Source organism: Protopterus annectens, chromosome 6.part0 (assembly GCF_019279795.1).
Source record: "Protopterus annectens isolate FY-2018-M chromosome 6.part0, PAN1.0, whole genome shotgun sequence".
Lineage (NCBI taxonomy): Eukaryota > Metazoa > Chordata > Ceratodontiformes > Protopteridae > Protopterus > Protopterus annectens.
Window position 1 is genome coordinate 135,870,168 of NC_056737.1, and position 72,089 is coordinate 135,942,256.

A 72,089-nucleotide genomic window follows, 5' to 3' on the forward strand; every position below is an offset into this window, starting at 1 on the left:
AGCATGTGCTGTTGAGAAATAATATTGTTTGAACTTTCTATTTTCCATGCTTACATACCCCCTACTACATTCCATTGCATGCTTAATTGTTTGAAATACCTATGCTTTTTTTTTCAGTTCAGTTGGTATAATCAATCAGTTTCAGTGCGTGTGTGTATGTGTGTGTGTGTGTGTGTGTGTGTGTGTGTGTGTGTGTGTGTGTGTGTGTGTGTGTGTGTGTGTGTGTGTGTGTGTGTGTGTGTGTGTGTGTGTGTGTGTCTGTGTGTCTGTGTCTCTTTGTTTGTTTAATTGTGTATGTCTCTCTCTCTGTCTCTCTTTCGGAGACAGATGTAGAATATACATCTGTTTTGTATAGGCAGCAGCTTGCCTTAATAGGTAATGGTCATGAGCAGCTGATGGCCTGTGCACCAATTGGAGTCCCCCACTTGCTCATTGCATGTAGAACAGCTGTGGTATCATTCCCATACCCAATAGCATGGAAATACATGCTTATAACTGAGTAATTCATGTGGGCATTGCTCCTTTTCCTTGCCTGTGAAGAGAACTTCATGGAGGTATGTGACAAACAGCATCACAGAGGGTAGTTGGAAATACCTCTTACAACAAACACTGTGGAGACAGCCCAACAAACTGGGGGAGAATGTTCTAGACATAGGGACAGAATGTAAGTATTGCTGTTATACAGTTGAAGTAATGCTAGTTTGACAGGATGTGTGTGGATATGGCTGCTCTGTGTGAATTTAAGTCTGATAGAGTTATGTGGTTGACATAACTCTCAACTGTAGGTCTATCCACAGACTGGCCAGAGTTTTGACTCTTATATTTGGTGTGTTACTCACACATTTTTGGCCTTGGAAATTCAGTAGCATACTCTGAGGAATGTAGTCAGTAAATGGTAAAATCCATGTGTATTTCTGATTTCATATCTCTCAGAACAGATATGTTACAACAACCCTGTTGCACCAGAAACTTTCTCAGTTTATGACAGCAAAATGTCAATTATGCCCCTGTGTTTGGGCCTCTGCCCCCAAGTATGTCAGGCTTTGTCCAAATGTCATGCTGTAAGAGGTGACTTCATTGCAGATATCATCCCAGTGATGTATCAGACTGCCAGACATGTTATGTGTAGAAGGCCTTATATATGAGGACAAAGCATGGACGTTCTGTGAGACTCTATACAGTTGAGAGGACTGTGTATTTCTGGCAATTATTGACAGACTGTCAGGATTGTGTAGCAGTGTATTGTGCATGTGTTATTTGGCATGTGCAGGGAGGGGGGCAGATGTAAGTGTCATGGGTCCTTTTCTATCTGACTTTGCATGCTGCTCCAGTTTCTGGTGCTCTATCAGCTGTATTTGTTTGTAGGGGCAGACTGAGACATGTCCCATATCACAGTCAGGTGTCTGACTACACTGTGAATTGGGACAGTATATGTAGGGGTAGTGTGTGAGTGGCAAACATGCTGATGATTTTGTTCACGCAGTCCATATACTCTACTGTTCATGTGGCTTACCAGTATGTCAATTTGAATGTGGTGAGATTGGCCATGGGTATGCACTTTCACACTGTTGTCTATTGGTCAGTGCTGTTACATCCCTGTAGTGCTTGATATATTTGCAATTGCATGTGTATTTCCCCAGAACAGAATTGGGTTAGTATTGTGTCAGTCTGCCTGTAGTTTAGACAGTACTTGGTGACATGCCTAGCAGCTCAGTGTAGTTTCCCTATTGTGATGTTATGTCCCAATATTTATCTGATGTACTGTTGCCTGGCTCCCGTACGTGTTGTGTATGTATAACACGTCAGTGGGATGATGTGAAGATTTATGTCAATAACTAATGGGGAGTAATTTGGTTTTAGACTTAGGCTATTCCAGTCAATATATGTTACAACAAACAGAAGGGTGCTACTGCATGAACTATGTCACCTTATCTAGTCCAGTATTTCGGATATGCTCCTAGTTTCATGGCTTTACCCCCAATTTGTCAGGCTTGGTCCAGATTTGTTGCACTAAGGGGTTCTGAGCATACCTTTCTACTGGCTAGATTGTTTCAGACTGTCCAGGTTTATTGCTCATATTTCTGTTCTGTTCCACATAATCATTATTTTCATTTCTGTGATAAATCACTGTAATGATGTGAAGATTTCTGTCAGTAAATGATGACATATATAATACATTTCAGTTTCAGAACTCACATCCATCTGAACATGTATGCTGACACAAATCCTGTTACTGTAGCAACATTCTACATTTATAACTGCAGCACATACATTATGTCCCTGGTCTTGGCCCATTGCCCCCCCCATTTTTGACAGCCTTTGTCGAGAATTCTTGTACTAAGAGTTGGAGAGGTAGGGGGCTGGGTATGACTCCACTACATGTTATGAATATAAATATATATATATATATATATATATATATATATATATATATATATATATATATATTCCTTTTTTGATATCTATACATATATTTATATAACAATATATGCATATATATTTTATACGTATTTGTTTTATATCTATAGCTCCATATATCTGACGTATATACTTTTTCATATTTATCTATCACCATACACATCTATATGTGCATATTTATATATACTAAACATGACTTGTTCCACAGTGTTTGTTCCCTACTATTCTATACCTGTACTGAATGATATATTTGAAAAAGCGGTGTTTATTGTTACAGCTCAGATAGTGTAATGGTACATTGCTCTGATTAGTGTATACAGGGTCCTGGGTCCAAGACTTGGCAGGGCTGATTATTTTATTGCTGGGCAGAACAGTGGCTGATGGAGACAGGGTGATTAAGGCAGTTGTAAGCAGGTTTGTGTGATGGTAAGCAATGCCAACATATGGTTAAATGGAAAACTGCTTAATCTGTGTAGGCATCCCTTAGCATTGCGCAAACTTGCTTACTGCAACTTACTGCTGCTTACTGCAGCTTACTCCCGCTTACCCCATGCTAATGTCTTTAAAAGAAAAAAATGGGGTGATAGGAAAGTGGTGACGAAGGGTACATGCAGAGGAAAAAACAATATGAAAGATAGCTAGGGATGTGCAGGATGGGTGTAGGGAAGGTCCATAGCTGTCCATTTCTGATACAGCAACAGCTGTGCATTTGTACAGAAGTTTGAGGTGAACTTGGACACTCAAACCCCTGAGAGAGAGGTGAGGTCAACAGTAATGTGTTGTTAAGCCAATTAGTCCATATTACATGTGTCCAGTGGATGTGTGTGAAATGGACAACTATGTATGGGGTGACATTTTTTTGGGAACAGATTGCCCTTTATTTTTTTTATAAGGTGAGAGTGGGATATTGGGGAAGAAGAGTAGGTATATTTAGGGGGGGGATGTTGGGGAGGAAGACAGACAAGACAGCAGACAGGGGTGGCATATGACACATGTGGGGGTAAACACCTTGGATGGGGAGGGTGGTTGTGAACCAGATTCCCACAAGCCCCCAAATGGAGAGAGTGGGACTGAGGACCCCACCCATGGGCAGTCAACACTGCACCTTCATGGCCCCAAAGATGGCTGTGCTGGGGGCTGAGCAGAAGGGGCAGGCTGACCCTCAAGATGCACCACATGGCCCTCAAGCTGGTGTAGCTGATCTCTGAACTCCTTTCAAAGCTCACTACGCACCAATCCCCGGACCAAACTATGGGTGACAGCGTCCTGTCCATGCCCGCTCCCAGGGGAGACGGGCCCCATCCCCTGAGGAGGTCCCATTCAGAGGTGGTACAGGACTAGAGGATGAGGAGATCCCAGGTTGGATCCCAGATGTGCTGTGGCCCAGTCTCATGGCCACTTGAGGTGGGACAGGCAGATCCACTGGGATCTACCTTCCCAGATGTGCTATGGTGTTGAAGTTTTACAACATATGTTGGTTAGTTATGAACAACACATTCCAGGATTAGTTATAAATGCATGCATGGGTTTTCCCATTAACCCAAACAACAGATTTGAAACAGTTGCATAGCAAATAGAACGCATGCATATATGGAACCACAGTGGGCATTATAATGGCATGCAGGTTACATTGATAGCAACAGGCCACCAATGATAGTATTTGAACAGGGAACATTAATAATCAAATGTTTAAATATTTGTAGAACAATAGGACTCATGTCCCAGCAGCAGGTTTGGTGAAAAACATACCTGTTGATTTATTTGCTTAAATTATTGGTGCAGATAGGGTGGGGAAGAGAGAAAGATGACAGTTAACAACTGTATAGGCTTTAGTTGCTCACACCTTTAATGATCATTGCTCTAATCATTACTCTCCAGGTATTACCTCACTTTACATCGACCTATGGCCTTGTGGTGGGCCGTGGTATTTTTGTACACAGTGTATAATTACAGCCTTCTTACAACTCATTTATACATTTTCTTACCTGGGAGACCTGTGGAGGAAATGTCTGCTAACACTACCTGACTGTTTCTACCCATATTCACATAGTCAAGGTTACATATTTGCACTCATAGTGTGTGTGTGTGTGTGTGTGTGTGTGTGTGTGTGTGTGTGTGTGTGTGTGTGTGTGTGTGTGTGTGTGTGTGTGTGTGTGTGTGTGTGTGCTACTGCCATATACTGCTTTGATTTCTATCAGTCATCCTGGGTGTTGGTGGCAGTGACCACTGGCTGTGACAGAGTGACACTTGAGGGACATTTCTTGTAGGGGACTACTTGGTGTATGTACTTATCTTGCTGTTTTTTGCAGTCTTGGGGATGGACAGTGAGTGTTGTACACAGTGTATATTTACAGACTTCATACAGCTCATTTATACCGTTTCTTACTTGGCGGACCTGTGGAGGACATTTCTGTTAACACTACCTGACAGTTTCTACCCATATTCATATAGTCAAGATTATATATGTGCACTCATACTGTGTGGGTGTGTGTGTGCTACTGCCACACTACACCTTGATTTCTATTGGTCACCCTGGATGTTGGCGGCAGTGACCACTAGCTGTGACAATGTGACACTTGAGGGACATTTCTTGGAGGTGACTACTCGGTGTATGTACTTATCTTGCTGTCATTTACACCCTTGGGGTTGGATAGTGGGTGTTGTACACAGTGTATAATTACAGACTTCTTGCAGCTCATGTATACCTTTTCTTACCTGGCAGACCTGTGGAGGAAATTTCTGTTAACACCACGTGACTGTTTCTACCCATATTCACATAGTCAAGGTTATATATGTGCACTCATACTGTGTGTGTGTGTGTGTGTGTGTGTGTGTGTGTGTGTGTGTGTGTGTGTGTGTGTGTGTGTGTGCTACTGCCACTGCCATACTCCGCATTTCTATCGGTCACCCTTGGTGTTGGTGGCAGTGACCACTAGCTGTGACAGAGTGACACTTGAGGGACATTTCTTGGAGGGGACTACTTGGTGTATGTACTTATCTTGCTGTCATTTGCAGCCTTGGGGTTTGGACAGTAAGTGTTGTACATGGTGTATAATAGACTTCCTACAGCTCATTTATACCTTCTCTTACCTGGCGGTCCTGTTAAGGAAATTTCTGTTGATGCTATCTGACTGTTTCTACACATATTCGCATATACCTGGGTGAAATTATGCATACAGCTTAATACCACTCCCGGGATTCCAACTGTGCCAGTTTATGTAAAAAAATACAACAAGTTTGTGTTGCATCAGAATGAGTTATTGAGGACCTGCTGTCTCTTGTGTGACTGTTTTCTGCCTAACACTGTCTTGGTTGTACAGTCTGACCTTGTAATACTGACATTCATGTATGCCAGATAGTTCTTATACTGTGTATTCATACTTTGACATAGCACAGTCTGGGAAACATTGGTTAACAGAACATTACTATTCAGGTATCAGATCTTGGTGCATGGAACATTTCATGTAGTTAATCTCCTGTTTTACAGCTCCACAATCTTTGTTAGATGAGCCTCAATTAGTTAATGCTTTTAGAGCTATAGTTGTGCAGAACCTATACACATTTAGATTCATATGACCACATACCAAAGTAAACACAAGCAGTGTGGGGTTTTGCATTTTATTGACAGGTACTGACACTTTTATTGATATAGACCCTGTAGTCACTATTACTCTGCTAATAGCTCATATTTTCAGTACAAACAATACCCATTTTTAAATACTGACAGGTGACATTCTACTCCTTTCAATTTATTTGCCCTGAATACTACAAGCTAGATTCATTCTCACCAGCCTCACAACACAGCCTTAGCAGCCTGCTGACGTGGGCATCCAAGGTTGCGGCCCTGTCATCTGCAGCTGTACAGGAGATAGAGAAACATTTATGCATACCTATCCATCACATACACAGGCTGGACTTTGGCAAACATTAATTGATACTGAAACTTACACACATCTGGGACATTCCCTGTCCATGCATCTTAGATCCACTGGTCCATGAGCTGCCTCCTCCTATGCCTCAGGTCAGCAAAATGATGCCAGACTTACTCACCAGTCTGAGGGATGCTAGTGGCATTGGTGAGATCATGTGTAAGACGGTCCCAGGCCTCCGCTTTGTATTGGGAGCCCTGGTATTGGTCCTGCAGCATTCTCCCTTCATGGTCTTTTACTAGGCATCCAACCAAGACCCTGGGCTCCTGAATGCCACAGCACTGTATCCAAAAGTGCAGACCCTCACCAATGCTAGCCATAGTGCCTGCAGCGGTTGTGGGCTGTATTCCTGCCTGTGAGGTTTAAGTTGGGCTAATTCTCCCCTTTGCTGTGATTGGATGATTTTGAATATGCTGAGCTAAGTTAAGTGATGGGCAAACCCGCTTAGCACAGATAAGCATTGCTTAAAGGGGTAGATGCTAAGCACTGCTTACCAGCGCGCAAATCCACTTAGCTACACTAATTATTGCTAAGCATTCAAATTTAAGCAATGCTTACACAGGCTAAGCATAGCTAAGCACTATTTAGCATTGTTCAGCTTTCATTTTATGGATTGTGGAGTTGATTCCTTCTTAATGACATCTTATGATATGCATGTTTACCTTCCATAACATTCCCCTATGTGCTTTCATTAGATTATATTCTTTTGTGGCCATACTGTATGGGCACTTGTGTTTATATGGGGATTTCACATCTGTACTACACTGACACCTCACATTTGGACCTGCTACACTACCCTGGTTAAAAAATATGTATTATTCACTAACTATTTATAAAAAAATATAATTTTAGTGCTATTTTCACATATACAATTGAATGGACTGCATTGAGGCTTGAACCGTGGATTACAACATGCTAAGAGAAATCTCTAACCACTACATTATTTCACATTGTCTATTTTGGTTGTATATTTCTATTTAGCTCCTTTAGATGTTTAAGCTATGCTATACACAGCTGCATGAACACCCGCTCAGCTATGCTTAAATTTTAGTGGGGAGAAGAAAAAAAATTATTTGTTTATTTTTTCTTAGTTTAGGGATGTGCATATAGCAAACAGTCATAACTATCTACCTCTTACAGCATAAAATCTGGACAAAGCCTAACATGATGGGGGGTTGCAAAGAAGGACAGATTTTAAATATTGCTCTTACAAACTTAGGAAGTTGATGAATAATAGGTTTTGCATTAGCATGACTTACTTGTAGGATGTGGAGTCTTAGACTCAAATGTTTGTCATTATTTAATTACTTTGAGCCTCAGCTCATTGCCAGGACAGTAGGAAGGACACACCTGACATATGAGATACATATCTGGGCATTCTGCAAATATCTGTTCAGTTGGGGGTATGCTAACAGTGTCCACAGACACTGGTTTTGTTTTCAAAATTCTGTAAGGCACTTCCTGAGTGCAGGGGGTGTGTTTACTGTGCGAGCACTGCTCAGACATGCCCCCTGCACTCATTCACAGATTGTGCCCGTGCAGGTTATACAGCAGTGCACCTTCATGAATATGCAAGGCGCACTGCTGTGCTGAACAGGCACAATCAGCTCCGTGCAGGAATAGCCTTATTCTTGTATGGAGCTGTCATGAATCCCAGGGTTTATTTCACCATTCAGTAAAGAACTGATGAAAAACTAATTAAAAGTATAATAGAAAGAAATAAGGGGGATGAGAACTCCAAAAGAAATAAGAGGAATAATAAATACAATATTTCCATGCAAGTGGTTAGCAGTACAGAAGAAAAAGCCATTAAGAACATCATTTCAGATAATTGGAAAGTATTAAGTAGCTTTTCAGAAGTAAAAAAAAAGTTGCAGGTGAAAGACCATTATTTCTGAATAAAAAGGAAAAGTTTAAAAAAATGTTTCTATTCTAAATTGAGCCTTCCCCAAAGAAAATGTAAAAAGATAGGTATGTTTAGATGTCATGTTGTATTTTTTGTTCTTATTTATATACAAGAATCAATTAATTAAAAATGAATAACTCTAAAATTAAGATTAAAGGAAGATATTCATGTAAGTCAAAATATGTTGTATATTTAATATTATGTGCATCATATAATATATTTTACATTGGAAGACCTGCCAGGGACCTTTGTCGAAGAATTTATGAACTTTTATATGCAATCATAGCCAAGGATGATAAAAATGCTCTCAGTAAACATAACAGCAATAGCAGATGTAAAGTGGCTTTTAAAGTTGTTGCTTTAGGCCAAATTGTGAATTATGAAACTTTATTTGATGCAGAAGAAGAGTTGGACTGGAGGGAATATGCATGACAGTTTAAAGTCGATGCATGTTACCCTCCTGGTCTAAATGACAAAGAGAATTTTAATTATGTTTTTAAGTAAAAAAGAATGAAGCATTAATTATGTAATTAGGTCAATTGTATAAATATGGTGTCTAACTGAAGTTCATTCAGTCTGAAGAAGTCTTGTAAAGAGATGAAAGCACTTACTGAATGGTGAAATAAAGGGGGATTCATGAAATCTTACACAATCATTTTTACTGTATGAGCATAGAGACATGATGCTCACAAAGGCACGACAAATTTTAGATCCAGTAAACTCCACGCAGTAGCGCACACTCACATGCAAATACAGAAACTTCTGTGGCATGCAAATTACAGCATAAGTAGCTGAATTGTATGATAATGAAGCAAATCAACACAATGGAGTGATTCAGCAACCTCTAAAGTAACTTTGTAGTCTCTGTGTTTGTGCTGGCTGTGTATTCAGAAACTTTCTGAATACAGCCACGAAAAGGAGTCTACACAGAAGCAAGAGCAAGTTAAAGCTTTTAAATTTTGTACAGACCTGACAGCAATGTATAACCCCATACATATTATGACTTAATTATGCAATGTGGATACTAAAATATCACATTTACAAAATAAAAAATACATTTGTAAGTGCCTTGACATAAATGCACCTTTGCTCCCCATCCCCAAAAGAAAATGTAAGTATACTTAATGCAGGCTGCTACAATATTTGAACATCCTAAAACAGAATATTTTATTGCACTGTAAGCATATGTAGTATGTAGCACATATATGGGAAAAAGGAATATCCTCCCTTGTGTTTACAACATTATGTTCCCATGCAGTTTCTCTGCTGACACAGCTACTGACCATGTAGATTCTTGGCTGTCAGCATGGTGAATATGCAAATTAGATAAAACTTAGTGGCATTGTTGAATCCCAGAAAAGAGTAACCCTGTAGGGATGTTTACTCTGTGTAGGAACTTCCACAATGTTTTTTTTTTCAATGGATGTCAGCAGTGAGTAATGACATTGAGGGGGTGAGTCAGGTTACACTTTCAAAGTTGTATATGTCAGTGTGGAGGGTGAAGGTGCATATAAGCTATGCACAAATCACAGGTCATATGTCATCCTCAGAATTTCTTTCTAAAATTTGTCTTCTCTGCTCATTTCAAATCATTTTCATATGTGCAAGGGAGAAATGAATGAATGAATGGTCATTTTGTAAATAATCCTGTGGCACCACATGTATGTGTAGGGCTAGTGTACGGAAGTTCCTGGGTTCAAGTACAGATGGGGCAAGCCTTTCTTTTTATACTGAACATTTGTGCATATCACGGGAACAGAGGAAAGTAATTAAAATGTTGTTGTGCTTGCTTTATTTATGAAAAACTGTGCAGGGGTGTGTGGGGGTGCGTGGGGGTGAATGGAGGTGTGCCTAGCACAATGATGAGCAAGCAGCAGGTGTGTGTAATAGATGCTAATCACAGTATAAGTAGATGAACTCCATTTTCATGAACCAATCAAACACGGTGCGGCTATTCTACATGCTATAAAGCATCCATGTAACCTCCATTCTTGTTTTCCTAAATACTTCAATACCATTGGCGTACAGACAAGGAAAGTTTATCTGACATAATGCTCGAGACTACTGCAGCTATTCTACATCTGCATGTGCTAGAGGCTGAAGTCAATGCTGCTGGTGGTGATAACAATAGACCTAGGCCAAGAAGGTGAAGAGTTCTCAGACCCAGGGTAACTTATCAGATGCTACATGAGCTGGAAATCGTAGAGCACTACAGGCTGGACAGGGACACTTTACAAGAACTCTGAGCTCTGCCACCATCATCTCAGAGCCAGAACCAATCAAGGGGAACCAACTCCAGTGGAAAGTAAGGTATGTGTAGCCCTTAGAATATTAGCTACAGGTACTTTTCAAAGACCAGCTGTGGATATAATGTGTGTGTCACAGGTATCAGCATCCAGGATGCTGCACCAGTTCCTGGATGCTATGGTCATACATGCCAGTTAGCATATATGTTTTCCTCATAGTTCTGAGAAGATGGCTAGCAGCATTCTACAGATCTACTCTGTAGCACACTACCCTGAAGTACTGGGTGCCACAGATTGCACTCATGTACACATCAAGACAGCATCTGGTAAACAGGGTAGAATCTGCATTAACCACAAGGGATACCACTCCACTAGCTGCCAAGTCATGTGCACTGCCCAGGGAATAATCTTGAATGTGTGTGCTGGCAACCCTGGCAGTTATCTTGATTCCCATATCAGACACACATCACAGCAGTATCACATGTTTTCTAGGGGGGACATCCCACAGGGCCATTTACTAGGGGATGCTGGCTATGCACTGGAATCATGCATAATGACACCCATCGGAAGTGCGCGCACACACACACACACACACACACACACACACACACACACACACACATGAAAGAACAGCATTATGAGGCACACACCCAAACCAGAAACATCATAGAGCATGTATTTTGGCTATTGAAGTCAAAATTCCAGTGCTTAGCTACATCTGATGGAGCCCTGCATTATATTCCAGACACATGTGCACAAGTCTTCACAGCATGTGCTATGCTACACAATCTGATCTTGCAGAAGCAGCTGCAGCAGGATCAGCTAGGGTAAGGGTCACACATCCCCCCACTAATGCCTATGTCACCACAGTCACAGTCAGAGGAGGGCTCAGAGGAGGATTCACCAGCTGCTGTGCCTGCAGGCAGATGGTGTGCTCAGTGTGCCCTTGCTTTGGCTAAAAGGCAAAGCATAGCACATTCGCCGACAGCCTAGGTGCTTAATACCATTCTCCTACTTGCACACATAGTAAAATTGATGCCAGGCAACTCATAAAATCAGTACCTCCCCATATACTGGCTGTGTACTCCTTGCATCAGAGAGTGGCAGCCCTGAATTCAAAATGTGTCCACTGCTGCATTTGCAAGGTGATTCCTGAACCTAGAGTGCAGTTTTTGAATGATATTATGGCATATCCCAGTATTTAGAAGGTTGGAACAGTAATTAAGTAAACAGTGCAGTGGGTTTGTGAAAAAGTTCTTTAACATGTGACAGCAGTGAGACCTTTACTTTACTCACATGTGTCCATTAGTAAGTACTAGGCCTAAGGGGTGAAAGATTCACACAGTCCTACCTCTGAAGTATACTGATGCCCACCACAGGGCCTTATATTTGCACCATACCTTTGTGCTGGAAAATCCATAAAGAGAAGTTAGACAGTACTGATACACATTATATTTTCTGACTTCACAAACCTTCCCCAAGATCAAACAGCAGGTAGGAAGGAGAACAAGGAGCATAACAAGTGCATCATATCCTTGTTTGTGCCATAGCAGTATCAACTTTGCTTACCCACAAAATTACAGGCTATGCCTGTTTGTGACATAACAGTACATGAGTTACACTCCCCAAGATCAGTGTAGCCTTACTTATGCTTTAACAGTAACTCAACAATGCCCCCCCCCCATATGAACAGTATATGGCTCTTTGTGCCATCCCATCTGGCCTTCACTTGCTGGAAAATGTATATCATATAACTCCCAGTTAATATCCATACACATTTTAAGGCCAAGGATATTGAATGCCTTACACATTTGAATGTCTGACAGTATTGCTCGCATAACTGATGAAGTAACAGGAAACACATAAAAGTAAGATAAAGCTGCATATTTGACAACAGAATCCTAACATGTTGTGTTATCAGTAAGTGCACTACATCCAAATGTAATAAAGAGGTTTAAAAGTACAAGTCACAGCTGAAGATCTCATAGCAGTGTACATTCTGATGCATTTATTTGTGAAAACAATGACTTCAGTTCTTTGCTTCAAAGCTGTTATATTGCAAAGAGGGCTAAAAAATCCATCCTGTTTGATGAATCTGCAGTGGTGGTGTGGGAGTTCATATCTTGAATTGTGTAGAAATATCTGATGTGTAGTATCATTTTGTAGGGTGTATGTCACACTTTGATTTTGATCAGTTCATGTATGTCTCCCTTTCCATTTATTTTCCTACTTTTCTTTTTTTTTCACCACTGTTTTTGCGATGCACCACATAGTGCAAACAAAGGACTGCAGGTTTGGCTGTGCTTATTTGACTTGCGTGAAGCATGGCATTGCTAACAGTGGACCACCTAGGAAGCACAGAAAGTAGATACATTCAATAAATGCTTTTGACCAGCACAAAAACACGTCATGGAGTAACTGTCACCTATGAGCAATGCAGCTCGTATTTGCACACTGCTTACTTATGTGCAACCAGCTGTATCTCATATCTGCATACACTTAGTTAACTATATAGCAAATCTGCTGCCAAATGCACACCTTTCAACTGTATAGATATTTGTAGAATGTCCTGATTTTGGCATCACAGTTTTGGCCTGATCTTCATAAACAGCTTGTTTTCTGGCAAATAATTTGAAATCACTTGACTATTTAAGCCAAAAAACAATAACAGACATTTGAATTTCAAAATTCCTACCCTTTAGACAAAACATGTTAGTCTATCAACTGTAAAAGTTTGTAAGAGCAGTATGTAAAATGTGTCCCTATGTAGATTCGTATCACTTCAATGAAAGACCATTTCACGAAGCCCATTTCATGGAGAAAAAATCACCTAAAATTCATTTCACTGAAAGTTCATTTCACCTAAAACTCATTTCACTGACAAGTAGTACTCTAAGGCAAGGCAAGTCAAACATATATGTCCTTTTTTACAATCCCACTGTAGTGCGGTCCTGGTGTTAGTATATATAGTTGAGGGGTGTGGGGGACACAGCCCACCACATTGAGGGTGTGTGGGGAGCACAGCCCCCACTTAATTTGGTGTTCTGTTGTCTGGTTTTGTTTTACATTATTTGGTAAAACCGAACTAGGTGGGGGGCTACGCCACCAACACACCCCCATATGGGGGGGGCACAGCCCCCCCACATACTCCCTAACTATATATACTAACACCAGGATCACACTACAGTGGGGAAAAGGACATATACCTTTGACTTGCCTTAGAGTACTACTTAGTGAAATGAGTTTTAGGTGAAATGAACTTTAGGTGATTTGGTCTCAGTGAAATGGGTGTCAGTGAAATGGTCTTTAAGTGAAGTGATAGGAATCCCCCTTTGTTTGGTCCTTTTTCAACCCAGTATGTATGGCTTTGTCCAGATTCCTTGCTCTAATAGGTTGAGAGGTATGGCCCAATGTGCCATGGAAATGTACATATGATGCTGTCTGATTTCAGTCCATGTGCTGGCCACACAGCCATAAGCATTACAACCCTAGGTTCTCAGTTCATATATTTCCACACATATATCTACCATATGACAAAGTGTAATTTATAATGTTGTGTGCTCCCTCATGGACAGTGATACTTGGTGGTTCTCACAACCATGCTCTGCTAAACTCAAACATCCAAATATGCTCAATATGAATACTTGTGTTGTTATACAGCTAGGCTTCTAAGCAGCCTAGTGCTTTTAGGATATTATCACGTGACGCTATGCCTCTATGTGTCTATACCAACCTCCCAAGCTGTTGTCTCCCACAGAGCCTGCTGATGTCATCTCCTATAAGTTCACCTACACTTCTGTATAAGTCAGACTTGTTTTATGGCACATGCATTAAGTACTGTGTTCCGTAGTCTGTGCACTTAGGTAGGGATTCTGTTGTCACTGTAGTTGACTGTGTGTGTGTGTGTGTGTGTGTGTGTGTGTGTGTGTGTGTGTGTGTGTGTGTGTGTGTGTGTGTGTGTGCGTGTGTTTGTGTGTGTGTGTGTATCTCTAGTCAGCAGATTAGAAGTGCTATCCTGCAGTCACCCCTATCAAGATGGGTGAAAAATATATTCATTTTGACAATGACTACACCTCCACAGTCATAGCCAGAAGAAATGAGTGTGTTCTTCTAATTAAGTCCTTGAAAAAAGCCAATATTAAAGTTCAAATTCTTTTTCCTACAAGATTAAAAATCACCTTGCCAAAAGGAGTGAAGACCTTTGATTCCCTATAAAAAGTAGTAAAATTTACCCAAAAGAAGAAAATACTGTCAGATATAGAAGAAATGGAATGGTCATCTCAGAGTTTGAACAGACAGGCAACAAAAAATGGATGGCATGTGATGGAAGGAGCAAATAAAACTAAGAAATTAAAGGACAAATGAATAAATTCCTTCTAATTTTAAATGCTTTGTTTTACAAATCATAATATATTTGATTCTGGAAAATCTCTGTACTGTAAGGTAATGTGAATCATCTTTATTATTAACGTTCTCTTCCTTTCTATATCAACTTCTTCTAATTACATATAGTACTAAGTATTTAAATAACATTCTCTCTCTTTCTCGCTCTCTCTTTTTTTCTTCCTATTCCTTTTTGTTATGAATGTTCCTTTCCTCTCTTTTCCCCACTATAAGTACTTTACATACTTTTCCCTTTTAAATAACTACAAATGATATATGCCTTCTTATTCTTCAGTAATAGTATAATTTGACTTAATACCAAAGTGCATTTTCATAGTGGGTCAGTGGTGGGGTAACAGTATGTTTCTGATTAGTGTTTCTAACTAGATGTTTCAGACGCTTTGTTTAGACACATATAAACATTAATACAGTACAATAATGGTGTTTTATAGATGGCTAAATATCAGTTTATATATATATATATATATATATATATATATATATATATATATATATATATATATATATATATATAGTAGGTTCTTTTTTTTACGCTGGTCTGGTTAATTGGTGGGTAAATGATTGAAATGTTATAAAATGATTTCTGATTTGAGGCAGCTATTGTTACTTATAAATAGCTGTTTTTATATGAAAGGGTTATTTTTTTCATGATGTTGATGTTTTGTGAGGAAACTGGTGGTCTGTATGACTGTTCTCATTGTGGAGATTCATGACATGCACTGACAAGGCAGCTTGAGTTTTTTTTTTTTTTTTTTTGCTTTCTGTAAACTCTAAAAGCTTCAAGATTTGATTTCCCATTGAAAATTCTTTTTTCCTCACTACAGACAACCTCTGCTGTGCATGAGCCTATTTAGATACTTTTTTAACAATTTAATGAAGCTGCAGCTTGAGGAAAAACAGTGATGACATCATTTGACCTTTTATACTTGTTAAATGGCTGTATGTAGAATTCTTTTCTCTTGAAATTTTGTTATCCTTCACTTAGATACTTTAAAGAATTAGTCCTGATAAAAGTGTTTAACTCCTTTGAAAATACCTATGTTCTTTTATAGATGCATACATTCTGCAGATACAGTGACATTTTTAGTAACTAAATGACATCAAATGAACTAGGAGATGCATTAGAAAACTCATTATGCATATTAACATGTGACTTATGTTACATAATTAAACCTTTAGTAACTAAACAGAGGGTTGTAAGGCTTTTTTTGTAATACATGTTTTATATATATATATATATATATATATATATATATATATATATATGTGTGTGTGTGTGTGTGTGTGTGTGTGTGTGTGTGTGTGTGTATATATTTATATATATGTATATACAACAGATCCTTACATGTAAAATGTTAGATAGATGACTGACAAAATGATTAAAACATTTGATGTATCTTGAAAAGTCTTGGAAATATTGACAAACTTCTTAACCTTCAGCTTCTAATGTTTATACATACTTTGATCTGATGTGTATTTCTGACATATCTACTTATTACAGGTGCTATTATTATATGTGACATATTCATATAGTTTCAGTTATATTGGACACTCTCATTTTAATGTATATTTCATGGACTCAGATTTCTTTAGTTGCTTTCATAATGCTTTTCATTTTTGGTTTTATACTATATTCTAAGCAGAGATGGATAATTTGTGTCTTTTGGTGTTGGAGAGGTGGTGGTTGGATGTTTCATGTTTCATGTTTGTTTGTTTCATGAAACTTTATGTTTCATGTATGTGTCTGTAAATAGTTTGGGTTTTTTCAAAGTAGTGCTTAATACACATTATACATCCATGATAAGCAAGTTTTCAGTAGATTTCAAACCAACATGGAAGAAAGGTCTTTCAGTAAGTAACAACATACACATTATAGTCAATGGCTTATAAATATTTATCATTAAATATTAATGGTTTCAACAATAATGTCAAAAGAGCTGGTTTGCTTAAATATATCAAAATGCATAACGCCCAGATCATCTTTTTACAGGAAACCCATCTATTAAAAAAAAACTACAAAAATACTCATTCATTGGCTATACCATTCTGGCTGATTGATGTTTTAACACTAAGAAAAGGGGCACTCTTATTCTATGGAAAAATACTTATACTATGCCAAGAATTATAGATACAATTTCAGATAAAGATGGGATGCTAAGCATAGTTATTTTGTAAATCAATAGGAAATATTATACTTTGATTGATACATACTTCTAAAAATGGTAAAATAAAACTAACATCTCAAGCCAAGAAGTTAAATGACTTTACAGACTAGATGGTCTAAGAGAACATTATTCCTTATTCTGTACTCACGATTCATATTGGTTTGTTACACAAACCTTGATAAGGTGTTTGTATCAAATAATATATATTCAAAAATAAGTGACATATCTATAATGACTTGTCCACTTTCAGAGTATAATGTTATAAACTTTACATTAACTATGCATACAGATGATTTAAGATTTATACAGAGAATTCCTGCTTTCATAACTAAGTTAAAAGACTTCAGGGAACAGATAATGAAAGAAATAGACATGTTTATTAAAACAAATGATAATGGTAAAGTGACTGATACTACACTATGGGACACCTTTAAAGTTTATATACATATATATATATATATATACATATATATATATATATATATATATATATATATATATATATATATATATATATATATATATATATATATATATATATATATATATATATATATATATATATAGTAGAATTAAATCTTGGTACCTTAAAAAAAGGAGAGAGTGGGACAAAGAACTTTTAGACTTACAAAAAACATAGACAAGATAAAACTGACTGCAAAACCAAATAACAATGTAGCACATAACAAAATTACTAAGTTAAATCAAAAATACTTAGAAGTTCTTAAACATAAGGTAGCCATAAACCTGGAAAAATTGAAATTCCAATCTTATTCTGTAAATCCTGAATATCTACATAAAATAGCAGTAAGATCCAAAAAATAAACAATCAAAATCTTATTAATGAGATTAAATACAAAAGTGATGGTTCAGTTAAGAGTACATATAACTTAATGGGCATATTAGAAGTGTTCAAAAACTACTATAAAGACATAAATAATAATAATACACCAATTTTGGAGACAGATAATGTAATAAATACTTTTATTCAAGAAAATATATCTACTAAGGTGTCAATGCAACAAAATAACATATTAAATAAACAAATAACACTAACAGAAGTGAAAGAGCAAATAAAAAAATTAAAAGATAATAAAGTTCCAGGACTGGATGGAATAGTTCCTGAACTATATAAGATTTTTCCTGAATATATAATAGATGAAATAATGAGTACCTTTACTATGGTTAAGCAAAAAATGTATAATGCCCCCATCGTGGAAATATTCAATTATCTCCCCCATTTAAAAATAAGGTAAGGACCCCAAATCTTGTGATTCATATAGACCAATTTCATTACTAAACACTGATGATAACATTTTCATGACAATGTTAGCTAATAGGATAAAGAAAATATTACCTAATCTAATACATAATGATCAGACAGGGTTCATTCTTCATAGAAAAGTGCAAGATAACATTATTAAATTACTATCTTTAATAGACATAGCATGCAAATACAAAAAACAACTAACTATTATCAGGCTAGACATAGAAAAGGTTTTTGATTCTATTAGTTGGTCTTATCTACAATGGATTCTGATTGGTTTTGAATTCTCCTCAGATTTTGTCAACTTATTAATGAAAATTTATAGTGGGGCACAAGCTTATGTGAAAATCGGATCATGTCTATCCTCACCACTAGAAATCCTCAAGGGGACTAGACAAGGTTGTCCTTTGTCACCATTATTGTTTGCCCTTTGAATGGAACATTTTGCTACATATATCAGAAACAAGCAAAATATAAAAGGCTTTCAAGTTAATAAGGACTATTGTCCTAAGATACAGTTATTTGCTGATGATATGCTGTTAACATTGGGCAATACTGATGGTTCTTTGTATGATGTTATAAATACCTTAAGCAAGTTAGAAAGAATTTCAGGGCTTAAATTTAATCATAATAAATCCAAAACATTACTAATTAACAAAAAGATCAACAAAAACCTAAAAGAGAATAGTCTGTTTAACTGGGAGAATGATGTATTAGAATATTTGGGTGTCGGTATAAAGAGTACATGGAAAGAGTCTGTTGAACTAAACTACAATAATTTAATAGCCACCATTAGTGAACTAATCAAAAGATGGAATAAAATGTCCTTCACAGTGAAGGATAGGCTCTCTTTAATTAAAATGATAATTTTACCTAAAAGTTTGTTTTATATACAATCATTGAAACTACCCCCTCCCAAAAACTTATTTAGAAAAAAATTTGATTTCATGCTACTTAAATTTTTATGGTTCCCCTTAAAACCTAGGATTGCATATAAATGGCACATTAGAGCTTAGAACAGTAATGGGATAGCATTCCCTAGCTTAGATCATTATTCCAAATCAGTTATATTTAATGTAATATTACATTGGATCACCTACCTATATATCTGGCTGGAAAATAATACATGACATTCATATAACTGATGTCAGAACTATAGAAAATCAATTTAAGGAACAATACAGAATAAGTAGAGTTAATTGGCTTTTAAGTGAATTTTGTTTATTTAATAAGAAGTTTGCTCATTTTTCTTATGCCATTAATCAAATATTTAATAACTTTAAAAATATAATTGATTGTAATTACAACATTAAACAATTCCTATTTCTTATATTCACTGTAGCATACTCCCCTGATTGCTTAGATTCTTTCAACGTCAAAGCAATACAGAAATTAAAGGAAAATAACTTGATATTCTGGCATCAGTTTATTGAAAATAAGAGTATTAAACCACTAAACTCTTATATGTAGTTTTGATAATAGTCAAGACAGTTGGTTGTTTATACACTCATTACAGCAGTTTATAGAAAACAAAATGAGAGTATTAATTAGCCTAGAGACTGAATCTATACCTAATTTGATCCAGGTTTTTATTATGTTTCTTGAAAAGACAGATGATCAAAAATTAACTATCTCACCTATCTATAAGTTACTAAGAGAAGACACTCTAAAGTTTGACTCAGATTTTTGGAATTACTATGTAAAGATTAATGGAGAACAAATGTCTGATGAATAAAAAAAACTGTTATTGAACTCTATGTATGGTACCTCTTCTTCATTATATTGGAAATTGTATGCATGGAAATTTATGAATAGGAGTTTCTATACTCCACATAAAATAAATCTTATACTCAAAAACAGTGAAAGTAAATGTTGTTAATGTGATGAATTACTATAGGCCAACTGGGTTCACATGTTCATTGAATGTAGAAATGTTGTTCAATACTGGAAAGACTTCAGATATTTTGTAAAGGCTTTATGGTCTGATAACTGTCATATTTCTTACTCACTAATCTGATTCAATGTTCCTATACCTAATGTAATACCTAAATCTCAGATTCAGTTACTCTGGTCAGTTCTTGCAATTGCCAGAAAAGTTATTACTTTGAACTGGAAAAGTAAACAAGATTTGATGTTTAAAGAATTTATTGATTTAGCAAAAGTTGTTTGTAAAAAAGAACTGCAAATCATTTGTTATAGAACTCATAATATTACTTATAAAAAATAGCATGGCAAAAATTGGAAAACCTTTTGAACAAATACTGATAACTTCTCATGGACAAAATGATTGTTTATCATAGATTAATGTAAATATTGTAAATAGTTTTGTTATTGTTTTATTGTATTTGTTATATGTACATTTGTGTATGTTTATAATGAAAACAAAATAAAAATGTTTTTGGGAGAAAGTAGTAGTATTCAGTTATGCAAGATTCAGATATTCATAACTCGCCAAAGTTTGCTGATCAATGCATGGCCTCATTTTAACCATATGTTTGTAATGGAATATCTTTTCATAGAGAAGTAGTGCCATAACGTGACCTCAGCTTGGTCCACCCACTCATAAGAACAGTGTACACTTGCATGTGCTATAACAGGAATTCACCTTTGCTCCCACCACCAAAAGAGCTGCAAATGGTTGTTTGTGCTATCCATCTGGCTATCATTTGCTGACATATCATACTATTTCCAGTTAATATACACACACAATGTAAGATAAATTATGTAGACTGGCTTTCACAATACATATCTCTGAATACTGATCAGATAACTGCTGAATGGACAAACAGCACAGATTGGTATAATGTCAAGCAATAGTTTTAACAGGTATTGTGTTCACTAAGTGCAGTACATCCAAAGCTATTTCATATAATGCATGAATAAAAAACAGCCAATGCCTTGATATCAGTTAAAATACATTGTGGAAGATTGCTGTGTGATGGACAACTTAAAATTGTTTGCTGCTAAGCTGTTTGTGTGGCCAACTATGATAAGTAACCCATACCGTCTTCTGAAGATGCATTGGAGTGAGATTAGAAATCCATACCTCTGCAGACATGCCTCTTCTGTAGTAACAAACTGTACTTCCCCTTTGTTATTTCACCTTCTTTCTTACTTTAGTGGGTGAAGGGGGTTAATTGTGGGGTGTATTGCTTGCACAATGTGCTGCTAAGCACAAACAGGTTTGGTTATGCTAAACAGTATTGCATCTAGAACAGCATTGCCCAAAACTGATGGCTAGACCACCCAGGTAGCAGACAGGACCCAGACAGCTAAACATAGAAACCGGATGATTTATAGAAATGTAATTGGGCATGCCCAAACCTACTAAGCTCTGTTGTGCTGTGGTTAACAGTGAGAACTTCGCAATGAACACTAATTTAGGGGATGTTGTGAAACTTACCCTGTGGCAGCAGGTGTTAGGTCTGGGTCTGAAGTCTTGATGGCTCTTAGTTCAAGTACAAGGTGTGCAATCTTTGTTTTAGTGTTGTGACATTGGAGTATTTAGCTATGAACTGACACATACAGAAAGGGTTTCCTACTTTTCATGTGGCAATAGCTGTCAGTGCAGGATTGCCATCCTTATGGTCCAGGGACTGAATACAGTGTATGTCATTTAATTTTAATGTTATACCAATTCACATTATAGTCACTCTCACTTAAAGCAGGTTAGCTACTGTAGCTTATATAATTTATATATGGCTTAGGACCGACACAGTAATATTGCATCAGTTATGTGATTATTTATTAATCTATGTATCGTCTAGTTAATAGCAAAAGTATGACTGTGGGTATAATGTGTACTATGTTCAGGCAAGTATATTCCTGCTATGTGGCTTGGCATGTGCTTCTCATTGGGCCAACACAGTCACAGAATCGCCTGCATATCAAATAACATAGAAATTGCATTAGTTACCAAACTTCTGCAATGCTTTCCATCCCACAAACATGTTGCACCCTTTGCACCCTGTTTGCATGATGGCAAGTGATGTGCAGTTTTTCAAATGTTGCCAAATTAGAAAGTGGACCCTCTGAGTAAATATGTGCAATTGGGGGAAAATATCATCCTGCATTCGGCTTGCTCTGTGACAGACATAGAAGGCATTTCTGGTGAGGGTTTGAGATTTAGGGCTGAAAGCTGGGGTGTCCAGGAGTTTAGACTATTTGTTGGACTCCCAGTGAATGACCATGGCCCCTAGCTCCTGCAGAGGTACTATCATGGCTCACAATCAATGACAGAGGCATGGAATATTCTGGCCCAGGCTATGACCAGTGCTATTGGTATCCCCTGCACTGGTGAACAGTGTAGGGACCAATACTGAGACCTCAGGATAAGTAGAAGGGATACCCTCAACTATTAGATTGAGGAATGTTGGACTGGTGTCACCCCACAAATGTGTAAGTATGACTTTCAGACATTACTTGTAATAGTTTAAAGCTGCATATAGTCAGGCTTGGTATTCATAATGGTATTCTGTTCTGTTCTGCTTTTTCCACAGCTGAGGCAGATCATGATCTGAATGTTAGAGCCCATCAAAGTCAATTGGCATGGATGCAAGCAGCATGTGGTATGTATACATCACAATAGTACTGTTATTGTAGCACTAAACGTTAAACACTGCTCTGTAATACCTTTCAACTGTACGGGTTTTGCACAATGTTCATATTGTTGCCCCATAATTTTTGGTTTCCTTCTCATACATTGTGTTTGTATGGCAAATCTTAGCCAAAGCATTTGGGACTGCAGTCAGAAAATTACATTTGTGTCTCATACTTACATACCTTAAATACCTTTCAGAACATCTGTGCTACTGCAAAGCTTGTTATTGTATCACTTTTCTAAGTTTGTAGAAGAATATGTAAAATGTGTTGCTATTTGTGCACCTTTGTACCCCTAGTAGTTAGAACTTGATCCACATTTGTGGCTATAAGAGATTGTGAGGTATGGGCTTACTTGGTATGTAATGTAGTAATACCTGTCAACTGTACAGACTTCCACAGATTGTCTAGTCTTTGTATAGTTACAGATATAATTGCAATTTTCAGTCACATAATTGCATAATGGTTGAGGACTGACATTGCTAAATAATGTCAGACAAATGAGATTCAGACCACAGACCCTTCAGAAAAGTCATGCAAGTGCAAAACCTGTTACTGTATCAGCTTAATAGATTTGTAAGAGCAAATATGTAAGAGTCCTCAATATATTTTGGACTTTGAACCCCTATTCCATACGACTTTGTCCATATTTATTACTATAAGAGTTTAAGTTCTATGAATACAGTAAGTATAAACTAGATCATACATCTTGCAACTGTAAAAGGAAAGTATGCATGCAGTACTCTGTGGGAACACAGTGCACTATGGTTGCAGAGAGTAGTCAGCAGCTGTGGGTTCAAACACTACAATTAAAAAAAGAACAAGTACTGTTATATTTACATCATTATTGCACTGTAACATCAGACCTTTGTATCAGTGGCAGAAATGTTCTGCTGGAAAATGTAATTAGTAGAATTGGAGCCTGCATATGGGCAATATTTGTACACATCAAGGATCACTGGCTGACATCTGTACTCTAGTGAGCATCTGTTATCAACTGGGTATTCAGACATGTTATAAAAACTTATTTTTTTTTTTTACAGTTTGTACTGTTTATAGTAAAGATAACATAATAGAGTGTAAGAATGGTAACACTGTTTTGTATGTCACTTATGATGTTGCTAATGTTCTCCTTGTCTCTCCCTACCCCTTACATTCTTTTTTTTTTCTTTTTTTCCACAGCACATTAATGTAGGACTGTCCCACCTGCCTTCACTCTACCGGCTGCAGTACCATGTCTCAGCATATCAGGGGCACACTTTGGTAGCACCCCCTCTGCTGCCCCTGCACCACCTAGGCCCTCAGGTAGTTCTGCCCTGCAGGATAGGTTGGTGGTTCCTCTAGGAGTTGTGGCAGAGGTGGTGATTTTATCACCCACAATGAACTGCAAGGGTTGGTGCATAGGACTGTGCATCACACAGTTGGTGTACATCTACACTGGGCGGAGACACTGTTCCCTATCATTGTTCTAAAAAATACAAGGAGATGCAGACATCAGACATTGCAGCCATTGATGCAGTAAGGTGAGTAATGACACTCCACTGGGTGAGGACTCGAGACTCACTGTCTCCAAACTTGATGTCCATGGGCTCTTGAAGTCCTCCCTGCTCCTCAGCCATGGTGTTCACCCCCCTTCTTGTTTCCTTCTCTATCCCTGCATCTCATCTTGTATGTCCTGCCTGTCTGCTATTGCTTCCTCACCTACCCACCTTACCTTACCCACACATACCTAGGTTCCTACCCCAACGTTCCTCTCTCTCTGCCAAAAAGGAAAAAAGCGCACCTGTCCCCAAAAAATATCATCTCATACATAGCTCTCAATTTCCCACCAGTGTCTTCATGACACTCTTGATTTGGTCTAATTGGTTATACATCATGATTGTGGTGTGGTCACCTCTCTCTCTGGTGGTGACAATCCAAATTCAGCTAATAGTTGTCATATATTATCAGGTTTTGCTGTTGCAGAAATGGATAGCTATGGTTCTTTCCTACACATTCCTGCTCTACTTTCACTTTGTTTTCCCCCCTGCTTGCTCCCCATTTCACCACTTCCTGTCTTCCCCATTTCTTTTCTTTAAAGAATTATTGCTTGATGGTACAAGATGGTGCACATTGCACAACCTTGCACACCTACAGGAAAAGCAATTACAGCTATTATATAAACCTGTATTTGAAACCGCTACCATGTTACCCAAAAATGATGATGCAGATTCATGAGCATCTCAATTTATAATATTTCTTTACACTTAAAAGTATGTGGAACTGTTATATACACCTGTATTTGAACCCAGTACCATCTGACACAAAACAAGGTTGGATCAATGCATTAACAGATGGTGCTACAAAGTCAGTTGAGTAACAGGTATATTTTATACACTGAGTAGTTATATATGCAGACTTCACTGCTGCTGCATACACCTGCTACTTAACTGAATCTTTGGCTGCAGGTAGTAACTGACTTCAACCACTGATAAGTTCTTTCCACTAGCCACATAGATCTGGTTCTAAATAAAGCTATAGCCAATACTATTCCCTGCCATTCTCATTTCTATTATTTATTAACATTTTTATTTGCCTTGCTTAGTGAGGCAGAACCATGCACAGCATGGCTCACACATGCTTTATAAAAATAAATGAAGATTGCGCACTGAGGCTTTGTAAAAGTTTTGTAAAAGATTAATGTCTATCGTGCAACGGTTCTTCATACACAGTTAATGTTTAAGATATGACATTTGTGATATAAGGAGCAAGCACTGGGGAGGACAAAGAGTAAACATGACCATAATATGTGACAGTTAATACTGATTATATAAAATACACCTGCTAAGGAACTGACTGTGCGTCTGGATGAGTTGTTGGAGGCATTGTTGTTGGAGACAGATGGTACTGGGTTCAAAATGGGTTATAGACATAAATTCTACAAATGTGTATACTAATTTTGCATACATTTACTGCCTTTTACCATTGCTCAATGATTCTTTAAAGAAATGAAATGGGAAAGATAGGAAAGTGGTGAAATGGCAAGGAAGCAGGGGGAAAAACAAACTGCAAGGATGGCAGGAATGTGCAGGAAGGGTGTAGGAAAGAACCATAGCTCTCCATTTCTTTAACAATAAAAACTGACCAGATGTATACAATATTAGCTGAATTTGGACTGTCACCTCCAGAGACAGAGGTGCAACAACACAATTATGTTGTACAGCCAATTGGAATGAATCATGTGTGTCAAGTTGACACGTGCAAAATGGAGAGCTGTGTATGGGATGAATTTTTTTTTCTGACAGGTGACTTTTTTGTTTGTTTGGTAAGAGAGGAATGTTGGGGAAAGGACATAGGCATGTTTGGGGCAGGCAAGTTGGCAATGTGATGAAGCAATTGCTGACAGGCAGAACATACAAGACAAGATACAGCCATTGTGAAGGACACAACAGTGGGTGAGCACCTTGGTTGGGATGAGGGTGGGGAAATTGAGGTCTCATGGACATCAGGATGGGTAACAGTGGGAGTCAAGTCCTCATGCAGTGAACTTTCACCACTGTCACCTCACTGCACCGATGGTTGCAGTGCCTGACATGTATGTCTACTATTTGTTTACTATGAGCATTCTGTGCCAGGATGGAGAGTATGGCTCCATCCAGCATAGGCATGCATCCATTGTGCAGTTCAACATACATGGCTCACAACAGTGGGCAATAAATAAAAAAAAATGCAATCCCAAGGATGTTTGATATACAGCCACTTATGTAGCTCTGTTATTGAAGTGGGATTGCAGAAGCATACTTGCATGAACATAGTACACATTATACCCACAGTCATACTTTTCATAAGATATGCACAATACCCATATAAATGATTATGTAAAAATAACCCTCATACATGTAAATATTAATATCAGCTACATTATGTCAGGTGTTATAAGTGAGAGTAAATATGATGTGATGTGGAACAACATTAAAAGTGTATGGTATATGCGATTTTTGAACCCAGGACCATGTGTACAGTAGTCCAACACTTACAGCTGTTGCCACAAGAAGGTTGAAAAACAAGCACTTGTCCATTTTGTACTTCATTTATATAATATGCAATGTCAACACAGTAAAAGAAAGCTTGTTGGCCATGTATTAGAACCCAGGACCATTTGCTCTCCAGAACTAGACTTACCACTTACTGCTACAGGATTAGTTACATGAAATCCTCTATATTAGTTTTAATTATTAACTTGATGGTGTTAGCACACCACAGCCTCACTTACTGGTTTTGCACAGTGCCCAGTGGTATTAATTGAATGCATCCTGTTTCTATTTTTGGCTTCTTTGTCATTTCTGATACATGTGCAAACAAGCTAAGCATCATGTAAACATGTGCAAAAAAAAAAGAAAAAGGAAAAAAGGAAAACCAGTAAGATATATGACAGTAATAAATGCAGAATGACATATCTATGGCAGGGTCCCTTATATGATATTTCCTTGCCAAATTTCAAACAAGTGGAAGGTATTGCCGATACCTCTCAACTGTACAGATGTTTGCAGAATGTCCAGATTTGTGCTTCATATTTGTTGTCTGTTTCTCATGAATTTATTTATTTATTTTTTGGTAAATCACTGGAAAATCATTGGGGACTGAATTCAGAAAATATTGACAGACATTCGAGATTCAGATATCATAACTTTCAGAACATTTATGTAACTGCAAAACCTGTTATTCTATCAATGTTTTAAGGTCATAAGGGCAGTATTTAAACATTGCCCCTATTTTGGCCCTTTGTCACCCAAGTATTTATAGTTTTTTTTTAGATTTCCTGCTGTAAGAGGTTGAGAGGTCTGCATGACTTTTGATGTGTACTGTTCCTTGGGGGGGGGGGGGGGGCATGGCAGAAAAGCTGCATTCTGCAAACCTCATTGTTCTATCAATTTTCTAAGTTTGTAACAGTGATATTTGAAAAGTGAACCTACTTCTGGCCCTTTTCCCACCCATTATTTATGACTTTGTCCAGATTTCTTGCTCTAAGAAGATGGGAGGAATGGTCTGCATGACGTAATGTGTACTGTTCATTTGGGGGCAGGGCAGACAGTTTGTGCTCTCCTTTACACAAACTCAATATCAGTGTTGATTTACAAGGTTTTGTGGCCAGTAATACTAGCATAAGCCACTAAACCTCATCTAAGGATGCCACGCCTCATTAATATGCATTGAGTACTGCCCACCATTGCGTACATGGATACATTCAGTGTAGGCTCTACACGAAGCCTACACAGACTTTAATGAATCCTGCCAAAAGTCTTTGCATTTTATTACTAGCTGTTTTTAACATGATTTGCACCTTTTAGTATGTCTGTGTACTCTGTTTTTTTGTTTTTTCATCCAAAAGTATACTTTCCTCTTATACTCATTATTGTCTTTATTCCAAAAGGGATACAGGTAACTGATTGTAGAAAGTAATTAATCATCTATTATTTTTATGGAATGGTTGTGCAAGTCAAAGATAGTTAAAAAGTCAGGTGCTTGGTGAATTTTCTGCAGAGTTAAGAAAAGCATAGTTTGGTCTTGATGGGTCTGAGAAGTATTTTATGGTTTATGAGCCGTTGGTGGAGCTCATGTATGTCAAACTGGAGTTGGCATTGAATGTTGGTGTGAGAGTGAACTGATCAGTAATTGACCGGTAGATGGTTTGCTATAATATATCACAGATGGCAGTACTCAATGAGCTAGTATGGAGCAGAGACAGAGAGTGAGAGAGACAGAAAACTCAAAGATAGGGAAAAAAGAGACATAACTTCTATGGACATTTTTAACAAACTGGGCCATACTAAAGCTTCTTGTGATACTGCGAGCTGCTTCTTGGATATGCGTTGGTGTTATAGTCGCTGTTTGCTTCTGGTGGAAAGATCAGTCTCATATTGTCCTAACCACTTTTACTGTTGATCATTCGTGTGTGTGTGTGTGTGTGTGTGTGTGTGTGTGTGTGTGTGTGTGTGTGTGTGTGTGTGTTTACACTTTAAATGGTTGAGTCCTGCTTCAGTGGCAATTATTTCCATATTGCTAATCACTTTATTCTGTTGAGTCGACTGTTGACTCCATGACCTGTTTGTTTGGATCTGTGTAGGGGCTGTGGCTGCTTATTGCTATTAGTTGAGTAGTAACCATTTGCCCTGGCCATATCTGCTGTGCTCCCTTTCCTGTCTACACTGACTGGTAGATTCCCACTTCAGTGGAAACTTTTTTTTGCTTAAAACAGAGAATGGTTGTGGGGTTAGGCACTGATACTGACTGTGATACCCAGAGAAACAGTGAGAGAGAAAAATACAGAGACAGAAAAATAAGGAGAGAACTTCTAGTAACTCCCCCCCCCCCCCGTGTCTTCAGTAGTAAAGCAGCAAACCGTTGTCACAAGGGTTGGGGGCTGGCATAATACTTAAGATGTTTTCTTCACAGACAATATACAGGGTCTGATTCTCACCTTTGAAGGGAAATTGGCTTCACTTAAAATAGCCTGTAAAGGAACTAGTCTAGTATGAACCACATACAAATTCAGACTCTTTGCTATTAGGAAAGCTGAATTTGACACATCTCATGTGACATGTATTATCATAGTAATGTCACATCTATTTATGTCCATGTCTTTTCCATACAAGGTAAGTGAACCATCATTTGTTTGCAGACTCTGTCTGAATTTGCCCCTGATGTTGTTGACATCTACACTCTTGTCCTGCTAAGTTGCAGCACTAGCTGTGTATTGCTATGTTTATATTTTTACTCATATTTGCTACTCACATGTAGATCTTTACTGTTGTCAGTGGTATTTTAGCAGTGCAGTATTCTTTATTACTTCTAGAAGCTTTAACCTTACTATTAATTATTTTACATGTCATCTCGCCCAATGTATTATAGTACAAATTATACAGGCACACACACAGATACAGAGAAAAAGCATTGCTTTTAAATCTTGTAAACATGAAAGGAAAGCATTAGATCTTAGACCTCCAGCAACCAGACCTCCATGCTGTAATCACTGCCTCTTGACTAACAAGAACCTCTGTTCATTTTAGAATAGAGTTTTCCTTAATGCCCTTTTAACTACAAATCACCAAGCATGTTGATAAGGTCAGATTAAACACACACACACACACACACACACACACACACACACACACACACACACACACACACACACACACATTCACACACATCTGTAATTTGTATATAACATTTGCAGTTTGCCTTGCTGGGATTTTGCTGTCACACATCCTGTTTAACATTTTAGATTAATCTTTAATTTACTTAATCCTATCCATTCAACACAATTTCTTCCCATTGTTAATTAATAACATATTTTAGCATAATATTTTTGTAGATGTAGTAGCCATCACTGATTCAGATCTTCCTAGTATGTTACTGTGATGTCAGCTAATATATATATATATATATATATATATATATATATATATATATATATATATATATTTATATGTATTTTTTTTGTCCTGCACTTTGAACTGGTTGGTGGGGTGCTGGCTCATTCTACTGGCACAGAGCACTTGTTGAGCCAGATATGCTTCTGCCTAAACACCTGCATTCTCTCCAACTGTCTTCATGAAGAATCAACAACACTCCAAGACTACAAACAAAAGCCCCCACAGCCTGCAGCCTTCTATGGTAAATTCCTAATTATCAGTGGCTCTACAGTTAAGCACACACACTTTGGCCTCACAAGACTGCACAAGGAAACAGTAAATGTAAGCTACTTCACTAATTCACGAATTTACTGTGTGACCAGACCTCTTAGATCATTCCACTCTGAATATGATTAGGACTGTGTAGTTTCTTTATGGGGAAATAATCTTAGGATTTTGTGTGAGGGAGAAAGATGCATACAACTATGACAGATCTCTCTCTTCCTGTGCCAGAGGAAAATAAAACTCACATCCTAAGCAGTATTCTGCCATTATGTAAAGTGATGTCACAGTACAGGAACAAAATAATTGGTTTTAGCAAGTATCTGTTAAGTGGTGTCATTCTAGGGGGATCTAATGTGTGCCATTATGGAAGGCAATGGTTGATATGTTAACTTTCTTTTTTGGGGATGGCCAGCATCTCTCACCTCACAACTTTCATGTTTTGGTGAAAATGTGCACAGTCTCCATAGTGTTTTTTTTTTAATTCTATTTTATACTTGTGAGGTCAACCAAGATGGGATTGCTTAATTCTATGAGCTTAAATAAAAAAGTACACTAACTTGAGACTTTGCTGACCTTCAAACACAGCCATATTTGTATAGTTAATGAAATATGGTTTCAGTGTATTAATACCAGAGTTCAGTACCTATAATTGTTTCAGACTCACAGGAAAATGTAGGAATGTTGTAGTATTATATTCAGACCCATCCTTTCTTGTTAGATCTCACATGATTCTAACTTAGAATTTCTCATGGTCCTGTTACCTCTAAACAAAACCAATTATCATATTCATGTTTCCAGCTTATAGTTAAACATTGAAAAACATAATATATTGCTTTTAAGTGACTTGAAGTACCCCTCCATCAACTAGCAAATCTGTACAACCAATAAAATGTGTGTGTAGTAGTCCTTAGAATGTAAACGCCAAATCTCTAGACCAAAATGTTCACCCCTATATTAGGGGTAACTATCTTTTTGACCTTGTCGTTATGAGTACTGCCCATGTGTGTACCTCTTCAGATGTCTCCCTCTCCCTGGTAAAGTCCATTCTCAGGATGATATCCTCTCCATTACAGCTAATATAATTCCCCCCATGTACCATGATTCATTTATGGACTGTTCCAAGCCAAGCCTCATTGTTTTCTGTTGTAAAGAAAAATAAAGTGTCCCCAGAAGCTTTGAACAAACAACTCTCATCTAAAAAAAATGCATAATTGCACCTGTTCTTATATGTCCCAAATATAATGATGCATTATGGAATAAACCCTTACAGCAGAACACTCATATACGCAAATTGTACATCAAAAGGAAAATATTACTTGATACATACACATATATATATATATAAAACCTCCTTAAAAAGGATTTAAAAGAGGTGAACAAAAATCCAAATCTGGACCTATTTAACCTTAGCCCCCTCACAGATGTGTATCAGACATTTGCAAAAAAATGTCATAGGAATAGCATTAGATAAGGGTGGTTCCGACACAGATCCAGGTAATAACAGATCCAAAAGTCTGACTAGTATCATTTGTGCAGCACACACAGGCCAGGGTAGTGTTTCATACTGCAGTGACCTATAGTGACTCCAAAGCTTACCACATGACTCATGCTTGTGTATCTATCTACATGACTCATACTTGTGATACCACTGGTGATTCCTGATATACCTCTACATATTTAGTCCTTCTGCATGTGCAATCATTGGATAAGCTAATCTATGCTAGTGCAACCACCAGAACCTATGGATGAGATGGCAGCAAATATATGCATCCACAATTAATACAGTTGGCTTATGCATGTTATATCATATAGTGCCTATGGTTCCAACTTTACACCTTTATGCTTCTCTGAAGTCAAGGCAAGTATCACTGGCCTCTAGCTGACTACATTTGCAGCTGATTGCAAATTAGGAGCTGTCATTGAATCCAAGAAATGCATAAAAGTATCATTCAGGATGTCATCCACCACTGTAAATATTGTATTGATATCATACCCCTAGCAGTTTACCCAGTAGTCAGGGACCTGGGGACACACACATAGACAGTAAGCCTTTGACAATCATGTGTCTACAGCAGTAAGTAAATCATTCTATGTTGTGCAACTTATATACAAATGTATGGCATCTAGTTCCAAGGAAGTCATTGTTCCACTGTACTCAGCATTCATCAGACCTTTTATTGATTACAACGCCCTTTTTGGTATGTACTTAACCAGGCATATCCAACAGCTGGAATGTCCACAGAAGTTCCTCACTAAAAGAATAAAGGATGTAAGTTACATGTCTTATACAGACCTCCTCAAGTCCCTATACCTGTATTCTGTCTCCTAGAGGCTGTTATGGGGAGATCTATACTGGCATACAAGACATTGTCAGATCCTACTCTGATCAACCTCCTTCATATCCGATAAACAATCAGCACCAGAATTACCCATTCTAAATACTTAAACCTTGCCTGTGATAAAATTAGGACCTGCAGGAGTACCACTTCTCTGGAATGCACTCCTTATCCATGTCAAGCAGAGTTCTTCCATAACTCAATTCAAGTATAACTTGGACAATTGAATGGGGAACAGGAAATTCATCCCTGGTTTGGCACGTATGTCTATAATGGACACAGGCAGCCTGTAAATGGTTCATCACCCAGGATCCTACTTGTAAATGTTTCATCTCCCAAGCTCCTGCTTGCAGTTATCAAGGGTACCAGAATTTATCAGAGATCTGGGATACATGGCTAGGCTTAAAAAGGCTCTTGTGGTCATTGACCTAGTAAACACCTTTGAACCTATGGGATACATTACTATTTGAAACAATACTATCAGCAACATAACAAATTCTCTCATGTTATATAAAGCAAACACAATAGCCGAACCAAAAACTTAATACATTACTCTAAACATAAAAGAACACTATATGTAATGGCGAAAAAATAGCATTCTCTTCCACCGTTCTCAGAATTTTTACCTAAAATTATATTGACTATTGATAGAAGATCAGGGTTATGAGGAGCATCTGATCTGAAGTTACCTTCTACAGCGAATGCAGAACTTGATAGGGTTTTGACATGTTTCTCTTTTAGTCCATCTTCAAACAAATTTTCTAAGCTGATACTTATAGTTTTATTATGAATCTAGTATGGTTAACAGATACAAATGGTATTTTTAAAAATGACCAGAAAGGCACTTGGCAATAAGCCCTTCTTCATACTTAAATGAATGCTGTCTGTAACTTAGGTTCATAGGTAAGTACTAGGCTAGCTGCCCTTATAGGCAATTTTAAGCCTGGCCAGTTGACTATTTTGTGCTTAAATAAGCCTGTCCCTTGTGGTGTTAGATTAGCCTTACTCATGCCATGGTCAATAACTATATCTTCACCTAGTGAGAATAATTTGAGGAAGACATGCATGGGAGCTGCTTCTGTCCATCAGTAGTACAGGGATAGTCCTGAAATGCATTTTCTGTTTCCCATCCATAAATCTAAATTGTGCTTGATTATGGACTTGGATGAGCTTTGTTTTACATGGCTCGTGAGTCTGTTCCAGAGCAGTACTATCCTCTGCAAAATAAACCTATCCATCCAAATTGTTCTGTTGATGTTGTGAAGAGATTTAGATCCCTAGGTCAAGTATTTCTGATGTGGTTTGACTTGCTGATGTGCAGTAAATTCATCTGTACTGGGTCTGTGGATGCCTTGTATGCCAGACACAGGTCAACTCTCAGCAGTCTGTAGAATATAGTGTATAGTGATATGGCTTTAAGTCGGCCCATGGAGGACCTATTTTTTAGGCCTTGTATCCTTTTAGTAAGCTATCTCTATGGGTATTCCAGTTGTTGCATGTTTCTGGGCAGATGCATGCCCAAGGGCGCATTATATTCACTGATTGTCCTATTGAGGGCTGAGTAAGGAGTACAATGGCAACAGCAGACCTAGACACTATCCCTTTGGTTATAAGCTGTGCAATATAGAGGGACTTTCTTATGACAATGGGCACAAATTGGTCAGAAGGTAAGTCACTGTCCACATATGTTCCCAGATCCTGAAAAACTGGTTCAACTTTTAGGGGTGTATTGTCAATGTGCCAGTTTCCTGGGATAGATGACGTTCCAAAAGATATGATAAAGCATTTTATAATAGTCATGATGCTTATAACAAAGGAAGCCAAATGTATCCATATGCTTGGATGAGTGTAAATGATTTTACTGGTATGCATCTTAATGGCTGTAAAACAATAACAGGTCAGAAGTCATGCAAGGATTTGGTTGAAGTGACATTTAGTTCTAAAGTTCTAATAGCTTTGCAGCAGTAGAACTTACCATTTTTAAGAAGGAGGGCATCAGTCAAAATGAGTTTGTAAATGGTTACTCACTTGTTTAATGATACACTTCTTGTTATAACGGCACTCAAATAAAAGAAAGATTTGCCAGTTATCTTACAATCACCATTAGTAGAGTGCGGATTTAAGCTATTAATGTTAGGGCATCTGATACCCTCAGCAATTTTAGCCTGAACTTTCACAGCAGTGACTGTTATCAATAATAGCTCTAATATTACTTAGACTCCTATGTCACCAAGTTTTCAAAATATTATGTAGAAATTCCCACCTTGTGGTCTCTGCAGCTGCTTTGGTAAAATTTTGTCTAAAGGTGTCATTCTTCAGTTGGAAACTGTTTTTTAAAGAGATGCACTGGACAGTTGCAAGATGTAAGACCAAAGTACCACTAGATGATATTTTGAAAGTTTGTTCCAAACAGATTTAAGAAATGTAGACAGTATGGCTATCTGTTCAACTTAAAATTATAAAATAACAACCCTGGAAGCTTGAAATTTGTTTTCAATAAAAAATTAAATAATCATAATTTCACTCTTTTTACACATAATTTTCCTCAGACTATTGGTAAGTCCCCACCTCATGAACTTTGCAGCCTTTTATGTCCAAATATATCATTTCACAAACTAAATGTAGAAAAAAAAAAGACACAGCAACAGTCATATGGCTCCTGAGGCAGGGACTCAGAGAAGGAATGTGGAAAGTCTGGTGTGAAAATGTTAAGAAATAATGCAGAAAAAATGTAATTTCTTGTTTTAACAGTAAAATTCTCATCCTGGCAAAGAGCCCAAACAACAGTAATTAAAGATATAAATCTCAACTCTGTTCTCCAGGAATTCCTAAACTCTAAATTACAGAACCAACAAAGCATTCAGTCAACAAATAACTGCCAAATGCACTGCTACAAGAATGCTGGTCCACAAACTCCTGAGGCGATGAAACCACTCTATGTCAGAACCGCCAACAAAAACAAAGTGGGACAAAAAGTTACCATAGGAAATCTCCTTTTAATATCAGCTTTCACAATTTCGATAAAACAGTTAAGCACTTTCCCCCATCAGAACACCTGAAAAGATCTCTACTGCAATTTAAATACTTCATTTTGGCGCCGACTGAATACTAAAAATTCCTTAAAGTGATCAGTGCACCAAAAAATAACAACAATAAAATATACTGTATATTATCACTATATACATACTATTACATTCTAGTACAAAAATGCACTGATGTAAAGTAAAAAATAAAACATTAAAACATTAAAATATAAAATATTAATACAAAAAAATATATGAAATATAAAACACAAACACACTTATTCGATGAGCATACTGTGAATAAACCCTTCAAATATTCACGTATTTAAAATGCTCATGTACCAAATCTAAATACATATGCAAGTACAATGTCTTTCCTTACGTTAAAAGTTCAAGCACTACTGTTCCCACTGTTGTGAATACTCTATTACAAATTAAACATTACAAAAGAAAAACTATTGCACAAGAATAATACTAAATACAATTACACTGGTAAAATTGTTAATGATAACAATGTTCAATAGTTGAATCTACCAGTACTCTGTTATGCATGCATTAACTGTTTTCTAACTAATAAGGGTTTAATAGATATGTGGTCATTGAGGCCCGGTGATGTGGAAGCATCAGTAAGTAATTGCCACCAGACCTCTTTATAACCTAAAGTGGCCTTGTAATTACCTCCTCTAATGTCTATTTTGATGTTCTCCAAGATGGCAAATTTAAAAATATGGCTATCCCCGCATTTTTCATTTTTCAATATGCCTATAGAGGGCATTGTTGATATCTTTTTTTCCAGTTACTATACAGGTGATCATAAATTTGTTTTCTGAAACTTCTCTCAGTTTTCCCTATATAATATCCTGTGTATGTCATGCATTTCGCCATATAAATCACTAATTTGGAATTACAACTGCCTTGTCGAAATTTAATCCTAGTTTTATTGGTATTGTCAAGTGTGATCCCTTCATCTTCCATTATTGCTTGACATTGGTTACAACATCCACATTTTTTAGTGTGCTTTTTACTATTGTCTAAGTTTTTTCCTATTGTCACTTGTTCCAAGTACATTTTGATATTGCAGCCCATTTTGTACACAAACATAGGCTTAGGACCTATTATGTCCACTATCTCTTGATCAACTAACATGACATTCTAATTGTTAATCATAATATTCTTAACCTTGTTAGTATATGGGCCATATTCAAGAATACTTGCTCGGTGGAATAAATCAATAGTAGTGTTCACCTTTTCTACTCTAATAGGGGGTGTAATCTTCCTATTTACTCCCAGTAGTGGAGGATACTTGTGTCCCATTCCTTAATAATGTATTTCCTAACGTCAGCCATCATAATCTTGCAATAACTCCTTTCTTCGAACAGACCTGTTATAAAATCTATCTCTTCTATCATGTCTGCATGCATATATGTCATTCTTGCTGCTTTAATGCATTGTCCTTTATAAATGTTATATAACAATTTCCTAGGGTGGTTGATAGTATATTCTAAATACCCATTAGAAAAAGTATTTTTTCTGTAAATACGAGATTTGAAACCCTTTTCTCCATTGGAGATGTAAGTGTCCAGATATGCTATGCCTTCACTGTTGCTAGAATGAGTGAACCTAAGATAATCACAACTGTGGTTCAAAAATTCAATAAAGGTATTTAAGCACTCTGGGCTTCCATCCAAAAGGATGTAAATGTCATACAAAAAATGAGAATAATGTCTGACATGTTTAAAAAAAGCACTTTTGAAAACTACGGACTCTTCCCAGTCCAACATAACCAGGTTGGCATACATGGGGGCACATGTTGCCCCCATTGCCACCCCTCTGGTTTGTTTGTAGTGTTCACTCTCGTAGAATATGTAATTGTGGTCAAGCACAATAAGCATACATTTTAAGATCAAACACACCCTATCCCATTCCAAATTAGCATATTTATTGATACTGTTGCTAAATGCATCCATACCATCCTCCTTAGGGATACATGAAAACAAATCCACAGCATCAATGGTGACATATATTAGCCCTTCTTTCCATAAGTCAGTAGGGAAATTCTTTAAAAAATCCCAAGAGTCCTTCACCATGTGTGGAATTTTCTCATACAAGTGTTTAAACTCTAAATTACTTAAGGAAGTGTAAAATGTATGCAGATAACATTTCAAAAGCTCACTGGCAGTTGCATATTGATAAAACCTCAAAAACGTGCAGACAATTTGCTCGTACAACAGTGATCTAATAGAACTTAAAATGCATGCAAATAATGAATGGGAACTCATTTAGCATGTCTCTACACAATTGTTACATATGATTTTCAAGTTCTGCATCATCTTATAATATGCTGGCAACATGCCTCACATACAGACCTACTGTACTGTGGTGATGCTCCTTCTGTGTTAGCTGGTCTAAATTACAGTCCCAGCTACTTTCATCCATCTAGATCACCCTTAAAGGATACTAAATATGCACTACACCATGGCACATGTTTTGATTTTCCCTGATGTAGCTGTCATCAGAAGATTGTCAAGAATGTCACAATTTGTTACTTTTCAAGGTTACTGCGTATAACTGGCATCACCTGTAACATACACAGAGATCGTTATTAAGACAGATCCTTTGCTGACCCCATATCCCCATTATATACTTTCTTCAAAATTACATATACCCATCGAAAACATGCTTATGAACAAAATATCACTGTGCTATATGACTGCAAGAATATATCCAACATAATCTGCTTATCTCCTAGATTTGAGCATCATAACCACTCCTTGTAATTTCTCACAGAAAATGTCATTGATATCAGAAAACTCTCAGGGAGCTGATGGAATAGACTCAGTTAATGTATGCTGCACTTGAGTGCATCAGGGAAAGTAATGTGTCCTAACCAACATAAAGTAGCATGCAACCAAGGACTACTTACAGTGTACTGGATTCTGATAAATAGGATATATCAGTTTGTGACTGACAGGTCATTAAAATGTCCATGTGCAAATATTGCTAGCTGTGGCACTAACCTTTGTGAAAAGGGAATACACAGGTCCCATAGTCTAGCTGGTGTAAAGTTTTCATGGCAAGTGACAAGAGCTTCTTGTTCAGTCAGCATAGTGGTATACTGTCTAGTAAGGAATCTCTGATATCACTTTAACCTAACTGGTTTTGCATCACCTGTATGTACTGCAGTTATATTGACCACTATGTTAATTTACCCTTCGTCAGCCATTTTGGAGTGAACTATACATCAGCAGATTGAGCATTCAGACTTTCTATTTCTCAAGGACTCCACATAGCTTTATGACAGCCTCAGTGAGCTACTCTTGATTACAATTCTGTTTGTTCATTTATACTATGCACCCAATTTTTTATTCAAATAAATTACTGTCACATTGTTTTATGAAATATGACTTTTGTATAAGATTCTTTAACTTGTTTCTGGTTTATGCTGCCTGCTAGTGCACATTACTGCAATAATATCCCATTTTTGTTAGTCTTACCCAAGGCATTTTTAAAATGTATTCCATTTGCTGGTCTAATACAAACTAGAGATAAAGTGCATGGTGGGTACCATTATTTAACTCTGCTCTTTTATATTTAGTGACACTTTTCAAAGGGTCTCTTACTTTCAGATGTTGCATATGCTACAACAGGGTAAAAACATGCAGCAAGAATTGTACAACTCATATACTTTTCTGACACAATTATTGCTTGACAATGCTCTGTGTTCCTTCATATGAAATATATATGTCTATCTTGTATTTTTTTAGCTTGTATTATTTATTTCCATGATATTTTTTAAGAGAATGTGTTTCTTCTTAATCAGGACCATTCACCTTTCAGCACATTTTAAAGGACTCTTTCCAGTCATGGAATTTTACCCTAACTTGTACATGTGTGCACAACATTAGATGACCTTGTTTTTTTATTTTAACAAGGGCAATGCTCAATGTGAGTGAGATCTGAAAGAAAGCTACCTAAAGTGCTTTGCCTAAGAGCAAACAGTTTTATCACATAAATGTTACATTAAACTCCCATTAACCAAACATTTTAATTAATGCCAGCTGTGAATACCTTATAATTACATTAAAGAATTGCTCATCATATATAGCCCTTAAATGAAATGTGCTTTTTATGTTTTTTTTATTTGTTATCTAAGTGAATTTTTCCTGAGATCCTTTCTGCCATGACATGGGCCACAAGAAAAGAGTAAATACAATGTAGATGAACAGTTTTTAGTGTAGTGAATCAACCAATACAAGTTGGTGGAAATGGGAAGAAATTAGAGTAGCCATAAAAAGCTGACACAAACAGAAGGAGAAAAGACAAAGTTTTCACAGAAAGTGACTGGAAGTCAGGATTGAACCATGGACAGTTGCTGAAGTGAACCCTTACCAGTGAGCCACTGTGCTGTCTTGAATCTGTCCTTGCACCTAGACCTCCATCTCTCCTAGCATTACTTTCTGCTTTATTACCTGACCTTCAATGGTGCATACTAATTCCAATAACCTTACTGGCTTGCTTGTAAATAAGATGAGATAAGAGACTTTCATATCCAGTCCAAACCAAACTTAAATAAAATAAAAACAATATAGATGAACAATTTTTAGAAAAACATTGCTATGTTACCATCTGGGTGAACAATGCTATTCCATTTACATAGAATATAGTACACATATCTCTTTTTATGAAACAAAGAATGTATTTGTTTCATATTGATAATTCAGAATATTTGCTATTGTTTAGGAACTCAGTTCCTGATTTTATTTAACTTTATTCTAACCATTAGACAAATTTAGTAATGACTTATTAAGCTACATGGAAATGTGGAATCAGATTCACTGAAGAAAAGTGAGGTAGTGAAAACAGAAGGAAATTTTGCTGAATTTAGTTCCTGGATTGCTCTTATAAAAGGTCAACAACAGCTCTTTCCAAATCCTTAGAGAGAAATTGTTAATACTCGGAATTATCAATTCCATACAAAGAGTTGTGTAAAGGGTTGCCTACATTAAGTAAATGTTTCATGATGCAGCTGTTACATTAATTCTATTTAGGTCCTCATAAATATGGATAGCTTGCAATATATGCATACATTTTTAAGAAAAAGACTTGAGAATTGACTGCAAATTTGATGAAATTGCCTGTGTTTTGCATATGATTCCCTATGTATACATGTGACATACAAAATTATATTCTAAGAAACATGTGTGTGCACAAAGTGCTATTTGTTTTCACATATATTACAGACCAAAGAACATTAGCTGATGTTGCTTTATTAGGAATTGTACTATTGCCGTAATTACAATTGAATCTGCAAATGGCAAGTGAGCAAACCTATGTAGAAATTGTGCACGTTAAATTTAATAAATGGATGCAGGAATAAAAGTCACGCAGGCCATAAACTAAAGACCAATAACATGGTCTCCATCACCAGTTATTATTCTGACATTGTAAGATTTTTAAGTTCTTTTATGTAAAGTGGAATCTCTAAGTATATGGGGCTTCGTTTATAACGAACCTCTGCGGAGTTGCAACAGCTGAGAATTGCACAATTCAGACTTGCAACATAATATTAATGACTAAATTTAGTTCCTAGTTTCCAGTGATGGACTGTTAAATGCTAAGCCAAGTAACCCCTTCAGATTTGTTGAAATTTGATAGAGATTATTCATGTTAATGTTACATATTTTTGCCTCCGTGGCAAACAATAAGCTGAATGTGCTCTGAAGAAAGGAAAAATAACGATAATGGAAACTTAACGTACTCATCCAGACCCTTATATATATGTATATGTATATATATATATATATATATATATATATATATATATATATATATATATATGTATATATATATATATATATATATATATATATATATATATATATATATATATATATATATATATGTTTTATACTTCTGTTACATTTTTGCATAGTAAGAATCACAAGATGTAACATATGTGTCAAAAAGGACAAATCGATTATAGCTTACTTAATTTATTACAGATCACCAAGGACTCCATTCAGTACAAGCAAAAATGGCATCTATAAAATGGCAATCACATTGTCCAGAGGCACAAAAAAGACTATTGGCATCACTATTGAAAATGTGAAAATGAAATTATGTTATATCCTTGTAAAACACATGTAGCTTAATTGAAACTTCATGTACTGCCCATTTTAGTTGCTCTGAATAAGTTTCTAGACTTCAAGAACATTCACCCCAGGATTCAATAACGCCTGCACTAAGTGCACACCGTTCTGAGTGAGAAGACAGCACAGACATAACTCACACCTTCTTCCTCCTAATTTTAGTTTTCCTACTGATATTGTTGCACCTTTACATATTGACAGGGATTCATAAAGGTTACCACAGAGTGTAGAGTATGTGCAAACAGTGTAATCTTCCTGAGTGACTAGAAAGCACAAACAATGTGGTAAGAATGTTGTTGAATACATATCATGTACACTTAGTGTACACTTAGTGTAGGCTTTATTGAATCTGCCCCTTAAAGTGAAAGAGGTGCTGCATTGTAAAATATGCTTCACTAAATGGCAGAGGTCCACAACTGAAGGACCATGGTGAAAACCAAAAAAATGATATGGCATGGCAAAATGATGAAAGAGTTGTTTTAGCCATGGTCATAGATAACTATCTGAGCCTATGATATGTAATGTATTTTTTCTGACAGTCAGGCAATAATGGTCAGAAGGTACAACTCTCAGAGTATTAAAATGAAGAATGCGAGCAAATGATAGAGCACAACTCATCTTGCAATGAAGCCTAAAATAAAACCTGTTGCTTATGATTAAAGAACTTGATACAACTCTGGAGATACTGGAGGCTCAGAAAGAAACAATATGTGGGATAATCATAGCTGGCAACAGTTTTAGGCATACATTTGAACACATCACGTTTTTGGTACAATACTTAAAGTTTCAGACAACCTAAATTTATTACAAACCAGTGTGAGGTGTTTTCTGTGAGTCCTTTATATATCTCATAAAATTAATTCATATGTGTGAGCTCTGATTTTAAATATATGTATGCTTACTATCAATATATCGAAAGTTTAAAAAAAAAATGGTATGAAACAGCGAAGTGTTGTACCGAAACCGCAACTAACCGAACGGCCCTATTGTCGAAAACAGCCGTTGATGCCGAAAATGTCGACAACATTTTACGGCATCAACAACAATGCCACCCTTACCAAAACTCCCTAATCCCTACACCTAACATCCTGTTTATGCAGGGGGGTGCACCCCCCCACACTCCCACTAACATAATATCCCAACTCCGTGATCGCACTACAGTGAGGAAAGAGATGTATTTCCCTAACCACATTGTACTACGATCCCTTTACATGAGCGAATGTTACATTTGTGCATGCACAGTCCATTCGCAAATATGATATTCGCTCATGTAACCTGCACACATATGAAGTATTCGAACATCTGTTGTTCAAATACTTCATCGCCATGCAATTGCACGGCAACATTTTAATGGTAAACCTATATATATATATATATATATATATATATATATATATATATATATATATATATATATATATATATACTACCATGTACTATATCTATTTTTTTAATTGTAAGATATGCTGTTTTATAAATATTCTAAACTATATCATGTATGTCTGTATACTGATCAATTTAAAATTATCTTTAATTCTGCTGGGCTTTTTAAATCAGATATTTATTCACATCTATGGACATTACACTGAATACGACTTTTCTGTCTTTAGTATCATAATTAACTCTCAAACTATACAAAGATCTGGTCTAGGTCAATGGCCTCCCAGATTTAGAACATTTAATATGACTGTTCTTGTTGGGCATCTGATTTTCATTTTGGAACAGTTCAAGTTGCTCAGGTACAGGTAAAACCATAATTCATATTGACTAGCTGAAGGTTGTTTCAGTGAACTTAAGAGCATCAGAAAACATTAACTGAAATTTTTTTCAGGGGAGTAGTAAGCACACCTGTACCCCCATGTGCAGGGCACACTCTACACTCCCTGAACTTATATATACCAAATCTGGGGATGAATAAAACTGGAGAAAAAGGCAAATTTTGATGTCACCACATGTAGTTTCTGAGAGCTTACTTCAATCATTTTATATTCACATTTGTCAATCTGCCACGTTCCCTAAAAATGTAAAAGAAGTATTTTTTCAGGCAAGATTGTTCTGTCATACCAGTTCTAGTACAGCTTTGTACTCTGCACTTTTTCTCAGCTTATATCTGTGCCAGAATGAACAAACTGAGTACACCTTACTTTATTTAATATAAATCACCAAGACTAACAAACATCTTTAGACAATAGTCCATTCAAAGGACAAAATGACTATGGACATCACTCTTGAAAACGTGAAAATAAAAAGATGTTATATCTCTGTAAAATACATGTAGCTCAGTTAAAAATGCATGTACTATCAATATGCTGGTGCTCAACAGCATTCAGTCTTTGCTAGACAAAACTAAAAGAGACACTGCATGCTAACATGTATGTATGTATATATGGACTACACATTTTTCCTTAATAAGATGTTTTGATCAAATTTGCAGTATTTATTTTATGTATGTATGCATTTATTTATTTATTTACTTATGTTGTGTTATTTTATTTTATTTATTTGACTCTTTGGACTACACATTCTTTCTTTAATGAGATGTTTCTTTGATCAAATTTGCACTATTATTTATTTAATTTAATTTAATTTAATATATTTATTTAGTTAGTTATATCCTGTGGTGAGCCTGAAATTGGTCAATATTGATCAGTACACAACCACAGCAAACATAAATAAATAGTTATTTAATTTATTTATTTATTTCAGTTTGTTAACTGGGTACATGATCTGGTCCAAAAACCCTTTTCTGTCGAGACCTGGGCCAAAATGGAAAAACAATTCCAAATACAGTAAAGCAAACATATCAAGGTAAACACAATACCAAACATGTATGTTAATTGAAAGGTCATGTTATAGTATGGAGAACAGATACAAACCAGAATGTAGAACAATTAGCATATCATGTAACAATAATCCTAGGATTTAATGTAATTCTTGCTTGAAATGGTAGCCACTTGAACAGTTACTTCCCTGAATCACACCAGATTCCACTACACCTGTTTGGCCTTTTACTAAAGCTTTAGGCTGGTTACCCTGTGAAGACTGCTGTGAGAAGTCAATGTTTCCAGTTCTCACTCATTTCCCCCTCTCTCTCTGAGAGAGAATTCTGAAATTCCTCTGATATTAATATTTCTTTCCAGCCTTTCTTTTTATCTTGACATCATTCTCTGGCATCAGTAGAAGTTGCAGACATCACTAATTTACTATTTCATCTTCTGCTCATTGTTATCTGGATTGGGGAGAGACTGAGAGTCATCAGTGGAATGACAGTACATGTATTTACTGCTAATGCTCTTTTTCACCATGTTTTTCTGCTTGCATGAGTTTTCTACTTGCTCATTTGACTGTGAGTACATTGACTTGAAGTTATATGGCTGTACTCCTACTGACATTGGAACATAGTAACAATACCAGACAAGTGCTCATGGAGACCGTACAATGCCTAGTGATATTCACCTTTAAGTTAATACATTTAAATAGTATTGCCACCTTTTTCAAGCAGTAATAATGCTCACTTCCCAACTTCAAATATCTTATATTCCATACTTTAAATTGTGAACAATTGCCTAAGAACATCAGGTATACCTTGTCCTGAGAAAATAGATGAGTTTATTCTTAATAGAGTGATGACTTGTAGTGTCTGCTAATATAATCATTTCATAGGTCTTATAGGTTCGTAGGTTCACAGGTGTTTACTAGGTGAATGACCACAAGGGCCTTTTTAAGCCTAGCCATGCATCCCAATTCTTTGACAAGTTCTGACACCCTTGATAAGTGTAACCATGGGCCTGGCAGATGAAACATATACAGGTTACATGTGTCCATTAGAGACATAGGTGCCAAATCAGGGATGAATTTCTGGTCTCCCATCCAATTGTCCAAGTTGCACTTGAACTGGGTTAGGGAGGAACTCTGCTTCACCTGAATGAGGAGTCTGTTCCATAGACAGGGTAGTCTCTGGGATACATACCTGTCTCTCCAGCAGGTCCTATTTATATTTTATTTATTTATTTTATTTATTTTATTTAAATTTATTTTATTTATATCACAGGCAAGGTGTACGTCTTTAGAATGGGAAATTCTGGTGCTGTTTGTTTTGTGGATATACAGCAGGTCCATCAGAGTGGGGTCTGACAATGCTCTGTATGCCAGGCATAGATCTCCCCTCAAAAGACTGTAGGAGATAAAATACAAGGATAGGGCCTTGAGGCGGTCTGCATAGGACATATTACTTACACTCTGTATTCTTTTAGTGAGGAACCACTGTGGACGTTCCAATTGTTGGATCTGCCTGGTTTGGTACACACCAAAGGGGGCATTGTACTCAATGATAGGTCTGATGAATGCCGAATACAGTGGAAGAATGACTTTCTTGGACTTAGATGCCATACCTTTGTTTATAAGTTGCGCAACATAGAATGATTTCCTCACCACTGTAGACATGTGATGATCAAAGGCTAGATTGCTCTCTATGTGTGTCCCTAAGTCCCTGACTACTAGGTCAACTCTAAGGAGTGTGTTGTTAATATGATAGTTACCAGGGATGGATGACTTCCCAAAGGATACTATCATGCATTTCTTGGCATTTAGGTTTAGTCCATGGCTCTGACACCAGTTGTGTGTCTGTGCCGTCCCCTCCTGGGGAATATTTGTGTCAGTATGAGATTCAATGACACCTCCTAATTTTCAATCATCTGCAAATTTAGTCATCCAGAGACCACTGACATTGGCCTTGACCTTTGATAAGTAAATGCCAAAAAGAAGTGGTCCAAGGACTGATCCCTGAGGGACTCCACTTGTGACTGGTCTCTTTGTAGAGGTGGACTCCCCAATTCTAAATTCTTGTGTCCTGTCTGTGAGCCAGTTGGCTATCCACCAGGTAACATAAGGCTTTGTACCTAACCTCAACAATGTCTTAGTAGGGTATTGTGTCAAATGCCTTGGCCAGGTCAAGGTAGGCAGTGTGAACAATTTTATTTATTATTTATTTATTTTATTTTACATTTGTTGACCAGGTTTGTCCATCTGAGCTGAGTAGCCCTTTTTCAGTGGAGGTCCGGGGAGAAAAACTCCATAGTTTTACAATTTTTTATACATACATTAGAATAAACAGTGTCAATGCTAAAGTCATACCAGCCTGACATACATATTCTGAGAGCTCCATGATGTCTCTCTTCATATAGTCTAGGGAAGTATGTCTCATGTCATTTACTCCCACATGGACTATGACTGACTCATATTGGTAATTGTGTTCCAATGACCTGAGTGCATGTGTAATGTGGCAGATCCTAGTCCCTGATAAGTAACTGACCATAACCTTTTCCTTACTCAGCCTGGTGAGAGGGACATCAGTGTGTCTCACAATGGAGTCTCCACTGATTAGAATGTTGGATTGTGTGGTGACTTGCCTTATGGGCTTAGAGATAGAGGCACCATGAGATGTAACTCTATGTGTTGATGTGGGTGTTGTTTTGAAAGAGTGCATTTGGGGCTGCTGAGGGTATTTGTTATGTGTACTTCATCTAGGAGGTCTTTGTGGTTTAGGAAGGTTACATTTAAGTGCCTCAGCAGATATGGGTCTATGCGTCTGCTTTGAATTGTGCATGATGGGTGCAGGGTGTGTGCTACTGACAACCTTATTGACATTAGGAGTACTTTTAAGTGAGAGCTTTGCCTCTAGTGACATTGTGTAAATACATGTAAATACATATCTCACATACCATATCAGTTTGTTTGAGAATTAACTGATTGTCAGTAAACATGAGGCAATTTCTACATTGCCTCAGGATGCCTATATCCACCAAGCTGGTACCGAAGACAGTAGGAAAGTTCATATCCATGGCAACAGACCCTTATTTATTGATTAGACGATTGGAGTGAGAATATCAATCACTGTCAGGTGTATCTGGTTTGCAACTATGTGGACAGTGTTTGTCACTGCAAACTAGTTGTCCTGTGCGCAACTAGGTACTGGAAAATTTTCAGTTGTCCTTTTACAGGAAAAATGTCACTCAAGGTGTTTGAGTCTGTACAGAGCACTGCCAATCACTTGAGGGGAAACTAATACATAGACCCTGAAAATTTAAGGATTAAGTATTTAGGCAGATATTCTGAAGTTAGAAACAAATCAAGCAGTACTTACTGAAAACAAAGAATTAGCTTGTCAAAAATGATGAAGAGGAGAGTTGCATGAATGGCTACTGCCTGGCTACTACTAATGCTGGTCTCATCACAGCTTCACTCTGTTTGGATACAAAGCTCCTTTGCTTCTTCTCTCACCAGAGGCAAAATGTTAGCACCAATCCTAAGAAGACAAGCAAGCTACAGTTACATATTAGGTGCATGGATTGCTTAGATTGGAGTAGACATTTCTCTATTTGACTTAAGTGATGGCCCTTTGCTATCTAAAGCAATGCCTTCTTGTGAATTATTCAAAAACAACAAAAAATAGGTAGACCAGTCTGATGAAGTTGAGTGTAAGAATACTTGACGAAAGTGCTTACCATAAAAGTTTAAGAATTACTGTTGCCTGCCTATTTTTTTTTGTTTTTCAGTAGTTTGTTTGCAGTTTGACACTTCTTGTGAATTATTGCTATTATACATATTACCCACTTCGTGTTTTGTAACACTTTGTCTATAATGAGATTCCTGCCTGATACATTGTCTCCTTTTCTTTTACACTCTAATACAGACCCACAGAAGTTACAAGGCAAATGAGCCAAGATGCCATTTTTGCCTTGCTAATATGTACTCTTACACCTTACCTTCTTTTCAAGAAGGGACAGGCCAGTCATACCAATGGTGAATTTATAAATACCCATGCAGAAGCCCAGCACATCCTTAATGGCAGAGAGTAGGTTACACTGCTTTCTTTAGACAGAACATTTGTTCCAGAGTAGGGAAGGTGATAGAATATGAATCTATCCTTCCATCCCATTTCTTTATTTACTGGATTAGTTTTGGATATCTGGCTCTAGTGCTAGTGAGACTGTTTTGAAGGTGCAAGAGTTCTTGGACAGATGGATATTTCATTGTTCTATATGCAAAGCACAGATCACCTCAATTTAAATATATAGCCTCTAGTCTGTCTTAATACTTTAAGTTATTTAATCCCTTAATCTTTTTACTTAAGAAGCTCTGCGGTATTTCCAGTTGTTTGAGATGCTTAATAAGGTACAACCAAATAAAAGCACTTGTACTCAGATATGGGCTGGATTAGTGAATTATTTTGACCAGGGAAAGATTTTGTTTGCTATGCGCTATGCAACGTAAAAGGTAAAAGGCTTTCCTCACTCCAATTGCAATGTGATAGTTGAATGTAAGAGATCATTCCACCCAAGTACCCATGGGTCTCACTACTTTTTCATTTGGCAGTGGTGTGCTACTTGGGTATTAGGGTAGTGGAATAGATTGGTAAAAATGATAGGATACTGGTATTTGACAAATTCTGGTTCAGAATGATTATTGGATGAGTAACAGAGGAGATACTAAGGCTTAAGGAAGCGCTGAGACCTAAGGAAGAAGAATAGAAGATAAAAAACATTTTGGCTCTTGAATTAAGTATTTAATGAAATAGAAAATAATATAATTTGAGTAAACTAGGTTCTAATACTAAAAGCACTATGAACTTTAAATGTCTTGTCTTGTCTATACAAAAAGTCTAGTTCAAGCTGGCTATGACATCAGTTTAGATGTATAACATTGTATACAAATTAACTCTGATTTGTACAATTTCTGGTTGAAGTGAGACAAGGCATGGTTCCGATGGGAGAATTTGAAACATAAAGTGCCTGCATCTGTGAAATACTGCACTTCTCAGCACTATATGGAACACCTCCAGTTACAGTTAAACTAAAGAGATAAAGTGAAAAATTCAATTAAAAACAGCTAGAACTCATGAATATCCACCTCTCAGAAACGTCAACAACTTATTCTCTGCCACAGAGTAACCTCTACTGCCTTTAGCAAATCAACGTCATGAACAGAAATCAAATTGAAACTGCAATAACATGTAAAATTAAGTTGAAAAGTGGAAACGCTTTGGGAAAATATTTTGAACAGCATATCAAAGATGTGGCATGTGTACTCTCAATCATTCTTCCTCTTACTTGGTTAAGTTCAGTAATCATTTCAACTCTGAACAGTACATACTAAACACAATTTATCTCCTTCCTGAAGAACAAATAGGATTGAATTCCCTGTCATACTGATGATTTTTCTTTAGTCAACTACTTATTAGCACGTCATTTTAACAATAGTATCTTCTAATCAGTATTACTTCCTCAGTGAAATTATTGTTACTTCACCTTCTTACATTTTTAACTGTATATCATGCAAAGAACTGTGAGTTAACTTTTCTTAAGTATTCTTATTTTGCTCTGTTAAATATTTTCTTCTCATCATGGCTGCTAACTGTAGCTCTTTCCCTGGTCTATAGTTTACTTTCAAGTCACACTTGTGCAGATTAAGCAACTTGTAAACATAATAAGAACATTTCTCATATGCATACACCATTGCTAAAAATTCCTTTTGATTATAGCATATTTGTTTTGTGCATCTTTCGTTGTTTTTAGAAAATTGCCAAGTAGTCTATTTTCCTGTAAGATTGTGGCACCTATACCTTTCATGCTTTCCATCCATTTGCAACACAGTTACCTTTTATTTATATCATATTATTTTAAAATAAATACTTCTATTGTTAGTTAAAGGTATGTTTCAAAAGTATTTTTAAGTTCATAGCTCTATTTCCAGGCTTCTGAAGGTTTTTAATTTGCGTAGTTATTTTACATATTAGACATGTACTTTGCAGGATACTGCATTATCTTATTAATGGCTTTATGTGTTCAGTCTTTTAGCATTTGTGGTATTGATCAGTTCTCTAATTTTGAAACATGAGCCATACATTTTAAATGTGTCGCATTTTGTATTGTTTAATTTTAACTGTATTGTCCAAATATATTATGGAAATATATTAGTCTTTATTCAGATCTTCTAATACATTCATAGGTTCATAGGTGCTTACTAGGTTGATGACCCCAAGGGCCTTTTTAAGCCTAGCTTCATGCTAAAAGATACTCAGTTGTACTTATAATACTTTCTAAGCATTCCTATACTTACTGTACCATCTCTTTTGAACACATCTGGTACATATAAGATATCAAGTTAAAGTATCATAAATGCATATTAAATGTTGTAAGCATGGAGTGTTCTTCACTTAACTGCATCAGCCAGAATCCCGTGTTTGCATCTCATCCTACCTTCACAAATTTTATCAGCAAGCAGCAATATAATATATATATATATATATATATATATATATATATATATATATATATATATATATATATATATATATATATACACTGTCCTACTTTGCAACAGTGACCCTATTGTTCACCTTCCCTGTTGTTTCACTTTCTTAATCACAACTAAGCTTTCCTTCATCTTTAACTCTTGCTGAGTTCTATTTTTGAAATGTACTGATACGTACCTTGGAGCATCTATTACTGGAATAGCTTTTGGACTTCTTTGAATGTGATGTTTGCCTGTAAAGCATGAATGAAATTGGTAAACACAATGTAAAATATGTATATCAATTCAAAGGCCATATGACAACAAGAAGAATAATTATTTTGCTTACAAAAGAACCATTTATTTGAGTCTTGGCTCTTTGTAAAGAAAAATGATAAATACATGGAATATTTTGTAACCTTAGAATAATTCCTAAATATTTCATTTATTTTTGCTGTTTTTTCCTTATCTTGAAAGGTAAATGCACTAAAAATTTGTAAGATGGCTTCTCTGAGGCATGCAAAACTTGGTATGCTGTAACTATTTATAGGCTTTCAGCTAATCTTCTCAATGTGAAGAACAAATCGACTTTCTTGGTGCAGGGTTTCTGGTTTTCTGCTAAATGACTTTCTAAGGAGAAAACTGCAGATGGCTGCAGATGGCCCATTGTTCTTCTAAAAAAATGTTGGATGGGTTTTCTGACTAAAAACGAAATACTCACTTTATTTCAAATTAATTATATTGCTGCATTACAGAATGCTAAAAACAGTTGCATGTTTTTCACTTCTATCATCGTTGTCACATCTGTAATTCCTGCCTGAGACATATTGGGTTCATTGTTCACTTCCATAAGGTTTTTACTGTGACTCTGTTCTAGAAAGAGGTTACCACATGATGTGAATTTCTTGACTGATACGTCTCCTACTTAGATTATATAGCCAGTATATTCAAATAGCACCTGCAACATATGTTAGAGTTGTCTATGTCTTTTTCTGCCTAGAAAGTTGAACAAATCAATATTTCTAATATACTGTCTGCATGGATTCTAATTGGATTTGCAGTAGAAATACCTAGCATTCAAAAATGTTAACCTAGAAGAAGTTCACAATTTAACCATAACATGGGTACAGTTTGGTTTTCATAGTGATATGCTGTAGAAGTGTGCAAGGCAAGTGCGTGAACAGATGTGTTTTTCCAATATGCTAATGCAGTAAATATAGATCAGGAACATTGGTTTTCTCATATGTGCATATGTGCTCCCTATGATGAAGTAACCACGGAAACTCTATATGGATGCAAATGGACTGCATGTATATGGAGGTCTGCTATAAAATTGTAAGTATCCATTGTTAACCATCAGATATGTCATTACACTAATACTGAGACACTTCACTGCTATAAGCTTCAAGCACTTTAGCTGTATGAAGCTGGCATATTAAAAGCCACCTTATTCTTGTTTAAATTTTAAGTGTGGAAAGGGAGTGGATAGAAATGTTGAAGAAAGTGGAGAAAATAGACAAGGTAAACACAGCAGGACAGCAAGAGATGGTTGCGTCAGAGGACGTGGGAGAGCAGGGCACTTTATTGATTTTTTTTCTTTTTGTAGTGGGGCAAGATACTCCTTTTCAGAAATATTAAAGGAAAAGGGAGAAGGATATATGGAATCAAGGGAAGATATGTTGGATAGGGCGTGTACAAGGGTTAGACAAAACAATGGAAGACATGTTAGATAGGGAGTGTACAAGGGTTAGACAAAACAAGGGGAAACATGTTGGGTATGGAGTATACAAGGGTTAGATAAAACAAGGGAAGACATGCTGGGTAGGGAGTGAACAAGGGTTAGACAAAACAAGGGAAGACATGTTGAGTAGGGAGTGTACAAATGTTAGACAAAACAAAGGAAGACATGTTGGGTAGGGAGTGTACAAAGGTTTAGACAACACATAAAAATACAGACAAGACAGACAGGGTAGGTGATCAAACAAACATGTAGGAGCCATTCACAAAGACAAGGGAAGACATATAAACACAGGAAAGACAACTGGCAATGGGGGAGGATATTGGGCAACACACAAAGGGTAAAAGTGACCCAGTATGGTGGATTTACAGAGGATGGTGATGGGAAAGCATGAGACCATCACAACCACTACCGTGGCCTGGTGAGAGCTCTGTGTAGGTGTGTCTGGGCAGGAAAACCCTTATGTAGAGCAGGTGGTCTCTAGAAGCTTACTAGCAGATGCCTGCATATCACATGAGTCAGAACATAATAAAAAATGCCTAATTAAACCCATGAAGAAGGCATGACTTAAGACATTTTTTCCTATGTCAATGATACCCATCACTCAAATAACTGTCTACACTGGCTGTCACTGTCTGGACAACTGGCATAAAATCCTGTTATACATATTAACCAGCATCTTGTTACCTTGCTATACAAATTTACAGTCAGAGTAGAACATTGTTAGTAAGTCTTCAGTAAACTAATGTATATGAATATATAGATATATATATATATATATATATATATATATATATATATATATATATATATATATATATATATATATATATATAATATATATATATATATATATATATATATATATATATATATATATATATATATATATATCTATATATATATAGAGAGAGAGAGAGAGAGAGAGCTGTGTGTGTGCCTGTATATATATGGTTCTACCTGACATAATCGAAACCACACAACACCGACAACCACATCACCGACACCACATATTCGACAGTCCATAAACACGAAACCACACATAACCGACAACGAAATAACCGACGGTACACAAACACGAAACCCCATACAAAACAAAACACATCCCCATTCCACAAACCACACACACAACACAAGCACACCAAAATCCTTACAAGCCCACACTAAACCTTACCCTAACCCTAAGGTCCGTCACTATCGCCCCTAACTCACTTAACCCGCCCTATCGGCCCCTAACCCTAACTCACTTAACCCCTATATATATATATATATATATATATATATATATATATATATATATATATATATATATATATATGGAGTCGTATCACTTCACTGAAAGACCATTACACTGAAACCCATTTCACTGAGACCAAATCACCTAAAGTTCATTTCACTGAAAGTTAATTTCACCTAAAACTCATTTCACTGACAAGTAGTACTGTAAGGCAAGTCAAAGGTATATGTCCTTTTACCCACTGTAGTGTGATCCAGGGTGGCCGCGGTGGTGCAGCGGTTAGTGTTGCCACCTCTCAGCAAGAGGTTCTCCAGTTTGATTCTCGGCTGGGGTGCCTTCTGTGCTGAGTCTGCATGTCCTCCCTGTGGTCACGTGGGTTTCCTCCGGGTGCTCCGGTTTCCTCCCACATCCCAAAGACATGCAGTAGGCAGATTGGACACTCTAAATTGGCCCTAGGTGTGAGTGTGTGCATGTGTGTGTGTGTCTTCTGTGGAAGGTTGGGCACCAGGCTGGCAACTTGACACTGTAAAACTCCACTGATAATCATGAGCAGACAGATGATCCACTGTGGCGACCCCTAACTGGAAAAAGCCAAAAGAAGAAGAAGAAGTGCGATCCTGGTGTTAGTATATATAGTTAGGGAGGGTGTGGGGGGCACAGTTTGGTTTTCTGCTGTCTGGTTTTGTTTTACATTATTTGGTAAAACCGAACTACATGGGGGGGGCTACACCCCCCCACACCCCTCCTAGCTATATATGCTAACACCAGAATTGCACTACAGTGGGGAAAAGGACATATACCTTTGACTTGCCTTAGAGTACTACTTGTCAGTGAAATGAGTTTTAAGTAAAATGAGTTTTAGGTGAAATGAACTTTAGGTGATTTGGTCTCAGTGAAATGGGTGTCAGTGAAATGGTCTTTCAGTGAAGTGATACGAATCCATATCTATATCTCTCTTTCTCTCTCTCTCTCTATATATATATATATATATATATATATATATATATATATATATATATATATATATATATATATATATATATATATCCACACACGCACACACACACACACACACACACACACACACACACACACACACACACACACACCCACACACACACACAAAGAAAAATTACATATAACCATCCCTCAAAGTCAAATACCGTCTATGTGCTTTATGCTATATGCTGATTGCAACTGCTGTACATAGCAGCAATTCATCTTAATACTCAAATGTTCCATAGTGCAAATTTGGCAGTATAGCAGGTGACAAAGGAACAATATCCATGTTACAACTACTGACCTGCAGCACTGCAAGCCAACAATCCTTACTGATATTACTCCAGGGAAGTAAATATTGTGGGAAGAAATATACAAGGAATTGTTATGACTAGGCTGGTATAGACGATAGGACCGATAGCCTAGTACCAAACTATGAATCTATGAACCTATGAATGACTTTTGGCACTGGGCCTGAACTTCTGACACCCACTGGGCAATCTGTTTACACTACTGATACTGCTCACCTGTTCAAGGTTTTCCAGGCTTGATGGAAATATCATTATTTGGAAAGACTACCATGTGAATCTTGAAGCCTCTCTGTAAACCTTGTGCAGCTGAGGTGGAGGAAAATTTTATTCTGTCTTGCACACTTGTTCAGGATTCTGCCCTTTGCTCCCACATGAGATATGTCTTTTAGCCACAATCAAAACACAAAGCACAATATGGTTTCCATTGCATTAAAGTGTGGCATGTGACCATAAACAAGCCAGACAGTTAAACAGCTGCATCCTGATGAGCATAACATTGTAATGCCTTTGTATGATTCAGACAAGTGAGTGCATATATCACTTCCAGTGCACATGCACAATCATGTGCTCTTGCATACAATAGTGACATTTGCACATATGGGCAATAATGCATTACAGAAACTTTGTTCAAACTTTGTGCATGCTGTTTACTGTGTTTCTTTGAAAACTGTTAGAAAGCCTAACCATTAACAAAAATATATGCCTATTGTAGTTAATGGTATGAAGCCATCAATATAAAGCATTTCATTACAAGGACAGGGGAGAAAGTGAGTGCTTCCAAAGTTCTTTTAAGGGGAAAAAATCATGAATTCTAACAATTGCTACTCACTCAACAATGTCAAAAAGCACCTTCCAAGTTCTCCTTTAACTATATGCTACAGTTAGCCTCAATTCACCTTTGTCAATGATACTGGCACCTGTTAATAGCATGTCATAGGACCATTTTGCACAGACATGACTAATGCAATGAAACACAACATCCAACATCTTGAAGGCCGAGATGTCTTCAGCATCTCAAATCCTATCAAACAACAGTAAACTTACAAACGCCATGCTGTTGCTCTAATGGCTCAGTGATCAGTGTACTGGGGTAGAAGTTTGGTATAATGATTAAGGTGTTTACCTTACAGACACAAGATGCAGGGTTTGATTCTTACATGGGTTGATTTTCTAGGATTAAAATGGCTCACAAGGGCAGTTAGCCTGGTACTAATCTATGAGCCTGCAAACATGGAGAAACATGTTTACTGAAACCATCAACTGATAGCATTTAAAACTGAACCGAACCACATAGTATTCTTAAATGATTAAGGCCTAGTGGGGTACATCTTCTCTTTAACTTGATGAAGGAAATCGCAACATTAGTAGTAAACACTTCATTAATCCTAGGATCCACATATGTCAGAGGGCAAGATACAGGAGGAGATTCATATCTTTATGTTTGCAGTTAAGAGCTATGGGAAATGCATATTTGGATAAGGGGGTCCTAGATAGGTGGAGTGAGTGAAAATGCGGCTAAGTGCTGGCAGATGTAAATGTCAATTGGAGAAGAATTTATGCATGATCACAGTGTAGAAAGAGAGCTAATGACATGCTGTCCCATGGCAGGAGTAAAGTATGGCAGAGGACAATTAATTCTTATACCACTGATGGAGTCCTTTCACTGTGCAAAGTCTGGAACATAATTATATCCCTATGCAGTGATGATTATGATGCAGAGGATGATGGAACAGGTACTCTTTAAGCTGGCATAGTTAATACTAGTTTGGTACAACTACAACTTGATCACACAGGTGTTGGGGCATGTCAGCATTATTGTGTTACATTTTACACATTCTCAGTTATTTGTTGGTAGAATGTATTACTACATACCAGTTTCAAATGTCTCTTCATTAGATAGTTCAGGATGCAACCACTACATATAAAACAATTGCATGTTATGCATGAATTTCCTCCCTTTTCATCTGTACCAGTGAACGTACAGGGCTTTAGGGATAAGTTAGTGAAATGCATACTGTAGAAAAATACTACTCTCTTGTTCACAGCTATGACACCAAATAAACCATCAATGATAGACTGTGGTGCATCATAAAAGGCTGAAGTAGACAGACATATGGTTGATGATGATGCCATCCTGCAGCATAGTGATGATGATGATGATGATGCCATGCTGCAGCACAGTGGTGATGATGATGATTATGATGATGATGATGATGATGCCATCCTGCAGCACAGTGATGATGATGATGATGATGCCATGCTGCAGAAAAGTAATGATGATGATGCCATGCTGCAGCACAATGGCACACAGTCACAAAAATGTATCAGTAGGGCCTTCCCCCCAGCAGGTTGATGTCTCCAGAATAGGTGAGTCAGATCCACGGCTAGTGCACCAGATATTATCATAAGGCATTGAATCTTCTTTAAGCAATACATCTTAGTCAGTTGCAAATGTGGAACCTCTAGAAGAGGACAAGACAATGTCAGGGATTGGAATACCCATAGTGAAAGCCTGTCAATGGGGGGGGGGGTCAGACAAAAGGCATTGATCATTCCTGTCTCCCATGACATGCAAGTCATTGTCTGCACAGCAATAAATGTGCCAGTACTTTGTTCAAGTACAGGCTACTGTCACCGAGAGTCCATCAGGGATGGCTGTAGTGCTGCATGGAATACATGAGGAATGTTACCAATACATGGAAATGACTGATGCAAGAGACAATGCCATGATGATCTTCCTGCAGAACGTGGTTGCTCACACAGCATCCATGACAGCCACTATGCACATGTTTGTGAGGACTTATCAAGCATAAAACTAACAAGAGGTCAACATGGCAGAGATCAGATCTGCATGTGTATAGGCCATTTTGGCTATTCACCAAAGGTGACTTAGGTAGGTCCATCAACCATGGGTGTGGACTCCTTCGTGAGTCAGGAAGCTGGACATTATTGGACATTCATACTACATGGAAAAAATCACGTAGTCAAGCTCATGGTCTCACAGCATTGACAGGTCAGTTTCAAGGGCCTCTGCAGCATCAAGCAGGTCATGCAATCACAGCAAATCAGTATCAAGTTCTCATGGTAGTACTTGTTCCTGCTCCCTCAGATCTACTCCAACGTTATCATTAGGAGACATTGTGCATGACACAGTTCAGATGTGACCTGCAGCCACAATTCCACGCATTAAGTCTAATCTGCACCACCAGCCCCCTCCCTCCAAAAACAGTGGCAGAAATAACTACACAACCATTTTCTCACAGTTTATGACAACCTAACACAAAAAAATAACTTCAATGAAGCAGACAAAGAAACTGCACTTATCTCTGAAGACAGAAAAAAGTAAAGCAAGAAAATGCACTTATCTGGATCAAATGTAAAAAGAAGGAAAAATAATAATAATAATAATAATAATAATAATACAAATCATTGACTTGTAAGTAATGAGAAAAAAAATTCTCATAAAGCCAGCATCTCCATGAAGGGTTCATGTGTCTTAATATGCTTTACTTTATAGCCAAGCCTGATCTTCCACCACCCTTCACCCTGTTTGCAGAGCCAGATCTAGCACAAGGAGAACTAGGTATTCATTTGACAAGGGCCCAATGAGCCTGTGGAGGCCAAAAAACATAAAGAAAATACACAAAACCTTATTTTTTTCTTTCAGTCAATATGTGATTTGCTGTGTTTCCTTTGACACTGGCTGGCATCTTCCATTCATTGGTAGGAGTTTTTTTTGGACTTTGGCATTTATTCATTGATTGAGTGAACTTTAAATATCTCAGCACATAACACAGTCTCTCTGTAGTGATGGTGCACTGTATATCAGACACAGCTACTCTGTAGTCATGAAAAATGACTCACAAAGCATGATGTACATTAACAAAGTTACAGAAATACTATCACAGTCTAAGCTACATCACATTTGTAAATACATATCTACAACAGAATATCTCTAGTATGCTTAGAGAAATCTATGGAATATCTCCATAAGTCCTTTATTATTAAAACAAAACAAAATAGCTCTGACTTATGGATTTGGATAGACTCCATAAAATTTCTAATAAAAATATGAATAAATGAGAAGGAAATCACAGTCACATTTTAAGGTGCAGGGCATGTTTGGGGAATACAGGTAATGCATGCACCCAAGGAAATAGGGAAAGAGAAAAGCAGATGTGGAGTATGGCTGATGAAGGGGGACACAAAAGAGCTATGTTGTGATAACAAAATCTGTGGGATAGTTAGAGGGGCATGGGCAATTTTTTTTTAAGAATAGATGAAAAGGTAAATATAGGGAAAGAGGAGGAGACAGCCATCACAACACATGATGGAAAAAGGTTGGAAATAATCAGTAAGGATATGTACGTTTAACAGATGGTACATGGCACAATACTTGCAATGGAAAGTTGACAAACTGGGTGGGAATGCATACTAGCCATGGTGAAATGCAGAAATACATATCTATCTATGCATTATAATGTTATGACTTGTTGCAAATGGGTCTATATCACGGCATCGAAAAGGATGTTAACCAAATGGCTTAAAAATCAAAAATGCTATTCATCGAAGTCATTCTTTTGGAGGGCTGTGCCCCTCACACTCCCCGTTAATTATATATACCGATTCCGAGATCACACTACAGTGAGGATAGGGCAAATTTTCATCTTCACTGTACTGCAATCTCACAAAACACACCTCGATGGACAGCATTTTCGATTTCTAGCCATTCAGTTAACGTCCTTTTCGATGCCATGATATAGACCCATTGCAAACTGTGTGGCAGTCATACCTGGATGTGTATTAGTAGTAATACCACAAAGCACAAGATAAAGAGAAAAATACCACAAGCAACAAGCAAACCAAAATGCACCACGGAATGTATTAGCTTAGCGCCTCAGCTATACAGCCTTCAAAAAGTAAAAAAACAAAAAAACACCATAGTAATATACAAATAAAATTAACAAGTCACACCCACTGCTAATTAAATTAAATTACATATTTCCAATCACAGTCTTTATTTAACCCTAATGGTTCCAATGTATTGAATTTTAAAATATATGAGGTTTCTTTTCTAAGCAGCTTACTATTTATGCTGACCAATTCACCCAAAGACACCTCGACTTTCTCCAGGACACAGCCCCAAATACATTCAGGGCTTGAGCTATGAAAGTCCAAAAAATGACTGCCTAAAGGGCTGTCTGTCTTAGCATTTGTATGTCTCTTAGGTGCTCTTGAAATCGCACTTTGAAACTTCTACTAGTTTCACCAATGTAATATTTATTACAACTGCACTTCAAAGCATATATAACCCCACAAGTATTACAACTAAAGTTACATTTCACAGAAAAATTATGTTCATTAATGTATTTAAAACAACTGACCACATTTTTGCAGACAGAGCATTTATTACAGGGTATAGTACCTTTGGGCATAGGCATTTCTGTACCAAATCCCACAATGGGAAGTTCGAACTGATTATGTACTGCCATATCCCCTAAATTTCTAGCCCTCTTATAGTAGATCTGCAGCCTATTAGGCAGCAGTCCACTCAATTCTTTGTTTGTTTCTTTGTCCCCGAGTAACATGGGCCAAAATTGATGAACAGTATTCACAACTTTGTCACTAATAACATTAAAAGTAGTGACAAAGTAAATATCATTAGAATTCATTTGATTATTACCTTTATAAGAGCTAAAATTATAGGCAGGCCCACTGTCATTTTGGACATTACCATTGCCACAAGTCCCCCGATTAATTTAAACATTAGGCCATCTTAATTCCATTACCCTAGCTTTTGCTTCCACAACTAGCCTGGTATCATAACCCCTATCTAAAAACATTTTTTCAGATTCCAAAATTTCCTGGTTAAAAACTTCATCCATTTTACAAAGTCTATGTATCCTCAGGAATTCATTATAAGGTAAAACTTTCATTAAATGATCTGGATGACAACTACTTCCATAAAGAAATTGGTTTCTCTGTGCAAATTTACTATGTAGCCCTGTATTCAACTGTCTAAGTTTAATATCCAAAAAGTTAACCTCTATACCCAGCTGAATGCCATCAAATTGTAGGCCCATGTTACTGACCTGTAAATCTTCCACAAACTGGGAGGTCGCATTTGTAGTGCCTTCACACAAAAAAATAAGGTCATCTATAAACCTCAGATATAACAAAACCTGGGCCATATAGAAATGATGACGATATATATTATCAAACTCAAACTTTCCCATAACCAAATTGGCATACATGGGGCAAAAGCCACTCCCATTGCAGTCCCCTGCAACTCATGAAAAATGTCTCCATTAAAAACAAAAAAAAATATGCTTTGAACAAAATACAACCAAATCAATCAAAAAATAAGACGTAGGAGAATCACCTAAGAAATGAAACAAGGCCTGAATACAAACATCATGTCTGATGTTGGTATATAAACTTTTTACATCCATACATAACCAATACATGGAGCTATTCCATCTAAAGCCCTGTATTTTAGTTAAGAAGTCATGGCTATCCCTGATATATGAAGGTAATTTTAAAACATATTTTTTTAGAAATTCATGGAGAAATGTACTAATAGATTTTAAAAAGTACCTTTCAGCAGAAACAATAGGTCACCCAGTTAAATTATTAAGGCCCTTGACTGCTATTATCCACACCAAATTATTTTATAACATCATTAGGGGAAAGATAGCCCAGACGTTGACCCCTGTCAAGCAATAACAAATATTCATCAATTGCCTTAAAATAACAATCAATATCACATTTTTCATAAACATTTCTATCATTTAAATGTAAATAACACATATCTAAGTATTGCACAAAATTCATAATCACTATTTAATTGCCTTTGTCAGATGGCTTTACAACAAAATTTCTAACATTACAAAATTTACAAAATTCATTCCATTGTTGCTTATCTAAATTAAAGCAAACATTAGTTGTATTACACATTAACATACTATAATGCCTTTCTACCTCAAAATTAAGAATAGAAATGTAACTCTGTATACATGTGTTAGTATATGGAGGAATAAAGCAGCTATTAGTCTTAATTGCACTAGTATCAAAGGTAGTATATGCATTAGCAGCACAGTCATTAGCAGTATACTCAACAGAATTATCTAAAACAGATGCACAATAATGAAAAGAATCCTCAGAAGTATCAAAACATTCATAATTAACACCATCATCATCCCTTTTGTTAAAAAAATAGTTTCAAATGCAGCTTTCTCCCTAACAAAAAAAATCTCACTTTTCAAAATATGCAATCTAGGTAAGCAGTAGGTATGAATTTTAAACCTAAACATAAAACTGACCTAACACCATCAGAAACTACACCATTAGACAAATTCAGTAATAAAGTATCATTTACAACAGAATGTCTATTAATTCCATCTCTTTTTCTTATTAAATTGTCCTTTGTAGTTACCACCAGTATTCTTACGTTCTCCCCAATCGCCACAATTCCGTTTGCCATAAAAGCTGGTGTCGGGTTTATTATTAACCCGCTGGTTGTCATTCCAAAACCTCTGATTAAAATCAGCAGCATTACCAGCCTCTGGTAAGGCTGGAAAACTTTTCCTGTTCACCAGTTACATTTGAATTTTGTTCAGCCCCCTCCGAAAAAGCAAAGGAAACAGTAGAAGAAGAACTATAATTTAAACTACTGTTATTCCTTTTGTTGTAGGAGGAGCACCTTTTGTTGTGCTTGTAGAAAAAGGCCTGATCTAATTTATAATCTTTAGTGTCTCTAGTAATTTTAAAGCCTTTATGCTCTATAAGGCTCTGTTCCATCTCTTCTAGTACAACATTAATGTCTTTAAGCATGTCATCCAACTTAGAGCAGGAAATAAACTTTTGCAGTTCCGTACTCACCGCCAAAATCTCTACCTTGAGCTGCCGTTTTTTAAGGTGGTCCCGGTCAATTAAGATATGGATCCACTCAAGAGAACAATTGTGGACTGCTTCAATCCACCTTTTGCGAAAAGCCATGTCCTCAGGGCTTTTAATATCAAAAGGTGTAGTAGGTGATTTAGTAGCTCGCAACCCCCTGGGAGAGGTGTTTAAATCCAGGTAATGTTGCAGATATAAAATATTAAAATGTGCGCTATTTTCTTTACACAGCAAATGTTCCAATTTGTCCCTTAAATTACAGGCCTCTGCAGGCAAGGAAGAAGCAGTAGACACACCTACACCACCAAACAGATTCACACACCGGCAATTGCGTTTGCCCATAAAACGATTCCACACAGTGTTAGATGTAGCTATATTGGGATCAACCTGTTGTACATTAGGTCCATTAGAAGCACCATCATAGGACTTAAAACTTTTATCCACATATTGTTCCATAGTTCTTTGACCAAGATCTAAATGACCTTCCCTGAACAAATGAGGGATGTTGTTGGCAGGGTCCATAGCCATCCAAGTAGTAATACCACAAAGCACAAGATAAAGAGAAAAATAGCAGTGCAAGTGTAAGCCAAGCAACATCACAGATGAGCAAGTACAACTCTTGGAATGAAAGATAATACCAGCAGAAGACAGAACAGAACCTCCAACCATGTACATGAAAGGCAAACAGAAAGCACAGTGCCAAGCAGCACTACTGGAGCAAAGAAGCAAACTGGCTGCTACCTACACAAGATGGTGTATACAACCCAAACAGATGTGTAATGGAATGCACATGTCAAATACATATGCCATGTCAAAAACAAAACATAGGTGTAGGCGTATATGTATGACTTTCAGTGACCTAACAGGAAATTATTTGAAAGCAATATTTATATACATATACACACACACACCAATAACGTGTAATAGTAATATATAGTCACAAGTCTAACAGTACTGCTACACAAATAATATCAGGTCGAGCACATGAATTTCAACAATGTACACTGGTTAATATGTAACACGCAATTATAACAAGAACAAGCAGTAGCCAGTGACTTGTGTGCACATCTCCTCCATGTGTATAATAGACATAGATTTGGCACATGATGACTTTGTAACAAAACAAATACATGAATATGGACATGAATCCCAACAAAGGTAAACATACACCTTGTATATGTGTAAGATATATAACATACCTACAAAGCTGGAAAGAAGGTGGACAACATGGACCCACATCAAGGAAGATATGGCATCTAATCCCCATGGCAAACAATATAGCAAAACAGCAATATGTAAGCTGACACATTGCAAATGCATTTGTACACCTCATAGTGTAGTTATTGATGTCAACAAAATTATATTGGCAAATGACCGATGTATATCACATGGGCAGATTGCATTGCTGACACCAACAAAAATGGGCATGTATAAATCACACACACAGGATTGTGCATTCATGTAACATCAAGATGCCCAGGTAAGCAAGCTAAAACTTAGTATCACATCCAAATATACAGTCAGACAAATGTAAAACAACATGTGGAATAAACGCTTTTATGTGTCACCAACCCTGGTTATTACTAAGCAGACGGCAGTCCTGTGAGCAACATTACAGGACATTAACTTAAATCAGTGGCTGCTCACAGTTCCAAGGTACAACAGTGTTTCTCAGTGGATTAGAACATGTGCAGAGACATGTACATAAATCACTGAATATGTGTACCATTTGTGAAATGTTTGAATTTATGTGAATAAGGAATGGATGTGGAAATGAAACAGGCCAAAGATGAAATATTGTACTGTTAAGTGAATAAATTATCATTACCACTCCGTACACCTGAACGTTACATTGGTGGTCTATGCATTCAGTAAATGAGGATGGCCATATGTATGAGATACATATATATGGTACAACATAGCATCAGCATTGCCAACGCATGCTGCACACAATGCCAATATGCCAGTGGGATATCATGACAACTGTCATCCAAAACACAGAGGCAAGGACCTGTCTTTCTGTTGTACATACATGACATGGCAATCCACAAATCATACCCATACCACTGCGATATTGGTGGAATATGGGAAACATGTTGTTTGTAAGTTACTGTCAGTAACATACGTTTACAGTGGAATTGTTGAGGCAGTAGCTGAGTGTTAAATGCTGAAACTCATGGACAGCTTAATGTTGAATGAAGGTCTGTATCATGCACACATTGAAACACAGTACTAAATGTCACATGACATCTGCAGTGTATGTTTGGACCTGCATCACATAAGCATGGCAGCAAAATGGTATGCATGCACAAGTGTGCATATCACTGATATGACAAACACCATAGTGGCAGCATTACACAAGTGGATCACACAGACAATACTTATAAAGCTGAGGGACCACCCTGATTGGGATGAACATCATGGATGATCTCCCAGGCTATGTTCCTGAATGAGTCACGCATAGCCCATGCCTTGTCTTGGAAGAAATTCCCCGTCTTTTTTCTCATCTGTGTATGAAACACATTGGTCACCACCTTCAGGATCTGATCCCAATAACCATCTTATTGGGGTGCCTGGTGTTGTCTCTCCTCTTGGATGAAGCAGATCTAGCTTCCTTGTCATAATTTTCATTTATATCATAGTCATCATTGTCATTGAAGTATTCTGGCAGTGGTCTGGCATGTGCTCGTGGCTGATGTCTGATAGGTGAGCATCCACAGGTCCCATACACTGTCAAGGGAAATTATAAAACAGGATGTAAATTGTATATGCATAGCTGATAATAAATAAATACATAGCATACCCACTGTGACATAATGAACAAGCAGATAACAGTTATTATGAGACCTTAGAATATGTTTTGGCTATAGTCAAGTGTAACACCATATGTATGTCAGCAATCAAAACTATAACAGCAAAAAACAAATGATTATCAGTCTGCACATTCCTGTGAAAGTCATAGCTGATATTAAACTGAAGCTGCCGTGCACATCTGCAATCAGACATTAAGTAATATCTCCTAAACATGTGATGTCTGCATGTGAGAATAAAGGTATGTCAGCATATATTGCAGATGTCATTTAAAAAAACATTCTCAGATGCAATGGCCAAAATGTATTATGTAGGATAATTATAATTAACAAAATTGCTGCTAGTGGATGGCTACTCATGCACATAACACCTTCCCTATGTCCCATTATCTAGACTCTGAGACGTTTTCAATAATGGAACATGTCAGGGCCACTGTATCCATCACACAATGTGAGCAGCTTACTCAAGCCCATGTCATAGCATGCATAACACAGATTATCAGTGGAAATCCTAACATGGCCTGAATACTTGTTTATCAAGCAGCATTATGCATGACAAGCATATGCAAAGCCAGCACACTTACCTATCCTGACATTTGAAGAGAAACATGTCATGACACTGTGTCATGCAACACTCACATAAGCATATCTTTCAAAAAACAGTGGGAAAATGACAACCTAACAGTAGCAGTGAGACCTGTACTGCTTAATACTGATGTAAACCTCAGTAAATTGTTCAGCTGACTGTCTGACAGAACATCAATATTTTTTTGTTCCTTCTATTGCATGTGTGCCTTGCACATTTATGTCGGTGTGTGAAAGTAAAATGTATTCCATGTGTCTATGCATGTAAGGAATCATATGAACAGCTTGCAATTAACATTGTTATAATGAAGATATAGTGAGATGACAATCCAGTGGGAAATATAAAAGCAGCATGCAAAACAGCTGGGCCAGGCAGCATGGTCAATGGCTGACCTTATATTATTTTTTTAATACAACACAATACACTAGTAATAATAATGTATAATCCTAAACACAATAACAACTTGTGGCACATGAAAATCTAGTATATGTTGTACAAACAGTATTGTCTGTTTACAAATGTACGAGTGCCTTACAAACATTTATTAGCACTCAGTACCCTGCAAATGCAAACAGTGTGATGCTGCCTGCTGATTATGTAACAGACAGTTAGATATGTTGAAAAGGAATGCCTAAGTGCACAAGTACCCCTAAACACAGGATACAAGTACTTTTTAACCAAACCATCAAAGGTGTTGTAGGCAGATACAATACCCACGCTGAACTGAGGGGCATGCCAGACAGTCTGCCAACAACCGTGTGAGCAACAACACAGCAGACACCCATTCAGTTGTGTAACTAAGGAGGCTATGTGCAAAAAAAATCAGTCACTGAAAACCATATCCCCACATATAAATAGCATTCAAAGCAATATTAACTGCATGTAAAACATCCACATCAAATCACTGTGATAGTTACAAATAAAGGACTATCATTTAGGTTGTGGCCTACACTTCAACCCTTATCTTCAGCAAACATGGCTTGCTGCTAGATGATATGTGAACATAGTTTTAGGTAAATCATACTTTTTACACAGTTATTGCCTGAGTATTGCACTCCCAATCCCTCAGAGCCACACAATCCAGGGATCTAAACCTTGTCATCACAATGAACAAAACATGCTGGAGGGATAGGTTCCTGACCCAGAGACTCCCCAGACTCTGGAATAGACTGCCCATACATGTCAAGCAGAGTGCCTCTTTGGCCCTATTCAAAAGGAACCTTGATGATTGGATGGGAGAAAGGAAATTCACCCAAGGGTCACGTCAGTCACCCTGCTAGACAGGGGTCCAGGGAAGTAAATAGTGTGGGAAGAAATAGCCAGGGAATTGTTATAGCTAGGCTTTTATAGGCCCTAGGGCCGATAGCCTAGTACCAACCTATGAACTTATGAACTTATGTAAGTGGACTGACAATGAGCCATGCCTCACCTCCCCACTTATGCCTTCTGACTTTATATGAATACTGTGACAGCCTAAACCTTCCAATCTCTACCTATTGGAGCAGGCAAAAATGAAAAGAATACACGTTGTGGGGACAGGACATTCATTCACAACTTCCCCCTTCAGTACAGTTATCCTTGTGGGCCAGCTGGACCCTTCTATATTATTTACTTGCTTTGACACCATGCTGTTTCTGGCCCCTAAGCCCGATGATTACTGAAATACCCCTTGTTTTTGTAGTCCTTCTGCCTAATGCATCTTATTTACTTATATCCTCTTCTCAACACAAAAAAAACACTCCATCTCCTTTTCTGATAAATGAACCCCAGCTTGTTGATATCTGATGGACTATATGTACTTCCTGTCACTAACTTGGATATAAAATGTTGATTCTATACCTAATCATTTCTGCTGTTTGAATAGCCTGGCTCTTTGTCATTTCAGTCTTTGCACCTTCTCAGATCATATTATTAAGGCCTATCACCATCTTTGCTTTGAATAGCCATCCACTTGCCTTAAAAGCTGTACTAACTAGCTGATTGATACATGACATATGTTGTTACCCTCCATATACAAAAATATTGTGTGTGGATGGCCCAGAAATTTGCAGCACCATTCCAGCTCATGCTTAGCTGTCACCATCTCAACCCACTGCCTCTAGCCATCTTGTTGCTTTTTGCAGTTGCTTCTTCTTATTGTAGATTTCACCTTGTGCCACCAACATTTTAAAGTAGTAATGACCCATGATGATCCATGTTTTAATTCTGGAGTTGGTCCTGGATCTGTAAAGCAACTCTTTATTTTATTTTATATTTATTTACTACTTGTGTTTGCATACTGGGAAAGTTCAACTGGGTTGCATTACCCCCTTTTCAGGGGAAGCCCGGACAGAAAGCAACAAAAAACATTTTTTACAATAATTATAGTTACACAATAGTGAAATAATGACACATACATAAAAGTTGGACACCCACTACTGATTGTAGGGATGTAAACTGTCAGGCTATTCAATTTTCTATTTTCTTGAGTAAACTGATGCACTTTTCCTACTCTACTGCCTCCTGTCAATTCAGCCACTAATTTAAGATACTGACCCCCATTCCCCACACAGCCTGTTACAACTTGCTGAGTGAAACAAGCTAAGTTAAGAGCAATTTTATTGTGCAAAAAGAGCACAGCAGGTGGTAATACTTACTGATATTGGTGGATTGTAATGACAGAAGTTTAAGTGGCCTTTTATGGTTTAAATTTTCTGAAATTGGTAGTTTTGTCATTATTGGTTCATACATTTTGTTTCATTGCTTACTAGAAGACTGTTTAAAACTACAAATTTAAAAGACATTCTAACAAGTGGTGCTGTATTATACAAGGAATATAATTTAATACAATCAAGAAGGTGAATCAAAGAACGCATATATGTATGCATGGCCCTAAAAATGTGTAAGGAGCCTATGGTTTGAAAACAACCCAGAGGTAAGCTTAGTCCTCCAGTGGCCAGATGCAAAATGAATGTGGGTTTTCATGCCCTTTCAATGAATGTGAGTTTGAAGGGCAGAGAAGTTTACTGCTCATGCTAAGTCTGTTTTTCTTGCAAGACTGTATTGTTTGTTTAGCAAATGTCTCAGTGTTTGTGCCATTTTATTTCAATTTCTGTAATCATTGTAGAAGCCAAAAAGAAAACAGTATGTACGCTGACAGGTTTGAAAAGTGTTTATAGTAACTGAGGAGAAATAGCCAAGTAATGGAACACTGGAGTGGCTGGAGAGGGAGCTGCTGCTGGAGTGGCAGGGAGTTACAGACTATTCATTCAAGTAAAACAAAGCTCACCCCTGTCCATATTCAAATGCAACTTAGATCTAAGGATGGATAATAGAAAATATGCTCCATGATTGCCCCTCATGCCACTAATATATAGAGCCATTTCCTAAATGCCGCATCCCTTACATGTGTCCCCTCAAATTATCTATGGTATGATCACAGTTATTCTTAGTAGGGCTAATGTACGATTATCAGCCATGGGACAGGTAAGACCAATCAGGAAATGTTAATTCAAGCACCAAAAGGGAAATTGGCTAAGCTTAAAATGTCCTAAGTGAACCTAGGTTGTGGTAGTCGATAGTTTTTAAAAAACTGCCACTTTTAGATCACTAAGTGCCCCTCTCACCCTCCGCCTCCTCAGTCTTCAACAGCTTCCGGCACCTATGGCTGGCAAATATTGAATCCCCCTGAAAAGGCACCAGAAACTAAGCCAATTATTTAAATCAATCATCTCTTGTTTGTACTGTGGCATCATCCTTGGTGAAGGTAGAATGTTGCTCAATGTGAGCCTCATACCTGCCTGAGACACATATTCAGAAAGATCAACAATTTCTCTTTTTATATAGTCCAGAGATGTATGTCTCAGGCAGTTAATTCCCACATGGACTATGACAGAATCATGGTACCTGTGATGTAATGACTTGAGTGCATTCATAACTTGGTGGATCCTGGCTCCAGATAAGCAACTAACAGTTGTTCAGTCTGGTGAGTGGGGCATGTATGTTATACAATGGAGTCCTCTGTGACAAGAGTCCTGGGTAATGTGTTGACTTAACTTATGGTCTGTTCTCTTGGGGCTCTGCTGGGTGTAGGAGTTTGTGTGATGTGTGTGGTGTTTGGTGCTGCCTTTGGTGAGTGCTTTAGAGATTGCTGAGTATGCTGTTACCACATCAGTGTTCCAGATAGTAAACTCGGGTAGCCACTGAAAATATCCACTTGAATGCAGTGGATTTAACCAGATATAGGCTTAGGAGGTCTTTGAGGTTTGGAAAGATTTATTTTTAGTGCCTTGGCATAGGTGGTCTATGTGTGTGGTGGACACTATGTGTGATGGAGGTAGTGCATGTGTAAGTAAGTATTAGGCTAGCTGCTCTTAGAAGCAGCATCTACCTCTGGTGGCCGATGGTCAGGGCCATTTGATCATATACTCTATCAGCTATGTTCAAGAGCTGCTCCATGGTGCCAGTGCAGAAAGCAAAATGCATTTCATCAAGGCTTACAAACGCAGTTCCCTTCAGGTCTCTCTCAAAAGAAGTGTTTATGATTTTTGGCCTTTATCTAGAATTTGTGAACAAAGAAGTTGAGAGTTATGCATGAGGAGCAGAAGAGGAACTCTGTTCCCATGGCCACATGTTTTAAACATCACATAAGGAGCTTTATTTGGCAGCACTAGCACAGAGTTCCAGCACTACAGGCACTACAGGCTCCATGCACAGCCACACTTTGCCCATATGCTATTAATTCATGGATTGTCATGGATGAACATGACAGAGCTGACTGGTTGCAGTAGCATAGTGCTTTACTGCAATGATTCTGAGATGATAATGCTATGTTATCTCATATCACAATTGCTGTGCTAAGAGGCTCATTTTTTGCACACACATCCAGACTTACACAACCCCCCCAACAAACGCACACACTCACACATACAAACAAAGAACAACTTGTTCATCATATTGCAGAAGACAGTGTTAAAACAAATAAGTCAGAAATAGAGTTTTAATTAATAAGATGCTGAACTGCGATAAGGCTAAACTGATAGGAAACGATGTCTTGTAATGTACTCCTGCACTGCAATGAGCATCCACAGTGTAACAAAGGCAGATAGGAAACACTAGACT